The sequence below is a fragment of the Coptis chinensis genome, chromosome 1 (genome assembly GCF_015680905.1).
Source record: "Coptis chinensis isolate HL-2020 chromosome 1, ASM1568090v1, whole genome shotgun sequence".
Classification (NCBI taxonomy): Eukaryota; Viridiplantae; Streptophyta; class Magnoliopsida; order Ranunculales; family Ranunculaceae; genus Coptis; species Coptis chinensis.
The window spans coordinates 62,754,667-62,826,755 of NC_141456.1; the positions used below are offsets into that span (position 1 = coordinate 62,754,667).

Consider the following 72,089-nt stretch of genomic DNA (forward strand, 5'->3'; position numbering starts at 1 on the left):
AGGTTAAATTAATGCCTCACGACAACACTCACCCAAACTAAGAGGGATATCGATTGATGCGGAGTTTTCCTAAAGTCATTCTCCTTAATTTGCCCATAGTAATGAACACCGAGCTAAAGTCCACTAACCCAGCAGCGGCGCCATTTGATTCTTTGATTTTAGTGATGTTGGGTTTCTTTTCTTTTGAACAAGTTGGAAATTCTTCAAACAAGAAGAAGATAATTGGGGGAAGAGAGAGAAATTTAGGTTGTTTGATTTTTGATATTTTAAAACACAAACTTGTAAAGCAATTGAGACTTTAAGAGGGAGAGAGATGGGAAAGGTTCAACTTCACCATTAGAATTGAATCCTCCGTTTAAAAAGATGTATCACTTGTAAGTCTTCACATTTACTTTGATTTATAGGCAAACCAAACTAAATATACTATGTAACTTTTGATTCCTAGAAGAGACTTTCTATCTCTATATTAGACTCAACTAGTATGAAGGAAAAAAGAGAGATTTTTATCTCGAAATGATCCTCTTAATCCTTAGTTTATTATCCACATTAGCTATTTTGGAGCTTAACATGGAGAAAGAACTTGTGAAAACCTTACACAAGAGCTACTTCCATTAAAATGGAGTTTTTTCATCCAATTGGCTTCATTAAACCCTCACCAAGAGGAGGAGTTAGCCAATTGTCATTAGAACTACTCTTACACTAACAATTAAAGACATGAAAACTAGATAAGATAAAAACTAAAGAAGTTTGTATTAATGGAGGCTAAAAAAATAGGCTAGTAAATGAACTAATAAAAATAAAATATCATAGGATTTGGAGGCTACCCTACTTTTATATGTTTCAAGTAGGGTTTACACGTGTGGGTTAGTTAGTGGGCCAAAAATATCACTAGAGTCCATTATATTACATACAAGCCCAAAATGTGCTAAAAAAACACGTGTTTTACTGTAGCACTATTATTGTCCATTTATATTGGTTATGTGCAAACGGGCTTCATATCACTGGAAAGATCTTCTCGAGCCAGTCATTTTGACATATAATGGGCTTTAATCCGAGGTTTTAGTCAAAAGTTATACCCATTTGAATTGTTATTGACTTTTAAACCTTTTTGCTATCCGGGTTGACTTTTGTTTGACTTCTTTGACTTGGGCTTTTTGAAGGTTTTTTCCTCTTTAATCTTGGCTTAAGTCCATGGAATTCTCCTACCAATCAACTTAGCTCCATTTCCATGTAAATTTGACTTATTTTCACACATACTCAATTCCAAACCCTAAAACATTCAAAAGTTAGTAAATAGTGATTCATTCACATTATTATAAACATAATTGACCTAAATGAAGTACTCCATTTCCATGTAAATTTGACTTATTTTCACACATACTCAATTCCAAACCCTAAAACATTCAAAAGTTAGTAAATAGTGATTCATTCACATTATTATAAACATAATTGACCTAAATGAAGTGCTCTTAAAGGGTTTAAAGTATCAAACAAAAGTAAGAACAAAGTAGTCAAATACATTTTTTAGCTCCACAAAAAACCATTTTTTAGCTCCGGGTGGACTGGATTTTAAACCACAGTTTTGGGTGCTTATCACTTTGGTAGAGGTGATATTTTACTATAGGATTATGTAGACGCTGAGTTAGCCAGTGAAATTGATCATCGTAGGAGCACAACTGGGTATGTGTTCACTATTGGTTACACAGGAGTAAGTTGGGTCGCTCAGCTGTAGAAGATTGTAGCTCTATTGACTACATACAAAGGCTGAGTATGTTGCAGTCAAGGCCCAAAATATCGCCAATATTTCCGAGATATCACCGATATATCTCGTTTTTTGGAGTACACGAGATGGAAATATTCGATATATCTCCACCGAATATTGAATCTAATTTTCTCCGATATATATCACAATTTCCGATATATATCTTTATATCGGCGATATAACCGATATATTCAATATTTATAATATATATTGTTTGACTTTTTGACCAATTATTAATATAAATATTTCCGATATATCCGAAATATATCGGTAAAATATCCAATATATATCCGATATTTGAATAATGCAAGTGAAATTTATTTGGTACAAAGTGTGATGTGAGTTTATATTCGCTAAATTGTGATGTGACTTTATTTTCGATGCAAAAGCATTTGTTGAGTACTGAAGGTGCATGTGACTTGGGTACTTTATGAAAAAAGTCTATTGACTTGATGAGTGAATATTTCCTAAATGAGCAAACTACGTGCATGCATGCATGTGAATATATGTGGTGAGTGTGTCGGTGTGAGACAAAATAATTCAACATTGTAAACTGTGTGTGCGCCTAGCTATCTAATATGCCAATATAATCTGTGACTCACAACCCCCTATTTTAGAAATTCTACTCCATTCCTTTCCTTATTCTTTCTTTCTTCCAACGTCTAGACTCCAGTGAGTTTTCCTTCACTGTCGAACTCTTTAACTCATATTAAGTTATTAACTATACTATTTATCCGAAAGTCGAAACTCAAGTAAAGGAGTCATCACTTCAAGCACCTTCACTCTCGTTCGTTCTCTGTTTTTGAGTCTTGGTTTTAGGACAAGTACAATCGTAGCTCCTACATTTCGTGTAGCAGCAATCAATGTTTGAGGTCAATCGACACAAATTGACACATCTTCTTCTTTTAGTTCTTTAGACTTTAGTGAGTTTTCCTTCACCAATTTTGTTTAATTTTCAATCTTGTACGTTGAACTTAACATTGATATTATAATATCTTGTTTTTCTAAGAGTGTGTTCACTGTTTATTAGATATGTTGTTTCTTTTTGGAATGTGTTCATTTTGTACTTTCACTAATTTTATACTGTCTTTCTCTATTCCTAATATTGTAGTATTTTATATTTACGTTATTATGTAATATCCCACTGCACCTCCACCTAAGAGATTGAGTGATTCATAAATGTAGTTATGTACAAAAATATGTATCAAATACCACATGTTGTTATTGTTAGTCAAGTAATACTTTCAAGCGTACTATAAGTTATTATGTAATTATTACAAGATTAGTTAACCTTACTAGCTAAAATGCACGCGCTCGCACGTGGATGAAAAATAAAAGTGTAGGATGAATTTTTAGTATTTACAGATGTCAAAATAATATAAAAGCAACATGCATCAACATTAGGTTGCAAATTTTAGGCTTTCATGACTATGCAACAGAAGTAAAGCTCAGTTCAAAAGTACGAAATTGTTTATACAACTAATTTGTCAGCCTCTTGCAAGGTTTAATACTTTTATAACTTAGTTGCCAATGATGGTCCAAAGTTATTGCACCAAAGTTATTTGCAGTACTCACGCAGCTTGTTCTTGACCAACCCTGCCAAAAAATAAAATGAGTCCAAATTCAATCTAATATAAGAAGGAAGAGCATATATAGTACAAAAAAAATATAGAGAAGAGCTTACTAAAACTGTCATGCAATTAAATTAGTCCGCCTAAACATAAATGTATAAAACAACCTCATTCATGTCGCCATCCATAATTTTAAACCTTTTTATAATGATTTGTAGCAACTCACCGCATGTAGTGGCATGACTGAAAAAATAATAAAATTGTCGTTAGCTATAAACTAAATATTGTACTCGTCGTCTTGGAAATAAAGCTATGGAAAGAGATTTAGTTTGCAGAAGAAAAACATAATAAGAGATATCAACACATGACGATTAAGGATAAAGTGAGAACTTAATTTTTTTGAAAGGACACTACCTAAAAAGAGAAAATTGATACATGAACCACCAGGAATTTTTGACAGTGCAGAGCTTTATCAGATTGTAACTATATGTGCATAAATGGTTCTCTTGGTAGACAATGCCTGAATATCTTGATCATCCGTGCATGGTAGTTAAGCCTTTATAATTAGCTTGCAAAATGCATTATAATATATTCAACCAGCTGGATATTCAAACAATATCAAAATCCCTAATATTTTTTCCCTTTTAAACCGATGATACATGAACATGATGATCGGAGAACTTGATACTTGATATGATCCTCAAGTCACCCTCTCCCCAAACTAAATTTGAGGACTCGCCACAAAACCATGTGTTGAAGGGAATCTAAAGTGCTTGAAGTGTCACAATAGAACGTAATATCTTTAAAAGTCCGAGCCTTTTGCTAATCCCAGTTGAATTGTAGATGTAATAATGGTGTCTTTGAAGGAGAGCTTCTATGGGATTGTAGAATCATTAGGAGGGATTAACAACCGCAAAGCCATCCAAGGGTAGATACATAGCACCTAAGCGATTCTTGCAGAAAAGTTATCAAACTTAGAGGAGTGACATACTTTAGTTTTCGGTAAGGTTGAGATGAAAGGTCCATGTCAAACCAGCAAAGTTTTCCCTCGCGACTACCCACAATAAGATGATCACCTGATGGAAAGTTAACACCAGAAAAGCAAGTTTGGTGTGTACCTCGAGAAGATTTGTCAACAAAGAAAAGTGATAAACAAACAAATTGAGCAATGATAACAAAACCTGTAGGATGAATTGCAATGGAGGAAACCTCACGAACGCCTGGCTCCAGCGTCCTGATGAGCTTAATCTTTCCATCACATTTGATCCATATATTTGGTGTTATTGACATCAAAGATGTCAGACATTTCTAGGTAACTTGTTTCAAGTGCTCCAGTCTAAAATGTAATCAGATCATATCATTGTTTTCATGGAATAGGTAATTTGTTATTCAATATAGCAAAAATGCACGTCCAGCACGTGTGAATCTGAGTGAATACTAAATAGTCAATGTATAGAGCATCGCCTTCAAACCTAATAAGTAATAGAAATAAAATAGGAAAACGAAAGAATAAAAGGAAAAAAGGAAAGAGAAAAATCCCAAGATAACCCATTTAAAAGCCAACTATTGCAAACAGGGCTACAAATTTGTAAATAATATTGGCTGATTATTGAGAGGTGACTATAGCAAACTTATACAACCTAGTGGTTAATGGGCCGAGTACTCAAAGCTCTGCCACGTCTCATTGTAATGTGTCCTAATAGAGAAAAGAAATGCAATAATTCATATTGAATCAGCTTAATCGCCTACAAAGCAAAGAATAATTTTGTGGTTGTTTGAAGAATAATTTCGTGTTGTTTGTATAAGGAAAGGAAAATATATCCACCGGTTTCTCGAGTAAGCAAGCTAGGAGTAGACTTCAGCTATTAACTTCTAATGACCTTGCATTACAAAAAGCGAGAATTAGAAAGCGAACATTTTTCATGGAAATTAAAACACCATTTATATGTATCAAGAACACGAATAATTGCTAAACTAATTCAATATGTGACACCCCAATCTTACACTGGTTAGGAGGGTGGTTTTCCTATCTAGTTCAATTATCATCAACGGTGTTTAATAGAATGCCAAATCAGTAATAAATCAATATTAAACTACTGTAACAAATTTCCTTCCTAAACCCATCAATACTTCTATGTTACCGCAAATTAGCATACCAAGTGATTAGAAGTAGCTTCCAGCACAAACTTAATAAAGTTATTGTACTACATAGTTCACATGCTAGTCAATTCTAATAGAAATTGTAAAGTACTTGAATCAAACCAGTAACAATACCATGAAAGTGCGGTCTCATCGTAGGAAGGATCATCCCGAGATACTGAAGCAATTTATGGCCACGCAGTAGGAGATGAGAGTTTATTCTTCGCACTACTTTAGTGAGGACCCTTTGTGGTATGTGTAGTGAGTATTCTCATGTATGTCAAGCTAGTGTCTTTAGATCTTGGAAGTCTGTGTGCCTCCTTTGAATGATCCAACTCTTATAACTCTTATGGAGGCTTGTAAGTTTCAACTTTTAATAAAGCAGGTGGGGTCTTAACCCCATAACTATATAAAAAAATGAAAAAATAATAAAAAGCACCAAGAAAGTGAGAAGCAATGCTCTAGGACATTTAAGATCTGCCGACAAACCAAATCAGACCTAAAGTGATGCCAATTATTACTTGGTTTCTTACTTTTAACTAAATATGCCATCATTTACTTGGTGTACTGATGCGAAAGTTGAACAGCAGAAATTAAAGCCTCTTTTGCATAGTATACAAATTATTTGCCTTATAGCGACTTAGCAGACATTGCAGTATTTGTATTGCTTCATCACGGTTTTCTCCTTGTATTTTAAAATAGCTCTGGTTAAATAGGAAAGTCATATCAATCATCCGTTACCAACTCAATCGTTTGAACCATTTAACCACCACCTACAAAATACATAAAACATGTAAAATACTAATTAAAATTGATGTAATGAGTTATGTTGCTTAGAGCTTCAGTGGCATTAATCTTACAAGTAAACTTCATCTATAACTCGCCTTACAGGAAGATGATCGGACTTCGCAAAATGCCCGAATCCTGTAATTCTAAAGCCAAAACTCATCACTTGAGTTGTACACTTGTCTTTGAACCTGAAATGTTGGTACATGTTATTGCATGGCAACTCTTACTCTGTACGAACTATTGCTACAATTTAGGTTGATTGATTAGTATTCCAGGTATAGTGTCACCATTTTCACTGATTCAAATGGCAGCTTCAATCGCCAATCCTTCCATTTTCGGCTCATTGGTCTTCCTTTACTTAAAAGATCTCTGTTCTCGATGAAGACTTACACAGACACAAACATTATTAGATATTAGTTGTTTCTATTAAATCAAGTCCATATTTGATAAAAGAAGAAGAAAAATATTGTTAGACATCAACAATTAATTTAACACACCTGTTTTGCAGTTTTGCTTTGAAGATCAAGAAGATCAAGAGCTCTTTTGATCGCCAAGGAGTGCAATTTCCGATCCGCAGAACCCTTCTCGTGCTTAATTTTCTTGACTCGTGTTGACATGAGGTTGCTCCAGCCAGCCTAACCACACCCCAATTCTCTTGAATTCTTGACATGCCATTTCGCTTCATCAAAAGCAATCCAAACCTCAATTTCAGAATATTTCATAAAAAATACATAAATCATAAGTGACGAACTCCAAACAAATTGAAAAGTTTCACCTTTCACCAAATCGGGGAGTTATAGGCTAGAATGGGGATATAGAGAGTAATACACAAATAAACCATGCAACACCTTGGCGTAGTGAGCGGGAAAAAATATATTCATGGTTACGGAACCCCGAGATAGCGGTTTGTCTTCCCTTTCTCCCAAATCCTGTAAAGCTAAAGTAGTGGTAGTATCTACGAGTCATCTTAAATGATCCATCAACACCGGCTCAACAGGCACACCGTGATCTTCTGTGCAAGTGATGCCTTCGACTTGATTCTTTATCTCTAACCTATCACTTGGTGGCAGGACCGCAGGTTTTTTCCTAAAACAATTTTCTTGAGGAAAATCTGGTGCAGTCTTCCAATCAGCAGGAGGCCAATTAGTATTGACACTTGGTTTCTTCTTAGACTTTAACCAGTTTTGGTTATTAGTTGTGAACGAAACAAAAGTGGGCTGGTAATTACCATCATCTATCTTCTGAGATAATAAAGAGGAAATGAACCAAACAGGTTCATCATCTGGAAGCTTTGAAATTTTTTGACTATTTACAATGAAGAACTCATGCGCTCCTCCTCGTGGAGTCGACTCTGCCATGGTTGTAATCATGTGGAGGAAATTTGCTAAGTGTAGTTCGAGCTCCATTGAAAAAAAGGTGTGAAAGCTCCATGAATATCTGATGCAGAACCTCTTTGGACCCATCCCATGTTGTAGTGCTGCCTGAATACAAAGGTTAACAATGTCTAAAGTCTAAACAAATGACATATTACAAAGAAAAGCATACCTCTGCAACCGCCCTACAGACCGTTGGATGAGAACTCAAGCCTAGATAATCATTTCCTGAAAAGAGAATAAGTTTTCGCAACGACCCTGGTGGTTTCATATTTCCATTACCTCCTATAAAAATCACAAGAGCCACTGTCTTTCAACCCAAAATTTACTCTAACTATCTAAAAAATAATGAATGGTTACTTACCAGAGCTAGGAACATTATGAACCCATTCCTGGAAAGTGAATTATGAGAGTTGAATTTCAACTGAAGAACGGTCCCATGATTGTAACCCATCGAAAGTCTTGAAATCTTTTTCATGTGTAGTTGTTGTTGAGACTGAAATGGGTCAGAGTGAACGAAGTAGATTGAGTGTATCTAGTTTAGATACTGCTTTCTCTACCAATGTGTCCTAAGAAGAAGTCATTTTCTGAGACAAACAAAACTAAACCGATTACAGAAACTGATCTGAGAAACCAATTTAGAGCACCCCCAATAATTTAAACAACAAAAAAAAAAAAAAAACTAAAAACCAACATAAATACACAAACCTATTGTAACAAATGAGAAGGATCTACATATCTCTAGAAACACACTCCGCGATTGGGTGGGGTATTGTAACGATATGTGTAGGCGAGGACTCATATTTCTCTGTTTAAGTAAAAACCAAAAGCAACTTTACAAAAATAAATTATGAGCAAAGAAACTTTTACCAGGCCAGCCTAGAGAAAAAAAAAAAACTTCATAACTCAACAATTATGCATTGTTACATATATTTTTTCACGACTTGGTGTTATACGCACTTGAGATTCCTCGAGTGGCTGAAAGACTTCAAGCCAACAGCTCTGACAAAATAAGCCGGATGCAATAGTAGTGTTTCAATCTCATCTTTATTAGTGATTTTTTTATGTGACTTGAGATGGAAACAATGGACAGCGTTCAGTTATGCAACATGATTGTACTTTAATAACAGGAAGCAAAAAAGTTGAATTAAGAAAGTACACCATGTCTCCAAAGCATTGAGTTTTTATAACTGCAGTATGGGAGTTCAATACATAGGCCTGAGAGAGAAATCTTGCAGCTATCTCACCTGCTTGTTAGCTAGTATCAACAGAGGTGCCACTAATAGATCCTGGTGCCGAAGTATTTTTTCTGCACAAACCATTCATATATGAAACACAATATTCATCCAAACTTAACTTTCGAGACGACAATATAACGACACACAAGGCTAAACAGTAGTAAAATCGGGAGAGAACATCACTAACCCAATGCAGATTTGAATCTTGAGCCGAGACGGACAAGCAAAGATCAATCACATAAATTACAGCATGTGCCTCACCATAATATTTTTCCCAAATTGTCGCAGAGACCAACCTTTCAATGCAAATTTATGCATCACAATGACGAAGTTAAGTGACCTACAAACTTGCGGGGAGGAGCTTATGTCGCTTACTTACACCGCCACCTAAATCCCAAAACACAAGCTTTGTTTTTTATGCTTCTACACGACCAATGTTAAGGCCAACTGTGGGGACTATTCGATCAGGGGGAAGACCCTCCAAGTTTGAATACAATGCCTTCAATTTCTCTAACAATGTCTGAAACAACAGATCACGATGAGTAAACGTGAACATTCGATCTACTACAAAGACAGAATTAAAAGAGAAAAGTACAACATACACTTCCGCTTAAAATGAGGTCACACATATCGTAGAGATACATAACTATCACATTCGATGCAAAACCGGTGTAGCTTTTCTTGCCGAAAATATGTCATTACAACGTAACTATTAGATGAGAAAATTTTACATAACTGAAGCAAATCAAGTCTAAGCATGAAAGGTCACATTTCACAATTGAGAAAAGGCTCTTTAATGTCAATGAAGAACTGTGCGATCAACACCAATCGACAATCTAGACATAAAGATGTGGATTGCTGAGTTTGGGAGTCTGGCTGCCCAGCCTGTTTCTCGGGCAAGGTCATAGCTTGGGTGAAGCCGTTCATCACTATCAAACCAAGAGGAATCAAGTACATCCACTGCAACAAAAGAGGGAACAAAAGGAGGGGAAAGGAAAATGAGGTTTAGAACTAAATAAACTGAAAATTCAAAAGAACCTGCCTAAATAAATTTTAAAAAATCTCCAAACCATTCAAAAGAACCGAGTTGGCAACTTTGAATGGTTGCTAACAATAGCACGAACCAGTAGATCCTTGGCGTCCTCGTGTTTCTTTTTCAGCATGTTATATATCTGCAAGAATAAAAGGTGGGATACGTAGAGATTGTGAGAGGGAGACGAAAAGGGAAAGGATTAGTATATTTATGGTAATTTAAGTCTTAATTTATGACTAATAAATATAGGCGTACAATTCATATAGTAATATAGTGCGTGCATTTGGTTTTCAATCTGAATTTACACGAAACTCCTTTGTGAGTGTGTTATAACTTAAGAGTATAAATGGAAATAAAAGTTGAAATGACAGAATAGTCCTTTTTAAAGGCATTGAATATGAATATTTTAATATATAATCAAGGGTATTTAGTGGTAGATAAAAGGTTGGTCTAATTTAAAAGGTCAGGTTAATTATAGTGTACTTTACTAATAGAGATATATACTTATATAGAGGTACTTAGTACTATTAACTCTTGTCATACTTCTTTTCATTCTCCAATAATAAAGTGTTAATTAGATTTTATATGAAAATATATATTTTGAGACCTCTGCTATTGTTGTTGTGAATAATGTACCAACTTTTATTGAGAGTTAAAGATCAAGTTGTAAACCTGTAATATGAAAATAGCGAAAGACTAAGTCAAACAACCAGATTTCAATCACACACTTCAGTCATGGAGAGTTCATTTTACCAAACCTTACCTTTGCAGAACACCCATATATTGATGGTAAAAAGTGCATGGAAACCAATGTTGACATTTCCTTGGTACCTAATTTCAAGGAAATATTTAATTTTGAATATGAATTCAGTTGACAACTAGGAATATTGTAATCTACCAAAAACCCACTACTTTGGAGTTAGTAGTAGACGTGTTAAGTGTTCAAGTTCTACTTTTATGTTTTATATTCTTTTTTAAATGTATGTCTTACATTTTGATTAATTAGTTATATTTGTCTACGTACAACATTTCAACATGTTTGGAAAAATTGTTTCGTAGTTACATATTTGTCTAAGAGAAAAATAGTTAGGAAACCGGATATTGGTTGGTCTCATGGCATACCATTGGATAGCAACAAGGCGAAGTTTAGATGCAACAACTGTCAACTAGAATTTCATAGTAGTGGGGTCAGTCACGTAAAACAACACTTATCTGGGGTTGGTAACCAAGTGACAAGGTGTAAGGAAGTCCCTGGACATGTAAGAATTGCAATGCGAGACCTACTACAGGATGACACAAATAAAACAATTAAAAGATGGTAGCGTGAAACTCAAGTCGAGGAGACATTGTGCACGAATTTGGACAATGATTCCAATGATTCTAACACAGAAGAAGAAGCAAGAGCATATGAAGGGAGGGGTCAGGAGTTTCAGGGCACGTAACACATGCACGAAGAAACTCTGTAACTAGCCAATGGGAATAAAGACAGCTAGAAAGGGAAAGATAACAGGTAAGAAATTTTCGACATAATACTAGTTTTGAGCCAGGAAGTGGCTCTGGATCAAGCAAAAAAGGAAAGGGATTCATCGGTTTTCGGAGGTTCAAAACCATGAGACAATAAACAATTTATCCATACACTATTAGATAGTCAGGACACAACCAACTTAGTGTCAAAGACGTGGGTAAAATGAAGACATTGAGGCAGAAGTTGGGTAGACAGATCAGTGCATGGTTCAATTTTGCCAGAGTACCTCCACATGCATTAACGACAAACAATCTATACTACCAACTAAACTATTGATTTCATCATAACGTGTTCTATTGGAGTGAAAGGACCAACTGCTGAAGAGGTACTGGGAAAATATTTAAAGATGGAAAATGATGATATTGACAAATTCGAAATGGAAGTGGCAGAGAAGTATCCAACTTATGGATGCACCATCATGTATGATGGTTGGTCTGGGACAAGAAAGATGTCTCTCGATAACTTTATGGCCTATTGTGACGGGGAAACAATTTTCAAGAAGTCTTTCGATATCACCATTGAGCCAAAATATTGCAAAACTGTATTTAAGTTAATGAAAGAGGTTGTTGATAAGATAGGTGCACCAAATGTGGTGCAGATAGTAACTGATCAAGGTTCTGCCTACAAAAAAGTTAGAAAATTGCTGATGAAGACACAAGGTTAATTTATTTTGGACACTGTGTGCTTGTCATTGCATAGACTTGTTGTTAAAAGATATGGCCAAGCATCAGCGGGTGGGCGGGTGTATCAACAAAGCTCATGCAATTACAAAGTTCATTTACAATGCATCCAAGGTCTTAACACTAATGAGGGAGACATGTGGTGGTGAAATAGTTAGACTTGCAGCAACTAGATTTGACACAAACTACTTGTCTCTCTAAAGTCTCCAGCAAAAAAAGATATTGCTTAGGCAAATGTTCGTGGATAAAAGATCTCGACATCCCATCGGTTAATACTGTAGAGGGTATGATGGTTGTGGAGGAAATTGCTCAAGAGCATTTCTAGAATGATGTTAACTATGTTGTACAAATTCTTGAACCTTTGTACATATGCCTAAGGTTGTTGGATGGTGACAAGAAGCAAACAATGTCATATGTACAACAAGCCTTTGAAATAATGAGGGAGAAGATCTCTGAAATCCCTGGATGTGGTTGGGTCCTTGATGTTATCGACAAAAGATAGACAAAACAATTACTGCATGTGCTACACACAGCTGGTGAGTTTACTTGATTTAGTTTGAGTTAATTAAATTATTTCTATTTCAAATATTCCTAAAAGTTATGCTTATTTCTACTAGCAATCTATCTGAACCCAGAGTACCAATACACATTCAAGCTCGGATTCTCCGATCCCCATAAACAAGCAGTTAGAGAAGTAGCAAAAGTGTTATTATTTAGTGTTATTTGGAGGAACTAGGTAAGGAACAAGAGATCGAATAACACATTATAAAGTGACAGTCAAAGTGCAATTCATCTTGTGAAGAACTCAGCGTTTCACTCAAGGATGAGGCACATAGACCGGAGGTACCATTTCAGGATGGCGCTCTAAAACTTGAGAAGATTCAGGGGGTAAGAACCTAGCCGACATGTTGACTAAGACGGTCACAATTGACAAACTGAAGATCGTGTAATGAGCGCACCAGGTTTCCAAGATTAAAGATGATTTGGTTTCAATCTCCAAGTGGCAGATTGATAGGTAAGTGTGGAGCGTGATTGATAAAGCCAATTGAAGCAGCAACTCAATTCAAAGTGAATGAGTGACCACCGCTAAAGCTTGTCAACAAAGGAGGTTGTCTGTAATTGAAAATCACAAAAACAAGGGAGACAACAAGCTTTAAAATCTGGATTGAAATTCAATATTCTCGGTTGATGATAGTTTATGACAGTATTTGCAACTATTGCAACTATTGCAAAAGGTAAATCAGATGCCTATAAATGAGTGCTTTGTTCATTCTTTCAAATACACAATTCGGAGAAAAAAAAAAATAGTAGTCTGGAGTGATTTTGTGTTTTTGGTTTCATTAAGGAAACGAAAACTTAGAGAGTAAGAGACATAGAGCTTTGTAAGGGCTTATCATCTTTAATAAGAGAGAATTGGTGTGCTCTTGAGGACATAGGCAAATTGCCGAACCTCGTAAATTCTTGTTGTTGTCATAATTTTGTCGCATTCATTTAAATTCTCTTGTAACGTTCTTGTTACATTGCTTCCAAGATCCTATTTATTTTTGGGGTTGTGTCCTTTACACCCTAACACTTGGAAGACTTCATTGCTATCAAAAGGTGGGCGATTGACATTAATAAACTCTGTCCTTTCGGCACTGCCAACACGTATCATCTCTTGTATCCAATTGCCGATGAATATTATTGAAGAAATGGATAAAATAAGAAGTAATTTTCTATGGGCGCAAGAACAGGGAGAAAGGAAACTGCACTACTTTTCGTGGGATCTAGCTTGCACACTAGTTCAATTCGGGGGCTTGGGAATTATGCAATCCCCAATCACTCTGGGCAACACAGAAGAATGATAAGTACTTCAAGAACCAAATATTTATGCATACTCATCTAGGCACAAATGAATCAAGAACCTGGAGAACTATGCACTGCTTGAGAAATATGCTGGTTCTAGGAAGGAGATGGAAGGTGGGTGATGGCATCTCAATTTGAGCATGGTGGGATAATTGGATTCATGATACTCCTATTAAACTGCCACTCATTGAAAAACCAAACGGCTGCATTATGGAACGAGTTTGCGACTTCATTGACCCAGTCACTAGACAATGGAACACGAGACTTATCAAGGAGTTGTGGCCGGAAGACTATGGGAAAAGAATCATGTCTATCCCAAATTCACAGCTAAAGAAGATACTACTTTCTGGTGGCCAAACAAATTTGGGGAATATGATGTTAAAAGTGCATATAACTTGATGCATAATTACTGCGTACCAAGTAGAGAGAAACTTCACCTTTTCACCAAAATATGGAAACTAAACCTTCCTCAAAAGATAAGATTCTTTATGTGGCAGTTTACACATCAATTGCTACCTACTGCTGATCTGTTATGCGATAGAGGTTTCCATGTTGATACTGTGTGTTCACTTTGTTTGGCTGCTGAAGAATCACCGCAACATATTTTTCTCCAGTGCCCTTTTGCTAGAGCAGTTTGGTTGGGACTTGGACTGTCGGTATCAATATCCTACTTTGACTTCATGAATATGAAAGATAGGTTACAGCAGATGCTGAAATGCTTAGGAAATGCAGATGCTGAAATGCTTAGGAAATGCTGATGACTCAAGGCAAGAAATGATAAGAAGTTTAATGGTCAAAGACAGTATCCCCTAAGTTGTGTGATAAAAGCTAAAAAGATGGCAGCAAATTGATGGAGTCAACTCTCAAAACAATCATGAGATGATGGAGGTTAATGTAAAATGGGACTGTCCTCCGATGGGTTAGTTTAAACTTAACACAGATGGGTCGTCGCATGGAAATCCTGGTGCTGCAGGTGCAGAATGTTTATTACGAGATGCATGAGAATGGCAAATTTATAATGGCCATTGCAGTTCCAATTGCTTATGGATCGGCGTTGATGGCAGAGACTATGACACTGAAGGTGGGAATCAATGTAGCGAAATACTTAAACCTCACAAATGTTTTGATGGAAACAGACTGTAGTATACTACACAAACTAGTGACTAAACAAGGCTTCTCGGGCCAGAACTAGTTAAAGACATCATCATGGAAATTCCAGAGACGATGAATGAAGGAAATTTTGTTATTAAATGGAATTATAGGGAAGCAAACCATGGTGCAAATGCTTTGGTAAACTTCACAGCTCAACATGCTCAAACTATGGATTGGGGACTCAGTACAGAGCAAATGGATCAAATACCGGAGAGTTGGAGACAATAGCTGCCAAAATTTGCTTATGTGTGGAATGTAATTCCTCCCCCATTCTTAGGTGGTTGGATTAATAATGATATGAGAAACATGTGTACTACATAATGAAATATCTTTAGCAAAAAAACAAAAAAGTTGGTTAAATAACGGAAAGTAAAAACCGTGTGCTGTGTGTATCACTGGCCATCTAGTCTGCCCGTCTACGTCTTTTCCGATATATGTCAATATGCCATATAATTCTCACAAAAACAACAGATATCTAACATTTCGTGATATATATCGGAATTTTGTTAGTTAACCGTTTCGAAATCGTATACGTGTGGTGGTTTAAATTAGACTTGGCCAAAAAAAGAAAAGAGGAAAGCAATGGGAAAAGAAACGCAGAAGAAGAAAGAAGAAGAAGTGGAGATAACAGTGAAAACAATAGGACCCACACGTCCTTGTTCTCTCAAAGTCCCTTCTCTTATCTCTGTAAGCATTTTCCTCAAGAAATTTTTATTTATTTTTGCTTAATTATGATATTTTAAGTGAGCCCATTATTCCGTAAATCTTACTGTTACAATGGTGTTGGTATATTAAGTGGGCAGTACAGAAAGTGTGTAACTGGTGTGGTAAAGTAAATATGGTAGGAATTATGTTTCGTTTGAGATGCCTTGGAGAAAGCTGCCGTCTTAGTCAGATATGATGATAGGGCTCGGTTTCAGCTACTTGCTAAGGTGATCGAAAGGCGCTAGGGTAATGTCTAGATCGTAACCCAATTTCTTGTAATTTAGATGTCCTTCAGGTAGCATCGGCAAGGAAGTATGATGCAAGTTGCGCCACTTCAAATTGTTCCAGCAAGAGACATCATATCTCCATATAAAGGAACAGCTAAAGCTACGATGACAGTGGTTATTACAAACAAGATCCCAATGAGAGTTAACATAGGTATTTTACTGTAGATTAATCGAGTTTCGTTAGTGAAGACAAAAGTAAATCTCATACCTTTTGTCCAAATAGAGTAGCGAGATCAAAAGTGGAAGCGGAATCGTCGATGATCAAAGATACGTCTCTTGTTGTCATCACCACAATTACTAAAATAATGGCTATGTTTTCACACCTTAAAACCTTATTGAAGTAACTAACAATGATGGTGATATTAGAAGAAAAGTTGAGTATAAGAGTTTTCAGCTACTTTGCAATGTGTTTGGTGGCTCCTGTATCCACAATCCAATTAGGATCACATGAATGAGCAACAAGCACCTCAGTGCAAACAAAACAATTAGAACACTTAAAAGAGTTTGAGTTTACCTTCTTCAACATAGTGCATTCACGAGCGAAGTGTCCAAGGGTCCAAGTATACCACAGTTGTTACATGCCATTTTAGACTTGTCTTGCTTTTTACCAGCTCTATTACCTCTGCGGTGCTTATTAATGTTTCTTTTAGGTGCAAGTGAGTTGTTTTTTAATTATTGTATATGAATGTAGTGTAACATGACTTCTAAGAACATTGTTGCTGACCTGAACAAGGGAGAGAAACTGGACGGTCTGAATTACGATATTTGGCACTATAAGATCTAGTACCTCCTAGAGGAGCAAAATGTCCTTGAAACTCTGACTAATGATATAGCGCAGCCTGAGGAAGCACTACTGCTCAGCACCGCCGTAGCTTGGTGGTGTACCAGAACTAGTACAAACAGAATCGTTATGCGCGCTTTACTATGTTAAGCAACATGCACAATGATCTGATTGGAGAGTTCGAGAGTTACAAAACTTCTAAGGAAATGTGGAGTGCTTTGAATTTTACTTATGTAGGCACCACAGCTACTAGGTTGCGTGCGTTGACTCTGAAATTCGAAACCTATAAGAAGGCTTCGAATGACACAATGGTTGAACATCTTAAGAAGATGTCCCAGATAATACGTGGCCTAAAAGCTGCTGGAAATGCTCTTACTGATGAGTAGCAAGATGAGTAGCAAATTCTGGCTGTTTTGAGGTCCCTTTTTTATTCTTGGGAACAGATGAAACTCATTATGACGCATAATGAGAATATTATCAACCTTTCTCAATTATCGCGACATTTGTAGTTAGAGGTAGAGCGGCAAGCTGCTAGGGCTAATAGCAGTGCTACAACCGCTTGTTTTGCTGAACCAAGCAAGCGTGGGACAAGGTTCAAGTGCAAGCAAAATGATATAGCAGGTACAGGGGCTCAAAACAACTCACTTGCGCCTAAAAGGAACATTAATAGGCGCCGTAGAGGTAATAGAGCTCGTAAAAAGCAAGACAAGTTTAAGATGACATGTAACAACTGTGGTGTACTTGGACACTTTGCTCGTGAATGCACTAAGCCGAAGAAGGTAAACTCAAACTCTCTTAACTGTTCTGATTGCTTTGTTTGCACTGAGGTGTTTGTTGCTCATCATTCATGTTATCCTAATTGAATTGTGGATATAGGAGCAGCCAAACACATCGGTGCAAACAAAATAATCAGAACAATTAAAAGAGTTTGAGTTTACCTTCTTCGGCTCAGTGCATTCATAGGTGAAGTGTCTAAGTACACCACAGTTGTTGCATGCTATCTTAGACTTGTCTTGCTTTTTACCAACTCTATTACCTCTGCGGCGGCGCTTATTAATGTTCCTTTTAGGTACAAATGAGTTGTTTTGAGCCCCTGTACCTGCTTTACCATTTTGCTTGCGCTTGAACCTTGTCCCGCACTTACATGGTTCAGCAAAGCAAGTCGTGGCAGCACTACTATTAGTCCTAGTAGCTTGCCCCTCTGCCTCTAACTCCAAATGTCACGATAACTGAGAAAGATTGATAATATTCTCATTATGCGTCATAAGGAGTTTCATCTGTTCCCAAGAATCAGGAAGGGACCTCAAAACAGCTAGAATTTGCTGCTCATTAATAAGAACATTTCCAGCAGCTTTTAGGTCACTTATCATCTGGGACATCTTCCTGAGATGTTAAACCATTGTGTCATTCGAAGCCTTCTTATAGGTTTCAAATTTCAGAATCAACGCTCGCAACCTAATAGATGTGGTGCCTGCATAAGTCAATTTCAAAGCACTCCACATTTCCTTGGAAGTTTTGTAACCCTCGAACTCTCCAATCAGATCATCGTGCATGCTGCTTAACATAGTAAAGCGCACACAACGATCCTGTTTGTACCAGTTCTGGTACACCTCCAAGCTACGGCGGTGCTGAGCAATAGTGCCTTCCTCAGGCTGCTCCATATCATAAGTCAGAGTTTCAAGGACATTTTGCTCCTCTAGGAAGTACTGGATCTTACGGTGCCAAATATCGTAATTCAGACCGTCCAGTTTCTCTTCCTTGTTTAGGTCAGTAACAATGTTCTTAGAGGCCAATGTTACACTACATACATATACAATAATTAAATAAATTAATGATTTGCCTCAAAAAATAATTACTCTATGCCACACATGTATAATTGTTTTATTATCAAAATTTCATCGATAAATAATATCACCATTAGCCTTTGATCGAATGCTAAGTAGACTTAGCAATCATCTCAATTGCTTTTTGGTTCTACGATTACCAATAAATTTTACAATGGGAAAATTTCAATGAGTAATCATTTTTAACTTCCACTCATCTAAACACTCACATGTATATCACAAAATATCGATCACCTCATCACGATAAATGATATGCATTGTAGTCTGACTTTCAAATAAAAAATTAAAATAAAGCAGCACATATTATTATCAAGCCAGACCTTGCAGAGATGAATCCATATATACATATGATGTTAGTTTACACTAAATATCTCATGAGCATACATGCATGATATATTACCACATGAAAAACAAATGACATAATGGTTTTATCACGTCATTATCAACATATATATGCTAATAAAACAAGGTAGATCATAGATAATGCTCGACGTACAACATCAACAACCATTGTTAAAGTAACAGGTCATGATCCAGCATGAAAGGATAAAAAAAAATGTATACGTGTAATTATGTTATGAGTTCTACTAACGTGAATGCAAAAGAGACCTTACATTATTAATAATAATGTTGGTACCAGCCTTAGGTTGGAGAAGAAAACAGCAAGGATATGCATGTTCCAGTAATACCGAATGGAATAAAAGCTTGTCTTTTACAAAAGGAATCATCATAAAGTAGAACATAGCATATAGCATGCACAGATATTTTATTAAGGACACTAAACAAGAACTAATACACATCTACAGATGTACTCACAAGTTCAGTGATCTCCTTCTCATATTCTAAACATATAAAACATACACCAATTACGGTACTTCCATATGCTTTGACCTTTGAACTATCATGATAATCACGTTCAATGTTTGTAACTTTTAATCTAGTCTCATGTTCTCTCATAATAGATGATAACATGAACCAAACGAAACAGAAAACAAAGTTATCGATGGATTTTAGTATGTTCAGTGCATGCAATTACGCACATATCATACAATAAAAAAAACGATCTTTATCCTTACTTGCTCATGATACCAATGAAGACAAAAGTAAATCACATACTTTTTGTCCAAATAGAGCAGTGAGATCAAAAGCGGAAGCGGAATCGTTGATGATCAAAGATACGTCTCTTGTTGTTGTCATCGCCACAATTACTAGAATAATGGCTATGTTTTCACACTTTAAACCTTATTGAAGTAACTAACAATGATAGTGATGTTAGAAGAAGAGTCGTGAGTATAAGAGTTTTCAGGGTCATTCTATGTTGGTTTCACTCTACCTTTTTTATAGGGAGAGAGTGATATATACATATCGAAAGTGATATTTATCTCAATCTCAACAAGTAGAGTTTTGCTTTACTTGGAGACTTGAGTCTTGATCCAACTTGGACGTACGCACATAGCCCATGTCTTACAGTTAGCTAAAACAATAGGATTTACAACTAGAGAGTATTTTGTAGAAGGTATAAGTAGAACTGTGTAAGTTTACCAATTGCGCAAGGTACTTGCACATCTCTATTCACCTATAGTAAAAGACATGTGCAGCTTCTGCTTAGGACCCTGTTTGTAGTGACCACAATCATTGTGGCTTTAGCTGTTCCATTCTTTGGAGATGCGATATCTCTTACTGGAGCGTTTTTAAGTGCGACAACTAGTTATCCTACTTCCTTGCATCTGCTACCTAAGGCTAATCCAAACTTACTAGACATGGGGTTATGAGCTGGTCATTATTCTTGTTTTACTTTTGACCTAAATTTGTATTGAAAGTTTGTAGCCACCATCTACCGTGATGTTTGGTTGGTAACCAATTTCTTTCAGTCGTGTCTTTGTACAAATATATATCACCCTGGGAGATACATTTGATATGTCAAATTTCCATCACTTTCCAATGTCAATTGGTGCTGGTTGGACAAATTTTAGTGGACTGCTTTGGCCCCCAAGGAGCAGTTAATGAGAATTGAGGGATTCTAGACGAGGCGCTTATAGACACGAAAGCAATGACTCGGGTTTTTTTTTTTTTTTTTTTTATCAAAGTGGTCTTAATCAGGTTTGACTTGGTGCATGATCATGTTCTTTGGAGTCTCTTAAGATATATCTTTAACAGGATGTGTTGCGATAAGGTGGTCAGAGTGCAACTTTATATTAGTTTCCTTGTTCTCTGTGGTTGTCGATGGAGCTGCCACCATGTTCCTTAGGACCTGGGAGTTCAAATTTGGAGACCTTTTAGAGCTTTTTCCATCCTTGTTCATCACATTTTAGTAGTATGGACATATGGTCCATCAAGTGGCAAGATGGCGTTGCCCAACGACTGGCACATTTAGAAGTTCATGTTAAGAAAGGCATTAAATTTCGGGCGAAAGAAAAAAAAAAGTGGGTTGGGGTGTCCACCAATTGTGTATATTTTGTCGATGTCAATCTTCGTCTGTGAAGAGTCATAATGCAAGTTCTTTTTGACAAGTTTTCTGTGGGTTTAGGTGCTGTTTGTTCTTTGTACTAATCTTGCAAAACATATTCAATCGGTATGGATCTGGTGGAGTTGGCTGCAATTATTAGATGTATTTTGGGGAAACTTCCTACACGGTATCATCACTTAATGACGTGGAAGAGTGTCATTCTTTTATTTTGAATGTTATTGGATTGTAAATGCTATATGTATTAGCATCCTGTATGACTATGTAAAATCATTAGAAGTGCTTGACTCCACTTCTTTAGGTTTAGGAGATGACATAAAAAATAGACACGAAAAACTAGTTTGGATCCGTTTTCAACAATATTGACTTCTCCTCTGAAACACCAATAGAGGGCCTTGCCAAGTATGCCACGGACAATGCTCTGTAGTCACACATAGGCTTCTTACATTAAGCTGCTGTGGTTTATAGCAATTAAGTGTCTCCTATCAAGTACACATTGAAGGTAACACTGGAAAGACATCCAATGCTTGCGTCTGCACTTACCCAACTTGGTATTTTTGTGGGGATTAGTAAGTTATATTTTGTTAAGTTTTCTTTGATGGTTGTTTGATTTCCCCAATTTTTTTTTGTGTATTTATTCCCGACTGTTGCGGTAGTTGAGCTAAACCTTTTTAGTGTTAATTAAAACTTGATAGTTATTTGCCTGATTTTGATAAACTTGATGAACATCTCTTTGATTTCCTACTTTCATTGTTGGATAAAGATCATATAACATTTAAGAAGATTACAATGAGCATGTCTGTCATTAGCTTGTGTTTTAATGCCTATCCTTCCCTAAAGTTTGTATGTATCCTTCAAATTTTGAATCATTCTCCTGTTGCGATTGTATGTAGAGCATAGTTAAATGTGGGAAATATCACCGAGTTTTGCAATATATACCAGAATTCCAAGTGTTCGATACACAAAATTGTGCATAATACTGGTTTTTCAGCCACTGTTGATTATTTTCCGAAATTTCAGTTTTTGAGGGTACTAGAACTTTGGCTCTAAACGGCATTTTTACTATGAGGTTGATTGTAGTTCACCGCAAGGACCAAAATATCGATATCGGTGAGTATATCGGTGTACCCAAAAACCGATATATATCAGATATATCCATTTTTTTTGTGACCAGTCCAAACTATTTAAAATATTGGATATATCGAAAATATAATGTCGGAAATATATTAAAAAATGGTCAAAAAGTCAAATGATATATATCGTAAATATCGATTATATCGGCGATATAAAGTTTTATATCGGAAATTCCGATCTATATCGGAAAAAAAGGTTTAATATTCGGTGGATATATATCGAAAATATCGATGTCGGTGTACCAAAAAAACGATATATATCGGCGATATATCGGATATATCGGTGATATTTTGGTCCTTGGTTCACCGTATAAAAATAGTGAACTGCTTAGGTGAAGCATGCTGTCCTTGATATCAACAGTATTTGTGTGATAATTCATAGCTTTCATTCCAAAGACGTTAACTCTTCTAGATCTTGGAGACATATTTGCTGACCTATCATTAGTGTTAAAAAAAATAAAATTGAAACAAGTATATATCAACGGTGTGGGTTTTTGTTATGGCTTTTCACAAATCCCTTTTTTTTTTTTGATCGGTAAAGTATAGTTTTATATATGTATCCAAAGTATAAAGATATAGGATGAGATATCCTATAGTACAAGTTACAAAGGAAAGAAAAAACACAAGACAAAAGACAAACACAACATTTCTCCCACCAGCTCATTATAGTCTCCCATCTGTAAATGAAAGTTTCGAAAGGAATGTGATGAAACTGATCATGCACTTTTGACCAGAAAAACAAAAGCACTTTGATGGCATGCACTTTCTCCATAGACAATGACATGTCTTCAAAATGTCTGTTATTCCTCACCAACCATATACCCCACAAAATCGCAAAAGGGAGCATACTCTAGAGGTAATGTCCCTTCAGAGAATGGATATTCAAGTTCCTTGAGGCTAAAAGTTTCTTCACTGACCTAGGACAAACCCAATAAACCCTTAGAAAAAAGAAACACCAAATTCTCCAACAAAAAGTGCACAACAACAAAAGATGATTCACCGATTCCCCATCCCTTAAGCACAAAGGACAAAAGTTAACGATCATCTCTTTGACACATTTATTTTCTAAGATTATCTATTGTCAAGATTTTGTACAAAGGCACGCCAAACAAAGAAAGCAACTTTCAAAGGAACTCTAGAGCACTAAATAGTAGCACTAAATAGTTTGACTGAGAAAATTATGAAAGACTTTAAGACCACGATGAGGAATAAGAGAGTGGAGCTTAAAGTAAAAAGACCTAGTAGAAAACATCCATTTTTTGTCAACTAACCAAAGTGTTTTATCTTTGTCGGGTCTCACAGAAGGAATAGAATCTAGTTTCATTGTGAGTGCAACCACATTCACTATATCCCTGTCAAATAGAGGATTATAAATCCCTAGGTCCCAAGCAATAGAACCATTATCTTCCCTCATGAACCAACAAACATGCTTATTTTTTAAAGTGAGATAAGGCAAATAATTTAGGAAACATCTGTAATAAGGACCTCTCATCCAACCAAACATCCTCCCAAAAACGAATACTATTGCCATTGCCTAAAGCATATCCAATATTCTTGTGAAACAACTCCCTTGCTTTTTGAATGCCTTTCCAAACACTACACCCATAGGGAATGGTAACGGGACAGCTCTCTCAGCCCAAACCCCGCTTGCCAAACCTAGAAACTATAACCTTCCTCTAAAGGCTATCATTTTCCTCCCCAAACCTCCAAAGCCATTTACCAAGCAACGCAAGATTAAACTCGTGCAAGGTCCTAATACCCAAACTACCCTCATGCCTCGACACGCATACCCTCTCCCAACTAACTAGATGAAACCTATGTCTATCTTCCCTATCGTCCTGTGTTGCATGGGTACACATAAATTCCATGCGTGTCCCGTGTCGTGTCATACTGACACCGATACGATACAGATTCGTGGTTGGAGTCAGAGGGGAAAAAAAAAACCTTATTCGAAGAGATAGAGAGGAGAAATAGAGAGATGTAGGAATATTGACTGGTGGGTCTCCCTTGCGCAAATTTTCTTTTTTTTCTTTGGTCTCAATTTTTCTCTTTCTCTATCTTGCTTGGTTATGGCTGCTGTACAACCAGATCTAGGGTTTTGGAAAATAGAAGGAAGAACAAATGGGTGGAAATAACAAATGGGCCAGTCTTTAAACAAAAAATACAAGTTGGGCTTTTCTAGAATAGGTGTTTAAACCTCTAACTAGTAATAACTGCTAATTGTTTCAAACTTTCAAAGCCCAATGGGCCTTGTCATGTGGATACAGCTAAATTTCTAGGTACAATTTCAAATATTATCATTATAGAATCCAACTACCTTAAGCCCGTAACAGTGTGTTCTTCAAGATTCAATATTTTTAGAATTAAAATAATTTCTTTTCAGAAAAATTATAATATTAGTTGTGTCCCCGTGTCCTAATTTTCAGACCTTACCCGTGTCCAAACTCAACACTCGTACCCATACCCATGCAACAGAACTATTGTCCCAAAGAAAATCCTTAATTATCGATTCCTATCTATCAGCGACACTAATGGGCATATAGAAAAGGGACATGTAGTAGACAGGAAGGCTAGAAAAAATGGATTTAATAAGAATAACTCTATCACTTGTGGACAAGAACTGACCTTTCCACCCAGCCAATCTACGGCTAAAACGCTCAACAACGGGATCCCAAATGGATATCGATCTATGAGACGTCCCCAAAGGGAGACCAAGGTATCTCGACGGGAGATTACCACAAACGCACCCAACTGAGGAGGCCAAACTATCAAAATCTTCCTCACCACTCACCTCAAAGATGGTGCTCTTGCCCATATTAACTTTAAGACCTGATACTGCCTCGAAACAACAAAGAATACCTCTAAGATATCTTAATTGCTCAACATCATACCCCACAAAAACCACTATATCATCAACAAATTGAAGATGGGATATCAAAACCTTGTTTTGACCTACTTTGAAACCATGTAATACCCCCAACCGATTAGCTCTCTCAACCATCTTACCAAAAACCTTTACAATCACGAGGAAAAGGAGAGGGGATAAAGGATAGCCCTGCCTAATCCTTCTAGAACTCTTAAAAAAGCCAGCCGGTGAACTGTTAATGAGAATGGAAAAAGAGGCCGACGATACACATCTCCTAACTCACCCTCTCCACTTAATACCAAAGCCCATACGCATCTTAACATAATCTAAGAAATCCCAATGCACGTGATCATAAGCTTTCGCCAAATCAATCTTACACACGACACCTGGGTTACCATTTCTTTCTCTATCATCAATGGCCTCGTTCGCAATCAACACCCCATCTAAAATCGTCCATACACAAAAGTTCCTTGCTCCTGAGCAATTACTCTTGATAACACCTTTTTTAATCTCATGGGCAAGATCTTTGAAATGATTTTATATGCACTGCCGATTAGGCTAATAGGATGAAATCGCTAATATCCTCCACACCTTGATTTTTAGGAATAGGCTTGATGAACGTACTATTAAGGCTATGAGCCAAAAAACCCGAATCATGGAAATCGCGAACCATATCCATAAAGTCATCTTTCAACACCCCCCACACTTTCCTGAAAAATTCAATGGGGAAACCATCTGGGCCCGGAGATTTATCATTTTTCAAACCCTTCATAGCTTCCAACACCTCCTCCTCCATAACCTTCTCTAGCTCGTCTCTTTCCTCCTCCGAAATGCTATCCAAAACAAGATTATCAACCCAAGGACGAATGTGATTAGATTCCGTATACATCTTCGAGTAGTAGTTAACCACCTTATCTCTAATATTATCCTCCCCCTTCACTTCCTCGCCCTCTATCAATAATCTATCAAGATAATTCTCCCTATACCTATCTTTATACCTAGCTTTAGCACATTGGTGGAAATATTTAGTATTAGATTGCTCTTCCTTAAGCCACCGCCCTCCCGATTTATGCCTCCAAGAAGACTCCTCAAAGTTAACCACTTAACCATCTTCTCGAAATCAACTTTCAAGTCAAAGTGATAGACTCCACTCTTCCCTAGTGAGATGGCCTTCTTTCTCTTTCAAATCCAAAATCCTTATATCCCTCAATAATTGCCCCTTCTTCCTGTCCACCCTACCAAACACTGTTATATTCCATTCCTTTATTTTAGACTTCACAAACTATAATTTTTTGGCAAACTTGATGCCAGCTCTATCACCATCCTGATTCACCGCCCTCCACTCTCTAAGACTGTCCATGAAATTAGGATCCGAGAACCACATCATCTCAAAATGAAAAGGAGTAGGCCTACCCTTGCCCGTCTCATTCACTAAACTAATGGGATGATGATCCGAAGCCGTACTAGGAACCACTGACTGGATCATAAAAGGCCAAATCTCCTCCCACTCGCTAGTAACCAAAAACCTGTCCAAAGTCGACAAAATAGGGTTTTCTTGCTTGTTAGACCAAGTAAACCTACCTCCGGTGAGAGGAAGATCAAGAACCTCGCATCTCCTCACCCACTCGTCAAAAACTCTCATTTAAGGAGAGATGCGGCATCCGCCTTTCTTCTCATGCGAAAATCTAATCACATTAAAATCACCTGCCGCACACCAAGAACCACCTTTGCTAAAGGTATAGGATCATCCAATTCTCCCCAAAAAGACGAGGCACACTCATTTTTTGAGGGCCCATACACAGCTGTCACCAGTTTAGAACTATTTTTCCCACCAAATTTACAAACAATAGAGACCGAATACGAACTGATAATATTCTCAGACACTTAGACCTTATATTTATCCCAGAGAATGCACACGCCACCTGTGGTATCTACTGCAGGAAGCTCGATCCATCAATGTTTCCGATACCCCAAATCTCATGAACAAGAAAAGGAGAGAAAACTTGAAGTTTAGTCTCCTCTAAAAGAACCACACTAGGTTTCTCTTTCCTAATAACCTCCTTTATACTCGGGCATTTCTTATCATTGCCCAACCCCCTCACCCCCTCACATTCCAATTTAGGATTTTATGATTCATAAAGATGCATCTCTCCTCCCCCTTCTACAACTGCCCTCTTTAACTTCCTCTCCATAATTAATAGAACTGCCCTTTGAACTGACTTATGGAGAAGAACACAAGATCAATCCTCACAAGAGGAACAGAGAAGAACAAGGGATTTAGGGTTGGACCAAAGAATTGTTGTATCCTGTGAAGCAATCATTCCTTTTATTTTGTACTTCAGTTGTAGAGCTTAGGGTTTTCAGTCCAGTTGGATGCCCTTGAACTAGGGTTTCTTGTCTAGTTGTCTAACAATAGTTCCTAGGTCTGTGATTCTCTGAATGCGTATTCAGATAAGAACCTTTGCAGATTGGATTCCATATCTGGAAGGATTCAGTTTGATCCTCATTTTGTTCTTCACTTGATAGACTCGGCATTCCATGCTGGTGTTTACAAGCTTACAATGATTTATCTTGAAATCTGGGATTTTTTTTTTGTATAAATTTCTTGAGAAATCATTTGTCTTGTTCGAATTGCTTCACTTCCACTTCTGTGCTGGTTGTATGACTTCAGTACAACGTCTATCACTTCAAGCTCTCCAGCAATTGTTTTTGAAATCTTCAAGGATACTAAGATTATCTCCTATGAGCATCCAATCATCAACACTTTAACAACCAATAAACCGCCACATTTCCACTCCCAGTAGTATAGAATGAGGACATTTAGGCGTGCTTGATTCATTACTTTGAGACGGCAATTAGATTTGAGTAAGTAGCTATTGCTGGGAAAGGGGCAACCGCTTGATACTAACAAGTAACAACGCTCTTTGGTAGCAGTCCAATGGTAACACTCTTCAATGTTTTTCGTGTTTGAAACAAATTTGGCGAGTTTTTAAAAAGATAGGTTTCAGGTATATGACCATTGTACAAATTATAGTTCTGTTAGGAATGCAAGTAAGTCGCTGCAATTTCTTCAGGTTAATTTTCACTGCAAGTTTTTTCATATTGTACTAAATTCATTTGTTTATTAATAAGGTGAGAGATTTGCGCAATTTGACTGCAGAGGTCAGTCATTTACCAGTTGAACATTTGAAGCTTATTTTACGAGGAGAAGTTTTGTATGACACAAACAATGGAGATGATGTGCATCTACAGCTTGAAGATAAAGGTACATATTTATCCAAATCACTAGCAATTATTCCAGTAAGATTGTTTTATTTGTTATTCTAGGTGTCATCAATATTGTAAGTGAATTGTATTTAGTATGAATTCACTCTCTAATTAGGTTAATGGTTGTTGTTGGGTTTTTTTCGCCTCTTAAGATTATTAAGTTTCATGAACCTGTGATCTGCCACTTTGTGGCTTGCTCTACCTCCAAGAAAAAGAATTCCTAAAATAATAGGTTTGCACTCTAAGAGAATAATTTTGTATTCATTTTCTAAACGTGATAGGCTGCGCTGTAAGAAAACCTTCTTACTTCCGGATTTTGTAATTTACATTAAATCTTTGAAAATCAATATGATCTGTCATTTTGGAATTTGTTGCATGATTTATTGCTGCAGTTATCTGCTAGGATTGTTTTTAGATTCTTTTAGGACGTTGCTGCCTGTGATATGAAGTGAAGGCATAAATAGGTTTTCTGTTAGTATTATAATGCTTCTTTTAAGTTAGTGAAGGTACAAATATCTCAAGGCCTTCTTTTATGTTCTGTACTAGTAGCTTTTAAATTGTCAGAACTTGCAGTTTGAGTGAAAGGTGTGTCTTTTGTATATATAGATTCCATCATAGTAGCCGTTAAACCAAAATCGCCTACTCAACTTACTCAAGATGGCTTTGATGACGACGAAGATGATGAGCTGGTTTGAACTTTTTGATCTGAATCAGGTTTCCTTTGATGTTAAAGATTCTCTGAATTATTCGCTCATTTTTATTTTTATTTTTTTTCGTTGTGATTTCAGAAGTTTCAGATTCCACAATCTACAAGTCGGTGGAAAAGGAAGATTTTCTCTTTTCTCCATGACAAACTAAAGCTACCTTGTAAGAGTCTATTCAAATTCTGAGTGCACTAATGATTTTTAAGGGATGACATAACGTGTTTTTTCTGTTACTGTTGGTAGATATCCTGTTGACGGTAATTTTCTCTATCAGCCTGAGAGCGTGGGCTCTTATCATACTGTGGTTCATGCTGGCGCCTGTAGCATACAGATGCGATTTAGGACCTTTATACGTGAGTTGCTTTTTTATTCTAGTTTATGCTAGAATTGTTACCTCATTTATATACTGATTACCTAATATATTTAGCTTTCCACCTACTACAGGACATTGAGACGTAAGGTAACAAAATGAATAACGTTTGGTTCGAGCTCAGAATTCTTTTAGGTTATATTTACGTAAAGTATCAAAACTGGCGATGAAATAATAATTATTTAGTTTTCTTAGCTGACACCAATATTTCTTGGTTGGTAAAATGTAAAAATGGAAGATAACGGAAATGGACGATGAAATAGTAATATTTTATTTTTGTAATCTGACACCAATATTCCTTGGTTGCTAAAATGTAAAAATGAAACGTAACAAAAATGGGCCAAGAATTGAGGATCTGTTTGTTATTTGTTTTAACCAACACAAATTGTTCTTTGCTGGTAAAATGTACCTCCACCCAGTTAATGCATAGTTGCATACCAGAAACTATGGGAGTTGATGTTACAAATTACAATGATATATTCTATTTGCTCCGTAGGATATCCTTTACATATCCAGTTTTGGTTTCATTATTGATATGTTAAATTTATTTTGCAGATACTAGGGACAGGGTTCTGTATTATTCTCTTTAATCTTGGAAAGCGGGAAGATGGTGAGCTCAGGTATAATTACTGACATTTGGATGTGATATATAAGTGATTTCGGATTTCGTACTTTGAAGGTGGATCGTATTTTATTGGTACCATAGTACAAAATATGAGGATATGGGTGTTTATCGATACTCAATTTCTTGATATGTATCGTGGATATATCCCCTTTGGGGATATTTTACATTGTTTGATATGCAAATATCGTGGATATATCTAAAATATCGACAAATATTGTGGATATTGTGGATATTTCTTAATATTTCTTAATATATCACGATATATCATTTATATTTATTTGAAATATAATGGTAAATATTAAATAAAATTGTTATCTAAACAAAATATTGCCAAATATCTCCAAATATCGCAATATATCCTAAAATATTGAAAATATCATAAATATTGTTGAAATATCACCGATATTTGCAGTTGTATATATCTCTAAACTTATCGCGATATATATGTATCTTTTGCTTAAATCTCGATATTTATTGCGATATTTCGTGATATATCGTGATATTTTGTACTATGATTAGTACATCTTCCTAGATTTCTTGTCTGATTTTAGTAGTACTCTATAATGGATTATCGCGGGATTTACTTCTTATATCTCAATTTGCTAGTCAAATAGAATTTGAGGTTAAAGTTAATAGCAATTTTGAGATGGTGATGGTAGCAAGGCACCTGATGGGGTGCTGGTGTTATGGTGGCGTAATGGCTTCGTCAATTGGCATTGTTTGGCTTTGTTGGTATGTGGTGACAGTGACAGTGAGGGTCGGTGGATTGTTGGCAGTCCTGGTTGTGGTGCAGGCTTTTTGGTAGTTGAGTCAGTGTAGTGGCTTATGTGGCGAGATGGATATTTGATTGGATATAAGAGTGATCATCGTGTCATCCCAATAAAATATATACATATACAGCAGTGGTGAACGCTGGTTGCAGTCTGAGGTGGGGAAAGTTATGTTGTTGTATGTCGAGGGAAAGAGATTCTTCAGTTGTCATCTTCATAATCCTCATAGTACCTGCTGCGCTCAGTAGCATCCCTCCTTCCCAGTCGTCACCGCTCAGTTTCTTCTATCACTGCCCTGATCTTTTCTATACTCTTCTTTGTATTAATCCTAACCGTCTGCGCCCCGGTGGCAATCCTTTCTGTTTTTACAGCTCTTGCATCATCCTCCATAGTATGCTTCTTGGCGATCTTTTTCCCTTGTATCATCTATCTTGTGCTGGACATTTCTTACCTTTCCATGCACTGCTCCACTTTCCAACCACCGACAATACCTTCTTAAACTTCCTATACTCTATTTTGTTGGCCTTTTTCTGATAAACCTTCATAACCCTGCCTTGTTCGATTTTCTTCCCCTGTTGTTGCTTCTGCAATCTTTCCAAGCTTTCAGCTATGAAGCACCGATACGTCCCTAAGGGTGAAGTATCCGTGTCCGACACGGATACGCCCCAATACGCGTCCGATGCGTGTATGATTCGCGATTTGGAGTATCTGATTTTATAATTAATTTTTTAATTTCCAACACGCGGGGGATACGCGGGAGACAGTAATCTCACACATACAAATTTTTTTTTTGGAACTTCAACAAAAAAAAAACTAGTGAAATAAAATCCAAGTTAAGAAGAGATGCAAGAGAAGAAAGATGAAGTGAATCCAAATTATACATGTAAGTTGCTGCTTAATGTGTTTGGATTGGTCATTTTATGAAGTAGAATTACCATTTTAATTTGAATTTCGTGAAAAATGCTCATTTATATAATATTTATATATATATTATTCAAACGTGTCTATGACGTATCCGTGTCCTATATTTTTGAAAAATGCCGTGTTCGCGTATCCGTGTCACGTATCGGTATCCATGCTTCCTAGGTTTTTAGTGGCCATGAAACTTTTCATTCTCCCACTGTTAAGGACTAATTATTTTCACCCACTTTTTAGTCGGACTTACTTGTAACTCTGTTTGCTATTTTCACCCCTCAGTCTCAAACTCCATCAGCCTTAACCTTGCTTCTTGTTTGGGCCCCTTTCCTGTCTCTCCTTCAACCTCTTCAGTCTCCGATGCAGTCCTACTCAAGACGGTCCATCCTCCACATTTATTGGCCCAGATTCTGTTTGACATTGCTCCATCTTCGTATCATCAACACCGCCTGGATCAGACCTTGTAACCAGCCCACATCTTCCTCCAAGCTATGTTTCACCCTCCACATGATCCCTACCTTTTCCAGTATCCACACATACTAGGAGTTGGGCGAAGCTCATATTGAAAATTTGGCCTTTCAAGAAGTAACTGCTCATCAGATCCCATCCTAGCCACATCAGCATCGTCTTCTCCCATTAATTGTCCTGTCAATCCACCCTCTGCAACCCCAATGCCAATCTCAGCATTCTTTTTATTCTGTTCTCATCTCCTCCTTTGATGATTATATTCTCGTAATCAGTTCTTGGGCGGGTTACATATATCGCCAGTTTGACTGCTTCATGGCTGTCAAGACTCAAGAAGCAAGGTGGATTGGTTGATTTTTTTAACAGCCCCAAATTTACTCGCCATCTCTGTTATTAACCGATTTTCTCACATGTCGAAAGGTAAGCCCATAAATTATATTCATCTTTTACTTATATAAAACAGACCTTTCTTTAAAATATTCACCTCATAAGACCAAGCCAAAAACTCCAAACTTATTCCCTCATACTTCATCAATCTATGCGGAGCATCGCTCCTGTGATAGATTAATCTAAAATGAAGATGACCGCTTTAGTGAATGCAAAAAGCTTCAATTTTGGTTCTACAGGAAATGGTAATGCTCTGATGATGTGGGGGATCACCCACTTCCACCCTTGGACATTCAACCACAATACCTTTCTTCCACAAGTTGACTGTAACTGGTGTAGCCACTTCACCAATTCCATCACGCTCCCCATCTTACATCCCATGAAAGAGATTGATATTAAAACTGGAAATATGTTTTATAATGTTCTTGTAAACTCAATATATGGTATTTAACATCTCGTACGTCCTATGAAATAGCTTTCCAGTACATTGAGTTTTTGTTACACGCAGAAACATATTTTTCCTGTCTTGTATCACTTTTCAATTTTTCATGCATAGTTTTCCTCGAACTTAATGGACTTGTTAAGTATCTTTATTCACCAATGGTACAAGGTCAGATCACATGTATCCTAATGAAATTGAGCCACCTTTTTTGGTGGTGAATCGTATTAGATGTGCTCGCTCAGTCTCATTCCTGTTGACTTTTACTATACCAATGCTGTTTTCCTAGTATCTTTTTTTTTTGGGATTTTTCAAGTTTTAGCGTCAATCAGAAATATTAAGTAGCTTAGCTGTACTGTACTTGGACTAAGTTTAAGACCTGTAGCACCAAAGAGGTCATCTTTGCATACGGGTAGAACTCGGGCGGGTTAGGTCGGGTTGAGACTTAATCCGAGTCCAACCCAAGTTTCAAATGCTTCAACCGGAGCCCGGGACCAAGCCCTACTCGGTCCTTAAATTTTCAACCCAAGTCCTAGCCCGACCAAAATATGTCAACCCAAAGCCAACTTGGATTGGTCGGGTTGGGTTGGGTTGGGTTGGGTTTTTGGGTTTTTTTGAAATTAGGAGGTAGATAACACTGAAATTGCAATCTTCTAACGAAATCAAAGGGATTTGATTATTTGAAAGGGAAATTAACCTGATTGATTCAATTATTCTCTCTAAAATAGATGTTTTCAATTTTATTTTTGACGAATGGAAGATACGCGTACAATACATTGGTGAAGATATGCACATGGGCTCAGGTTTTTAGGTTATTTGATATTCTAACCCGAGCCCAACCCAAAATCGAGTCGGGCTTTGATTTTACAAGACCAAGCTCAAACCACGGATTTGAAATGTTAGTCTAGGACTAACAAAAGTCGGGTTTTAGCCTATCGGGCTTAGGCTTCCAAAATTGTTTCCACATTTTGCACAAGAAAGCGAGCAACTCTCCCATCCCATTTTCTTTATTTTTCACTGTCTTTATGTTCATGAGCATTCTGAAAGTCCTTCAAATGTCTATGTAACAGTGCATATTCGGTCTTCAACGAAGATTTCAGGGAGCTCCCTGGAACACTGAATGCAGATCGGCTGGACAGGGACATACGGGCAGGTCAATTTTGAGTCATCGAGGTGGTGCATACTGCATAGCATCTTCCATGTATGATGTATCTTGAGGCCATGTGCGTATGGTTTGTGCCTGTATGGCTAGAATGTAATAGAAATTAGAAATTGAAAGTGATTTGCAATGATAAAATGCTGTGCCATGCTCCATATCTTTGTCCTTTCCATTCATGCTTTCTTTTGTACAGTCAATACCCTTATCTCTGTAGGCACCAGTTCATTAAGCTGCCTCTGATTCCAATTCCAATCATATTGGATTTGGGACGGGTTCTTTGGACCTAGACCTGGAATCATAGATCTGTCTTTGTGGGCTCTTGGCCCATCTGAATAATTAGAAAGGTTTTATACAATACGCCATTCTTGTGTGTAGATAAATGAGCACCAAATATGAACATAAGATTAAGAAAAGGAAAGGAAAAAAAACTAGGGATTTTTGCATTTTGGACCTTGTGATAATAGTGATATTAGAGTTTGGTTCACAATTAATCGTTTATTGCACTTTGGTCCAAAATTGCCATTAGAGTGTGTTGACTGTGAGTTGACCGAATGGCCCATTTCTATTCCGTCCATAAATTTTCTAAAACGGTTAGGCTATAGTGACACAGTTATAGTGTCACCTTTATCTCACTCCTCTCCTGGTCCCTTGGATCTCTTTTAGATTATCAGATCTAATTCACTCAAAAATCGCGAAATTTCAAAATTTTGAAGTATTTCAAAAACAAAAAAAGGGAAAAATGTGAAATTGGGTTCTTCTTCTCCCAAAATTCATAACCCAAAATCAACAACAATAGCTATAATTCATAACCCAAAATTTTGAAACCCACGAATTGATTTTGAGTTTGATTCACATTTTGATTTCAAGTTTGATTCAAAAACTGATAAATTGGCTACGCACACCAAGGAGTTCATAAGGAAACAGCTGGAAAAGGAATTGTAAGTACATAATTTCGCGATGGTTTTTAATTGGTTTGGCAAAAATTGGTTTTCCAGTTGTCTACATATTCGTTTGAAGCCATAATTCATAGCTATACTTCATATACAAAAGCAGAAGCCATAAATATTGGCAAAATCAATTTGTTTAAAAACATAAGCTTGTTTTGACTTTTGAGTAATTACCTTGAATATGATATGCTCAAATATTGTTTAAACATTACTTAATATTGTTTGAATATATGACATACACAAATATTGTCTATAATATTGTTTTAACTAGCATATTCGGTGAATTCTGTCAGAGTTTTAACTAGCATTTTCGGTGAACTCTGTCAGAGTTTTGAACTAGCATATTCGGTGAACTCTGTCAAAGTTTTAACTAGCATTTTCGGTGAACTCTGTCAAAGTTTTGAACTAGTATATTTGGTGAACTTTGTCAGAGTTTTGAACTCTGTCAGAATTAATTGGGATTTTCTTCTGTTTAACTTATGTTTGTTCATTTGTTTTTTTAATGTTATTGTTTTAAGGTTCCATAGTTATTACATATTCAGGTGATTTTACATTTGCATATTTTGATATTTTTTAATTTTTTTCTTATACAATGAAATTCGATCTATAAATGAGGTGCCCTATATGTGGAAGTTCAGTATTTAATAGAGTCTTGAGAACCAAAATGAATCGTGGACGCCCTTTCTGTGTTTGCGAAAAAAATGACAAACATTTGCCTGACAATAAGAAATGTAGGTATTTTAAGTGGGCGGATGAAGAAAATAATTGTGGAAGCTCGTCCTCGTTGAATATTACTGATGAATTGAAATATAAAAATTCTTCTGTTCTAGCTCCAACATTTTCCCCAACTGAGAGTCAAGCTTCTATTTGCACAAGGATGATAACAACTGATTCGGAAATTCACTCAATCGGAATGTTAATATTTAAGTTGTTGTTGGTCTGTCTTCTCTTAGCGGTTTTGTGTATTATCAAGTGGCTGGTTAAAGTGTTATTGTCTTAGACTGGACATTAGATTTGAAGGTGTCAGATGTGTTATTACTTGATGGTAGATGGAATGAAACTATGTAATGATTATGGTGTATTGGGTGTGAAGGGAGGAGATTTTCACTATGTCGTGTGGCGTTGTCGATGATGAGTTATCCTAAGTTGAGGTTTTTGGTGGAAATTGTGGAGGAGTGCTCGACTTCAGTTGCTTTGGATGTAGCTTATGCTTTGAATGATGTTGCTATGGAGGTAACCATCAGTTAGACTCGGGGCTTTGAACTCATCTTGAAATTCAGGTGTATTTGGTTAGTAGTTTGAATTTAGTATGTGTAAATCTTGGAAGAAGTATTATTTTGAGTAAAAGTTGGTATAATCTCTGTTTTATTTGGTATTTCATTTGTGTTATGTTCTATGATTATTTATGTTTATTTTTACTTGTATGTGTTTGTTGCGTTTCATCGCACTTTTGAATGGATGTAGCTTTTTAGAGCTTTTTTCACAGGTTTCTGCACTCAGTTATTTTGTCTCTATTGTGACAATGAACTTTGAATGGATGTAACTCAGTTATTTCAGAGCTTCTTTCACAGGTTTCTGCACTCAGTTAAATCTAGTTTAGTAATTGGTTTGATTCAATGGCTACCACAAAGAATTTTTGCTTCAGTAGAGAGGATGGCATCACTGGTTTAGCAGCTTATTGCCCATTAAATCTTGTCCATTACTTCTACAGAGTTCCAAGAATTCAAATGTAGCAGACATATTGAAGTCACTAAAAACAAGAGTAGAGTAGAGTAGACAAAAGAATGGCTGTAGATCTTGAGAAGATGGGCAACTTGTCAAATTTTGGCAACAGCATATAGCAAGAAGCAAAAAAGTAGAGATCCAATCTTCCTGGTAGAAAAATAGCTCAAAGTAAGACTGACAACATATATATATATATATATATATATATATATATATATATATATATCCTTCGATGGTTGGAGTCTCACAAAACAAAACCATGCAGATATACATGTTAATCAAACAACTAAGATGCTCTTAAGAAAACAATACTTGAATGTCGCCAACTAGGCAACTAGCTATAAGAAAACAATACTTGATTAACATATAATCTTTTCACTGAAGTGTGGCCACCTGATGAACAGAGGTGTTTACATTACAACCTCACTTTATCTAAATTCCAGTCAGCTTACTCTGCTAGCCAGAGTGAAGACAAAATCCATAACCGGTTCTTCAGGAATAACCGTAGGTCATTTGTGAATAACATTATTCATCTGCTGATATGCTTGAATGGGTTGGGTATCTCCATTGAACATCTGCCCAAGTGCTCTGTCCTTCAGTCACCTTCTTCCTAGTTTGCCAGCCAAAGGCATTTTCTCATTCCAGAAAGAAAATGACATGAGTTGTTTACTCTATCCTTTTTTCAAAAAAATGAAAATATTCTATTGCCTTGCCTTTAGGCAGAGTCTAAGATATGAAATCCAGGTGGGAAGGGGAATTCAAAGGTTCATAGCCATTAAGAAACCTATCAAAAAAAAAACGATGGAAGTACATTTCTTTGTATTGCTGTTTCACAGTTTCAAAACTCTGACAGGCAAAATGCAAAGCAAAGGCTCTTTCATGTGTCAGAGCAAAGGCAAACGCAGAGCAAAGGCAAGACGCAAAACAAAGCAAAGCAAAGCCTATACAACCATTTAAATACTTGATTATCAAAGTATGAATCCATGTGTCAGATGTCATGAGCTAACTTTAGAAATAACCATTATAGACCACATCGCCTAATATATAAAGCAAAATAAAATACAGTACCCTAGCAACTTCCTCACGGCAGAGACATTAGCAAAATAAAAAACATATTTGAGTGCACTCAGTTAAATTGAATCGACAATACCGAGTCATTGAATACTAATAAGGAACTTCTATGACTGCATGAAACAGTTCCTGTGCAGATAATGCAACAACATGAGAATTGAAATCAACTGAAGTCAGTGGAGAAAAAATCCCAATATTAGTGCTGTGGTATTCAGATTTAACTGTATCAATGAGGTGAAGAAGTATCCTTTCTAGCTCCTCTCCATCACTCCATTCATGAACACCTGCCTTGATAAGTGATGAATTAGTGTGTATCAGATCCCCTAATGTGTAATCCTTTCTTGGCATAATATGGTCGTCTTCTTTCAGCTTCAAACATGAACAGTAGTCTCCCTTTCCATCACCAATGTAGGTAATTCGATTATTTTCTTTTGTGAAAGCAGAAGCTCTTATCTTCTATATTACTAGACCCTAAAGCAAACCAAAATAACTCAGAAGAGTGATCCGATAGAAATTTATGATACATGAATTCTTTGGAAGAAAATTACACATCGATCATATAACTAAGGGCCTCAGCTGATGTCCCATGCTCATTTTGCAGGTATACTCACCCCTACAAATCCAATAAAAGACTGGAATCAATATTCCATGTCTGACATAAGTTAATCAAGATAGCACTAAACGAAAGTATTCAACAATCACAGAGGGGAAATCAAGGGACACAGAACAACACTTGACCCATCATGAACACCTTTAACTTGGGACATCTTTATAGTTATAGCTAGTATACAAACTCAATATTGCATTGTTCACAAATATGCTATTTTCTCCACTCAAGTTTGTTAAATTGTAACCATGTACAACTTTTCCAAATTTAAGAGCTCTTAAGTTAGAACAAGCTGATAAAACTGTAACAAGTGTTACCGAACTAGGCCTAACATCCATAGACATGAAAGTTACCAAGGCCGCCATATCTAAACCACTCTTAACAAGTCCAGACATCAATGAAGTCCATGACACAACATCTGGGACCAATATAGAATCAAATATTCGACGTGCAGATAAAATATCATTAGAACTAGTGAAGAAATGAATCAAAGAGTGAGGCGAGAGTGAGGAGACTTTATGAGTGATTTCTATCAAGGGAAAAAGTGTAATCAGGTAACTTTTTTTTTACCCTTTTTAGCTATATTCTATTCTTTCACGCAGATAGAATAAGGAAACGAAGCTAAAAGTTTCCCCTTGGGGGGGGGGGGGGTTTCTTCCTGTCTGCTTGGAAACTCCATCTTTGCGATGGACCTGTTGGAATTTGAGGGTCCTCCACTCCCTCGAGTGCGAGAAGCTGAAGTGAGAACCCTTTCTGACAAAAGGCCGGTAGGTTCTGCTCTAGTAGTTGCTGAGACTCAACCACAACGTATGGTCTCCTTTGCTGACAAAGATAGAGGTGTGCAACCTCAGCATATTGATGTTGAGGACTTACCTGTACCAGAAATAAAAGGAAACATGCCATCAATTAAACTTCCCAAGAAAGCTGTGGAAAGGGGCTGCCTTTACTGCAAGTATTGCTTAGTGGGTCGTTTAGATATGCAGATAATCAAGCTGGATGAAATTCGCTCTATATTAGCAGCTAAATGGTGCCCTTAAGGAAACTGGAAAATTATTCCGTTGGGGAAAGGATACTTCATGATTCGACTGACATGTGAGTCTGACTGGAGGAAAATATGGGGAGGGGGTCAATGGAAGTTCGGGGAACAAACTCTTCGACTCTCGAAATGGACACCGGACTTCGACCCTGCTGTTCACACCAAAACAAATGCCCTTCTATGGATTAAATTTCTGAAACTGAGCCAGCAATATTGGGACTATGAGATTCTAATGTCTATGGCCAAAACTTTAGGCTACCCTATTGGAGTGGACAAACACACTCTAGAGAGAGATTTTGGATTCTTCGCCAGTGTTCTGGCTGATGTGGATATCTCCAAATCCATACCAAATCAAATTTGGGTGGAAGAGGAAGAGGGAATCTCCTTTGTGCAGGACATTGTAGTAGTTAAAATGCCTAAGTATTGTAGACATTGCAAATCAATGGGCCACCTGGTATCCGAATGCAAGGTTCTACAGAAAACTACTAGAAGAGAAGAAACCACAAATGCACCTGCTCTTTTAGAGACAGCCCCTGAAGCAAGTAAGAAAAAAAAGAAGAAAAGAAACAAAACAAAGAACAAACAGTCTAATTGCACTAGTGGCACTAAAGATTCAGATGGAAACTACATCTCTACTCTGCCAGCAGCAGCCCCAACTGGAGCCACATCTGTGATTGATGTAGAGGTTGAAGCTATGCAGACTAGAGTTGAACCAGAAGAAAAAAATGATGAGGAACAGGGCTTCCAAGAGGCTCATGACTCTTTCACTTCTGGGGAGAATGCAAGGGATAAGGAACAAATAATGGCAGAAGATGAGAATGAGCTTGGAGGTTTTGAAGCCTAGGAGAGGTCTGTTAATACAGTTTCCTCCTCAGCACTAGTGGTTTTCAACCCTGTACATGAAAATGATGCTATCTAGGATGGTACCTCTGCGACCTCTGTGACCAGCCAACAAGATAGCGTAGCTGACCATGCTACGTCCCTTCCATCCCCTCCAAATCGGTCTCAGATTCTTGCTGAAGCCGACACTCTGTTGAAAGGAAACTGGGCTGATCAGGTCGATAACGATGGATGGCAAGTCAGCTCAAAGAAAGGATACAAGCCCAAGTGGAAGGTCCAGGATTTGCCTGCACCGAATACAAGGGCTAGGACTATTTCCTCCTCAAAGAAATGAATATATTGTACTGGAATGTGAGGGGAGTTAAAAGACAAGAACCTTGGTGTCACATTGAGGAGCTAGTCTCAACTCATAACCTTGATCTTCTCTGTATAGCAGAACCTCTTATAAAGCCACCTACTATACTTCCCCCTGTATTAAGTAGGTATGGCTTCAGTGCAAACTTCTTGCATAATGACACCCTTTAAAGGGTCAGCAACCTTTGGATATTTTAGAAGAATGAAAGGGCCATTACTCTTGTCGGCCTATCTCATCAGCAGATCACAATAAGAGTAAATAAATTCCTCGTTTCTTTTGTGCACGCTAGCAGCTCCTATGGTATCCGCAAAGCACTATGGCATGATCTCTCTCAGTTTGGGTTAAATAATGAAACTTGGGCGGTTATTGGAGACTTCAACATTGTCACTTCAGTAGCAGAAAGAAAAGGAGGTTGCTCTCCCTGTATCTCGGCTATGAATGACTTTAACAATTTCATACACTAGAATGCTCTCCTTGACTCTACCTCTTTGGGCTTTAAGTACTCATGGTGCAACAGCAGATGGGGTAGTAAAAGAATGCTTCATAAGCTGGACAGAATGTTAGTTAATCAAGGATGGCAGGAGGGGAATGCTAGATGGAGGAGTAAAATTCTTGCTAGAAAGCTCTCAGATCACAGCCCTATTGTAGGTTGGAACACTCGAATTCCTAAACCATATAACATCCCCTTCCGATTTAGAAAGGCTTGGATATCTCATGAATCTCTTAAGGATGTGGTTGAAACAAGCTGGAATGAACCTCTTTATGATGTGCCCATTAGAAAAGTGGTTAAAAAACTCAAAAGACACAAGCAGAAGCTGAAATCCTGGAGCTTTGATGTCTTTGGCAACCATGCCCAGCACCTCAAGCAGCTTGAAGAAGAAATGGTTCAGATTCTTAAGGACCAAGAAAATAACCCCACGGACTCCAATTTACAACAAATGGAATTTGACAAAGCTATGGAGTTGGAAGAAGTTGTTAAGGTCTCTATTGCCATGGCCAAAGAAAAAGCCAGATTGTCTGATGCATTCGAGGGAGAACATAATATTGCCTACTTCCATGCCACCATCCAAATGCGTCTTGTAAAAGCACATATTATAGAAATAAAAAATAAGGAGGGCACTTTTTACTCAAGCACCAAGATCACATCAAGGAATACAGTGTTGAAGCCTACCAAGAAAAGTATAAGTTCCAGGCTGTGGAAATGGATGAAGCTCTCATGAACCTGATTCCAAATTTGGTTACAGAGGCAGATAACGCCACTTTATCAACCATTCCTTCTAGAGAAGAGGTGAGAGCAGCAGTTTTTTCCATGGATGCAAATAGTGCCTCGGGACCAGATGGGTTTCAAGGCATCTTCTTTCATACTTTCTGGAGTATCATTGGACTGGATGTAAGCTATGCAATTATATCCTTTTTTCGCGATAATGTTCTCCCAAAAGGCATAAATTCCAGCTTTCTTGTCCTAGTGCCTAAAGTAACAAATGCTATTGATGTAAACCAGTTTAGGCCTATATGCTTGAGTAATTTTATGTTCAAGATTATCACTAAGATTATTTCCCTGAGAATTAACTCTATAGTGAGCAAAATCATTAGCGGCGAACAGCTGGCTTTCATACAAGGCAGAATGGGCACAGTGGGCATTGCTCTACCCTCGAAAATGATCAATGAACTAGACACGAAGACCAGAGGAGGAAATGTAGGAATGAAGCTAGATATTTCTCAAGCATTTGACTCTCTCAGCTGGGAGTTCTTAATTGAGGTGTTCAAAAGGTTCGGGTTCTGTGAACAATGGTGCTCTTGGATCTCCACTCTTCTCCACAGTGCTAACATCTCAATAATGATTAATGGTGGACCATGTGGTTTTTTTGAGGCTAGTAGAGGCCTTAGACAGGGTGATCCTCTATCACCCATTCTCTTCGATCTAGCAGAAGATGTGCTAAGCAGGGGTGTTAATTGGCTTTTCCACCATGGCAAGATTAAGCACATGACTGCAGCTGGAAAGTGCCCTAGTCCCACTCACATTTTATTTGCGGATGATGTTTTTATCTTTGTGAATGGGGATATTTGTGGACTTAGACATCTCAAAAAGCTTCTCACCTCCTATGAAAAGTCAGCATGCCAATATTTCAACTCATCTAAAAGCAAGTTGTTCTTAGGCGCCATGAATAGAGGTAAGAAAGCAAGAGTAGCTGATCTCTTCGAATTCAGTGAAGGATCCCTTCCTGAGAAATACTTGGGTGCCCTGATCTTCAAAGGTAGGGTAACAAGAGCTACCATTCAGGGATTGGTGGACAAAGTGAAAAGAAGAGCGAGTGGCTGGGCGGGTAGAATGCTCTCCTTTTAAAGAAGGGTGGTCATTGCTCAGTCAATTCTTAACAGTCTACCAATGTACAACATGTCAGTGTACAAACGGCCCTCAAAGTGCATCAAAGACTACGAAGCTGCCATTAGAAATTTTGTTTGGTTGGGCAATCCTGCGGTAAGAAAAGGCATCACCCTTAAATGGGAAAAGGTGTGTAAATCTCTGGAGGAAGGGGGGTTAGGCCTCAGGAAACTCAAGGAGCTTAATCTAGCTCTACTCATGAAACTTGCCTGGGTTTTTATCACAGGATTCATTGAATGGAGTCAATTTATGCAAGCAAAATTTAGAATGGCGTAAGGAGATTGGTTAACCTACTTCAAAAAATCTTCTATCTGGCTGGGTATTCGATGGGCTATTAAGGAGATGATGCCTCACTTGGGCTGGTCTGTGGGACAAGGGAAGAACATCAGATTGTGGAAAGACAACTGGACTGGTATTGATCTAGAGGATCTAATCCAAGGCATCAACTGGAAGCTTTTAAAATCCAAGGTCTCAGACATCATTACTGAGGGCACATGGAATTTTCCAGTCCAAGTTCAACAAGTTTTCGCTAGAGCTGGTGTAGACATTAGCACTTTGCCACCGCCTTCTGGGGATGAAGCGGACTCTAGAATCTGGAAACCCACAATAGATGGTAGATTCACAGTTAAATCGGCCTATGACACCATCAGACACAGAGGTCAAGCAGTGAATTGGCATAAATGGGTTTTGAACAATTACTTGCACCCGAGAACGGCAAGTATCACATGGAAACTCATTCACAAAGCAGTACCCATAGATGATAGAATCAGAAAGAAGGGCATACACCTGGCGTCAAGATGTAGACTCTGCAAAAAAGATGAGGAGTCGGTAGAACACATGCTCTGGGGCTGCGAGGCTACTTCAGAACTATGAGAATGACTATCTTCTCTTCACAAGGTCCAGCCACCCACCAACTTTCAAGGTATCATCTCTGCTCCTAAACTTCATAGCCCCATCAGAAGAGAGCTATGGAATTCTGCCGCTGCTCACCTCATGGCTCAGATATGGAAGACAAGAAACCGAATCTACTTTGAGGACAAGAGAATGGCTATCTTCCTTCACAAGGTCCAGCCACCCACCAACTTTCAAGGTTTCATCTCTGCTCCTAAACTTCATAGCCCCATTAGAAGAGAGCTATGGAATTCTGCCGCTGCTCACCTCATGGCTCAGATATGGAAGACAAGAAACCGAATCTACTTTGAGGACAAGAGATGGAGCAGTGCATTCATAAAAATGAAGTGATTAGGGGAAGTAAAGAATCGGGTAAAGTAGCCATAGGGTACATGCATAACATTGTTGATGACCTGGCTATCTTGCATTCTCTGAACTTAAAGGGAAGAGCCAGACCAAACCGTATTCAGGAAGTCATGTGGTTTCCACCAGAGCCAGGAATAGTTAAAGCTAATACCGATGGCTCCTCCATTGGTAATCTAGGGATTGGTGGTGCTGGCATCATTTTCATGGACCACTTGAACCAAGTTATGGGAGTTATAGCCCATGGGCTTGGAATCACCACAAATTTTGTTGCGGAATGCTCTGCCATAGTAATAGCAGCGGAATCAGCAGTATCAAAGGGATGGTTACTCCTATGGATCAAAAGTGACTAAATAGCTGCTATCATGGCTCTTAGTAGGGACAGTTCTCCTTGGATACTCAAAGCAAGATGGCTTAGAGCAACCCAAAATCTTCTTTTTTGGAGATTGTCCCACACGTACCGAGAAGCCAATTTTGGTGCAGACTTAGCAGCAAAGAAGGGAGCAACTATGAACCAAGGAGAGAGGCTATGGAGTTTTACTAGACCAAGCTATATCACAAGACTAGAAACTCCAAGCATGCCTTACTCTCGTTTTAGCTAGACTTAGATTTGTCATGTTGTAAGCTCTCCTCTTGTGATGTAACATTCTTTATTATTTTAATACAATATCCCTACTTGTGTGCAAAAAAAAAGAATAAAAGAGTTTTGAATAAAGCTATACTTACATTTCACATATTACATATTATTTTTCTCCAGACAATTTCTTGAGTCATAGTTAGCAATCTGTCCACATCTGTGACACTTTCTTCCTGAATTGTTTAAGGCTATCTCTCTGGGGGATTTCCATCTATCCGTTTTCTTCTTCCCCCTCCCTTTTGTTTGAGAAATGTTGGGATTCAAAATCAATAGCTGAAATAAAGATTTGAAAGTCAAAATAAACTGCAAATTAAAATAAATATTTATATCAAATTAAACACCGAATTAAACACTAAATTTATATCAAATTAAACATTCAAATAAAAAAAACCTGTGATGTATTAACCGAAGGTATCGAAAGCTCTGCAACTAGAGGCTCTTCATCATCTGCGTCTCCTTCGTAGGAAGTTTCATTAAACTTTGAAATTCCAATAGCCATTTCACCAATCTTTTTAATAAAATATGAATAACCCTCAAAAGTATGCGACGCATCGTAAGCCACTTGAGAAGCAACCTTGATACAATGAGCCACTCTCAAAGGTTCATTTGAGACATTCCCGACCACAAATCCAGTATCAAACTCCGCTCTATAAGTGTTAGCCTTTTGCATCCACTGCGTCAATCTAAAATGGCTTGGAATCTCTTCAATGTCGTAACAAATAAAAATCTTCAAGATGTGACCACAAAGTATCCCCATAAACTGAAAATAATTGCATTCGTAGTCTGCCTCTAAGGTTCTGCTATCGAAATTCACTTTCCAAATGGACTTCTTCTACGGGTCTTTGAACTTCAGCATGAAGCTTCCGGATCCATTGGTGTCCAACTGTTGCCCATCAATTTTGTACTCCATCTTTGCCTTTTCTAGTTGCTCCTTAAATTTATTGAATATTGAGATCGTATAGACCTTCGCAGAATGCATAAGGAGGAAAGCATCGTTAGGCATAATCCGTGAACTATGCTCGGTGTGGTAATCAGAATCTCTTTCTTTCCTAGCAAGCAAAGCCAAAGACTTCTCATTACCATATACAAACTGCGTAAGCGTAGTCGTCGAATTGACAAACTGGTCATAATGAGCATTCATCGATTCACTTCGACCAGTCGTGTGCATACTAGCTAAAAAGGTGTCACTGAGATAACAAGGAACCCATTTCTCCCGCATTGAATATATCTCTGTCAACTAAGGATTTTCAGACAACTCATACTTCTCAATGATTGTACACCATCTTCTCTCAAAATCAGCAATCCTATACAGAAAAGAAATAGTGTTCTTCAACTCAGTTACCAATGTCTCAAATTTGGTAAAAGACATCTTCTCTTGGAATTTTTGCATAATATGCCAAAGACAGTAACGATGACGAGTATTAGGGAACACTTTGGCCCATCGCTCTATCCTAGTCAGTGATGATTATAGTTGGCGCACGACCACCCATGGCTGCAAGCTAGGCTTTAAATAGCCATAAGAATGTATCTTCTGTCTCATCAAGCAACAATGCGCAACCAAACTGAATCGACTGATAATGATGGTTGACTCCAGTAAAAGGGGCAAAAGGCATGGAATATACATTGGTACAATATGTGGTATCAAAAGACACAACATCCCCGAAATAGTCATAACGGCATCAAGACCTCCCATCAACCCAGAAAAAGTTCACCGCAGTCCCATTTTCATCTAAATTAATAGCGTAGTAGAACTGGGGATCCTCGGCACTCTTCTGCATAAAATATTTCAGCACGACAGTTGCATCACCTTCTTTAGGCATCTTTCTGGTCAAACCATAATGATGGTTCCAACAATCCTTCTGTGTAAACCCAACTTCCTCTCCATGGAAAACAGATGCCACTTTCCCAATAGGTAAACTGTTATCACTAAACATCTCGGTCAAGCACTTCGCTGCTTCAGGAATATGTTTGTTAGTTTTCATGCAAATTCTCTTCGATGGGGTCACCAGACCGTGACTATGGTCATTCTGAGCAACGCTGACCTCGTATATCTCTTCATGTATTCTTTTCTTAATGCGAATTCTAGCTTGGCAACCACATCGGATAGTTGATGTACTTCTTAATCCGACTTGATCTCTCTTGTTAGAAACCCCTTCACGTGAGCAAACCAGTAAACAACCACTAACCAAATCCACATGATTTTGTTTCTTATACGTCGTCCGAGCACGAGTCTCAAATCCCTCTTGTTGACCATACTCTTTGTAGTAAGTCTTTGCTTCGTCAACAGTTGTAAAAATCATTCCTATATAAGGAGTAGCTAATGTTTGCGTGCATTGAACAGGGGATTTAGTAGACAAAGACCCAACTACGCCTTCTTCGATATTGATTGATGTCTCTGTCTCCATTTCTATAAATAAAAAAAATTAAAAATATAAATAACTTAAACAGATAAAAATCCCAAAGTACATAAACAGTGTAAATAACTTAAAAAGAAGAAAATCCCAATTAATGCTAGTTAAAACTCTGACAGGAGTAAACCGAAAATGCTAGTTAAAACTCTGACAGAGTTCACCGAAAATGTTAGTTAAAACTCTGACAGAGTTCACCGAATATGCTAGTTAAAACAATATTATAGACAATATTTGTGCATGTCTTATATTCAAACAATATTAAGTAATGTTTAAACAATATTTGAGCATATCATATTCAAGGTAATTACTCAAAACAAGCTTATGTTTTTAAACAAATTGATTTTGCCAATATTTATGGCTTCTGCTTTTGTATATGAATTATAGCTATGAATTATGGCTTCAAACGAATATGTGGACAACTGAAAAACCAATTTTTGCCAAACCAGTTAAAAATCATCGCGAAATTATGTACTTACAGTTCCTTTTCCAGCTGTTTCCTGATGAACTCCTTGGTGTGCGCAGCCACTTTATTAGGTTTTGAATCAAACTTGAAATCAAAATGTGAATCAAACTCAAAATCAATTTGTGAATCAATTCGTGGGTTTCGAAATTTTGGGTTATGAATTATAGCTATTGTTGTTGATTTTAGGTTATGAATTTTCGGAGAAGAAGAATCCAATTTCGCGTTTTTCCCTTTTTTCGTTTTTGAAATACTTTGAAATTTTGAAATTTTGCGATTTTTGAGTGAATTAGATCTGATGATCTAGAGAAGAGATCCAAGGGACCAGGAGGGGAGTGAGATAAGGGTGGCACTATAACTGTGTCACTATAGCCAAACCGTTTCTAAAATGCCCATAATACCTTGCACATGTTGTACACATGACTTACTTGAGGACCAAACTGTAAATATTGCTATTAAAAGTGGGACTAATTATTAAAAACTACACATGACATCATCTCATTCATTCAATCCAAGACAATTAATATTTTTTTTCTTTAACACCGCTCCATCACCACCTCCACCTTCAGTAACAATCTGAATTGTCACCACCACCACTATCTAAAAGCAATGGTCGCCATTAACACAATCAACTACCAATCAAAAACTCATTTTTTACATTTTCACTTTACGATTATATTTTCAAGTTTGTCAGCGATCTTTGAACATTCAAGTTTGTTGTTGACTTTGATACTCAATTGTTTTTGGATTTCGGGTTAAGATAAGGGTTGTTAAGATTTTTGTCTCATTTATTAGGGAGTTTAAGTTGAAATTTCAAATACATAATCTTATTCTTTTTTAAAATTCAAAATTAATTTTTGTAGTCCTATAGTGTTTTAAGTTCAATAGAACAAATGATTTTGATTTTTGTATAAAGTTGAGAAAGCTAGATGACGGTGATTGTGCAATGGTGATGAATGAGGTGATAATTGAGTGGTGGAGGAAAAAGTGGTGGTGGTTGTGGCGGTAAGATATGAAGAATATAAAATGTAAGTTTGGGACTCAGTTAGTTAAGATACATATGGTGTAAGACGAGTCGTTGATTAAAATCAAATGATTAAATGATGCATAATAATTTTAAGGGTAAATATGGTATTATGAAATTTTAGATAGACTGACGAGGCCAAAATGCAATAAACGATTAATTGTGGACCAAACTTTAAGAGCATCATCAACGTGTTGTTAAAACAAATTGTCACACATTAGCTTTTTTCGTCGATCAAAATGGCTATTTTTGTGTCAAGTACCAACGCATTTTCGACAAATTTTGGGTTTCTATTTCAGATGGGAATAGTTGTCCCGTCCAACATCTTGGGCCCAAAAAAATATATCCCGTTTTAATTTGTTAATTTTAATTTTTTATTAAAAAAAATTGAAAAAGTTATGGACGACAAAACTTATCCTGTCCAATATCTTGGGACCCACATGCAAAATCGAGATGCTTTAATTTTTTATTAAAAAAAAAAGAAAAAAATGTTGGACGGCAAAACTTGTTCCGTCCCACTCTTGGATGGGACAACTTGTCCCGTGCTAGTCATTTCTATATTTCTGACTAATTTGGTTTCGGATTTGACAATTGTTAAAATAAAAATAGTGATTTGCATTGACAGAGCGTTGGGGACGAAAATTGCCAAATTGTTTGTCAACTGTCACATTAGAAATGAATTATAACAATGCGTTGATGCTATAATATCACTATTATCACTAGGACCAAACTGCAAAATACCAGTTAAGTGATGGCCGTTGATTAGTTTCACGTGCAGTGTTAGGGTAATTTGGATATTAAGAAAGTATAGACGGACCTCTGTTAATTTGAGACCAAAGTGCAATAAATGATTAATTGTGGACCAAACCCTAAATTTGCTATTAATAGTAGGACCAAAATGCAAAAAACCTAGAAAACTAATATCGGGCAAAGGTTGAATATCCTAGACTCCTTGGGTTGAGTAAAGGTCGTGCTGAGTAGAAGCCTAGAAGGCAAAATAATGCATAGCAGAATATCCAATAAGGGCATATGAAGACTGTGTTGAGGTGGGTGTGAATGTATTAAATGCTGGGTATCAAGTAGGCAATTCACTATGGATAAACTACTGTTTTAACCCTTGTACTCTTGGTCAACTAACATTCTTCCTCTTGTACAAATTTAACAGCTTAAAACACATTGTACTCTTGGTCAACTAACATTCTCTCCCTTGTACAAATTTAACAATTTAAAACACATTGTATTCTTGGCCAACTAACATTCTCACCCTTGTACACGTGGGCATAACCCGATTACTAGGATATTTAGCGTTAAAATAAAATAAAATAAAAACAAACAGTACAAGGGTGAGAATGTTAGTTGACTAAGAGTACAATGCGTTTTAAGCTGTTAAATTTGTACAAGGGGGAGAATGTTAGTTGACCAAGAGTACAATGCGTTTTAAGTTGTTAAATTTGTACAAAGGAGAGAATGTTAGTTGACCAAAAGTACAAGAGTTAAAACAGTAGTTTATCCATTCAGTATTTACTGTTTAATGCTTATATATCACCAATTTTTACGTCATTCACGTTTAAAATGCAATTCCTGTATGTATCAGGTATTGGTCGACAAGAAGGTTCCATTCCGACTCTTTTAAGGGACACTTTAAAATGCCTCCCTGGCTGGATACCATCGTTTTGCATTGAAGTACACACATAAATGTATCTTGATACAAATCAATAATGGCAAGTAACTAAGGGAGTCTCTTTATGGAGTTTGAAGAGAATTTTTGCTGTTGGCAATGTATTATCAAATATCAATGCTGAAAAGCAAATTTTAGTAAGTTTAAAATTTCGCAGGTTGGCTACTTGATTCTCTGCTTGTAAGCATTGTCCCAACTAATCCCCTTCACATACTACATGTGGATATAAGTAACCAGAAGTGTCTGCAGACAAAAGCACTGCAAGAGTACAGAGGTTTTTCGTTTTTATTTTCCATTTCTTTGTTCCCTGCTATGCTATGCAATTGTTCCAATATGCCAAGCAGGACAAAGTTTCAGCTATGTAACTATGCATTATGCAAGCAGACCCATATTTCATCTATCTAATATTTATATTTCATATTTTCTAAACCAGTCCATGTACCAAATGATGAGACATCAATGATCCAGCCTGTTCTATGATTCTATCTTGCAGTTTATATTTCGAAAAATATAGAAGATAAAACAATAGTGATACGGAAATTTGATAGTATTACTACAGTCACTTGCAAATAATTGATGGTTGACATTGTCAGATACTAGTATGTAACAAGCTTTCTTTGTAATTTGGACTGTGATGTGTCGTAGGCTCGTAGCACTGTAGCAGGGCCTATGATAGTGATATTACTTTGTACTTAGTGTTTGCTGCTACTAGCACTTACATGCAGATAGGCCCATCTTCTTTCTCGTTTTTTAGTTCATCATCTATATAAAATTGGTTTGGTTTTTAAGGTTTTGATCCTAGGGGTGCCAACCGGTCGGTTTTGGATTAGCGGTTTCGATTTCAGTTTGGGTTTTACCATTTGTGGTTCTATCGGTTTCGGTTTTCAATGGTTTTAGTATGAGAATTATAGAATCCAACTCAAAACCATCAAAACCCACGTTTTTTTTTATTGGTTTCGGTTATAATTCAGGACATTATTATTTATTATGATTATTAAACAATTTCAATCATTTAAACACTAAAACTTGTTTTTATTTTTATTTTTATTTTTTTCTTTTCCTACATGATAATATTTTATGTATAATTAGTGATGTATCAACAATCATATTTACATCAATCAATTAACATATATCAATCATACACGTTAAAACATTTACTATTCATGTGATAATTTCAAGCTTTGATATAGAAATTAAAATAATTAAATATCTAACCCCAAAAAATTGATTTTTTTTACGTGCATACATATATATTTATTTCCTTGTATTAACTCGACCGTGTACATGGGCAATCACATATATTTGTTATATTGATATATTTGTTATATATATATATATATATATATATATATATATATATATATATATATATATATATATTTGTACACGTGTATTAACTCACATTTTAAATCGAACATGCGAGTACATACGTCTTACAATTACATCTCATCACTAATTTTTAACATGAACACCACATATTGGTTTATAATAAGTGCATATACCACAATATATCAAACATGTGTATCCGATTTAAATATACACGTACATAAGTTAATAAATATAAAATGTATTAGTTAATTCATAATAACCACGTTGACATTATTATTAACATCTATGATACACTTGTTTAACGTATTGTTATAAAATATACATTTAACAACATACATTCACTATTAACCAGTTTTGATGCGGAGTGTTTTGCAATTGTCTTAGCAGCGGAAGTAGCAATTGGCAAAGGATGGCTACACTTATGGATTGAGAGCGATTCAGCAGCAACGATTAAGGCGTTCAGTGGAGGCAACATGCCATGGTTTCTTAAAGCTCGTTGGGTTAGAGCAACACAAAAGTTTGTGCACTGGCGCCTGTCCCATACCTTCCGGGAGGCCAACTTTGGCGCTGATGCTGTTGCAAAGAGAGGATCTTCTTTGATCCAGGATGAGACTCTTTGGAGCTCGATCAGACCGAGTTGCATCAAGGCCATTGAAAGCCCATATAGGCCTTATTACCGGTTTAATTAGGCTGGATGCATTAACTTAGCATCTCTCTAGCTGTATTCCTTCTCTCGATGTAACATTCTTTTTATAAGTAATAAAATATCCCTACTTGCATGAAAAAAGAAAACACATAAAAAATATATTTTATATTATAATGTATGAGTTTGATTATCTTAAATGTAATATAATACTAAATTTTATATATCGAAATCATAATAATCGGTTTCGGTTTCAATTCGGGTACCCACGAGTTTTTTACTATTCGGTTCTACGGTTTCGGTTATTTATCGGTTTGGTTCTTAATGACCCGTTTTAAATGGGTCTAACTTTTTAAGACACAGAACCGAAACATTTAGTTTTGGTTCCAGTTCGGTTCCGGGTAATCGGGTACCCATTGACACCCCTAATCCCTTAGCATCGGGTCCAGTTGAGATTATTAACTCTTTTTTTGGTGAAGAGTTGAGATTATTAACTTTCTTGTCGATGTTAGCCTGTTGCTCATACATCCTACATATAAACATTTCTATAGGATACATACTTTTAGGATAAAATTATCAATTGAATATGTGGAGATCTCGAGCGTCAATATTTTGACGATGTCAATTGCATTGAGTTTGCTATAACTCAAAATCTCGGATGGGGCTAAAACCAAAGTTCCAAGAGTAGTATCGGAATTCGGATACAATTCACTTAATCAATTGTAAAGCATAACTTGTAGGGGTACTTGGAAATTCTGAAATGTTTCTTAAAAATGTTTCATGGTCCATCAAGATTAGGACAATCCTCTTTTCACTTCAATGTTTGGCAACAGTCATATAATTTTTAACTTTATATATTTTACCTGCTCCCTAAGCACTATAAACTTGAATTTTCGCTTCTAATGATGACAGACAACTAGTTCAACTCAATTATAATACACATCCAAGAAATTGGGGTCACTATGGTCTTTCCAAACGACTCACCTAATCAAACTACTCATCATAGAATACAGTTGTGCGTCACCACTCGCCATGGTCATCGATGATGTCCTTTGCAAAGTCTGGTAAAGCTAATACAACATTTTATACTTCGGTGAATTGGTGGGCTAAGTTTGTGTCTCTGTCAACTCCACATTTTCTGAAAGAGTACTCTTTCTGAAATAACTTGAAGATGGAATAACGTTTAGTACTTAATATTCAAGTTGTATATGTTTTATATATGTTAGCTTAACATCTTTGTATAATTTATATTAGGTACTATTTTGGATATGCTTTGTATGTGCTTCTGTAAAATACAAGAGTATTGTGATCATAACAAATATTTGTTTATAGCGAATGCGGCATATTCATTATCAAACAGATTCGATTTGGAAGTCATGAAATACACAAAGATTTAAGTATCGATTTGTCGCTCAATTTGGTACTTGATTGTTTTTAATTTATTGATGGGTTGTTCTGTTAAACTAATGGCTGATTGAATTAGGGTAACTAACAATAGATAAATGAAAACGAAACTTTGACATGAAGAGTCAAGCAGACTACGACAAACATCAAATAAACAATTTCGATACGTATATAATATGTTTGAATGCCATGGTTGTATATTTGGTCAAAGTTGTTATGTAAAGTGTGAACCATTAAACCTATTGTTTTAATTTATGAAAATTAAGCTTCATTTGTTAATTTATAACACATTTGTTTACATATGCCATGCAGGGGTGGATCTGGGGGGGGGGATGGCTGATTGAATTAGGATAACTAACAATAGATAAATGAAAGAGAAACTTTGACATGAAGAGTGAAGCAGACTACGACAAACATCAAAAAAACAATTTCGGTACGTATATAATATGTTTGAATGACACGGTTGTATATTTTGTCAAAGTTGTTGTGTAAAGTGTAAACCATTAAACCTATTGTTTTAATTTATGAAAATTAAGCTTCATTTGTTTATTTATAACACATTTGTTTACATATGCCATGCAGTGGTGCATCGGGGGGGGGGGGGGGGCGGAGGGGGAGGAATGGCTGATTGAATTAGGGTAACTAACAATAGATAAATGAAAGCGAAACTTTGACATGAAGAGTCAAGCAGACTACGACAAACATAAAAAAAAAAAAACAATTTCGGTACGTATATAATATGTTTGAATGACACGGTTGTATATTTTTTCAAAGTTGTTGTGTAAAGTGTAAACCATTAAACCTATTGTTTTAATTTATGAAAATTAAGCTTCATTTGTTTATTTATGGGGTGGAGGCTGAAAAGGCTGAGATCACACAATCCATGGCATTTGGTTGCTGCGAGATTCCATATCCCACGGAAGGTGGTTGTTGTGGGTTTTTTAATTTTTTTTTAATAGCCACCGTAAAAAAAGTTAGTTTCCGCGAGATGATTTTGTTTACTAAAATGGAGTCTTTGCAAATTTCAAACATACATAAATCCAAACCAAACAAATTTTACCAATGCAGACATCAAATTCAAGAAAATTGAATTAAAAACAAAATTATCATAACCACATCGAATTTGGTCAGTTCCAAATGATTCAGCCACATCAAATTTGAGAACAATTTGGACTTAATCAATAACATGTACTATTAGTATTTCAGACCCATCATTAGTGTGCTCGTCTGCCAATACTAGACAGGGAATGTTCAATGTTGTAAATTGCGCTTGTCTAACTTGTAATGCAGTATCCCAACTATCTCTGCAATTAAGTGTCGAGATGTACGCCATCTGCGCATCGGTTTTGGAACCAGATGGATTGACCAAATGAAAATTCTAACCACATGAACATTATTTAAATGAACTTGGTCGATAACATGTACTATTTGTATTTCAGACCCATCATTAGTGCGCCCATCTGCCATTACTAAACTGGAAATGTTCAATGCTATAAATTGTGCTTGTCTTGCTTGTAATGCAGTATCACAACTATATATAATTAAGTGTCGAGTTGTACGCCATCTGCACATCGGTTTTGGATCCAGATGGATTGACCAAATGAAAATTCTAACCACATGAAGATTAATTAAATGGACTTGGTCGATAACATGTACTTTGGTATTTTTGACCTATCATTAGTGTGTTCGTCTGCCAATACTAGACTGGAAATGTTCAATGCTATAAATTGCACTTGTCTTGCTTGTAATGCAGTATCGCAACTATCTGCAATTAAGAGTCGAGCTGTACGCCATATGTGCATCGGTTTTGGACCCAGATGGATTGACCAAATGAAAATTTTAATCACATGAACATTAATTAAATGGACTTGGTTGATAACATGTACTATTGGTATTTCAAACCCATCATTAGTTTCCTCATTTGCCAATACTAGATTGGGAATGTTCAATGCTATAAATTGTGCTTGTCTTACTTGTAATGCAGTATCCCAACTATCTGGAATTAAGTGTCCAGTTGTACGCCATCTGTGCATCGGTTTTGGAACCAGATGGATTGACCAAATGAAAATTCTAACCACATGAACATTAATTAAATGGACTTGGTCGATAACATGTACTATTGGCATTTCGGACCCATCATTAGTTTGCTCATTTGCCAATACTAGACTAGGAATGTTCAATGCTATAAATTGCGCTTGTCTTGCTTGTAATGCAGTATCCCAACTATCTGGAATTAAGTGTCGAGTTGTACGCCATCTGCGTATTGGTTTTGGAACCAGATGGATTGCATTCCATTTGGCATACATTCCGACTGTTGTGACGAGACCCACTATTCATTGGTCAATGGCAAACTAGTAATATGTCATTTGTTATTGGATACTTAATTATATATTATATATAATGGTTTAATAATAGTATGATATATCTAGTGGGTACAATACTCTAGAAAAATTCAATGTTGACAAGTTTTGTAGTGAGGATGGGCAGGTGTTTTTCCACATGACAGATATTTGATGTAAGGGAAAGAGATGTGCAACTAAACAATGTAGAGTATTTGTGTTGTTTGAAGCAGTTGTGGCTAATCTTCTCAGAAGATTTAGCGATTGTTGTAATAGTTAGAGCAATTGTTACAACGGTCTTTATTTTGGCTTCATGAATCTGAGAGATATTATGATTTTGTTTATTACAGTTTAGGAAGAAGTTCACTGATGTTGGAACTTGTCAGTGCATGAGTCTTTTGAAATAATTAAAGTTCTGCATATGACACTTTATGTGGTATAATTTGGAAGGGATGCCAATTTGGAATATGATACTCCATATGACATATGGCAATGTGTTAACTATTATGAAAGTGGTTCTTAGTATGATAATTTATGTGGCATATCTCAGTGTGTTAAAGTAGAGTTTGGACCTAAAGCCCACAATTCGAATGTTCTTTTCTCGTTCTTTCTTCGTTCTTCTTTCTTTCTTCTCTATCAACAGTAAATAGAGTAAACTCCAAACTTCCGACAATAGTTAAATGGCAGAACCAACTCCAAACTTCCAACAACCTAAAATGACACATACACCTTGCAAATCCACTACAGAAGATGAAGAAGAAAACAACCAACAGTAAAAAAAACCAGTAAGGACTAAAGCAACACCTATGAAAGCAGTGGAAAGAGTGAAGAAGAGAAAAAATGAGGAAAATGTGCATTTCAAGTCAATGGGGAGGGGGAGCAAAAAGCAATGCCTGGGAAAGAAGATCAAAGACAATTTTTAAGTTTGTTGTTAATTTATGGATTTTTAAGCTTGGGCATTTGAGATTTTTGAGTATTTATGGATTTTGATGAATGCTTAGTTCTTGCTTTTAAATTAATAAAGAAAAATTATGTCACGTGATATGTGTTTACATATGACTTTTATGTAGTATGTAATTTTTCTTTGTCATGGTTTACTTAGAGGTTGGATTATTTAGAGGAATGTAATGTTATTAAATAATCAAATCAGAATAAATTGGTTTCTTATACTTATTTCCATGCATAATCTATAGGAAATACAATTAGTAGCTAAGAAGAGGGAAGGGAAGGAAGTGGTACGTCAGAGAGTGGATAAAGATAACAAGAAAAAGAAGGAAGAGAAGGTAGTAGATGAAGATAAGAAAGAAACAAAATCTTATCCTTTTCTCTCAAGCTTGTTACCAACAGAAGAGGTCTTAAGGGGAAGGTGTATTAAGTTGGAAGAAGAAAATCAAAGCCTGCGGGCAGAGAATGAAGCCTTGAAGGCCAAATTAATAGAAAAAGAAGAAGAAATTGAAAGTTGTTGGTGTAGAAGCTCTCAATTTATAAGTACCAAGAAGGACGAGGAGGAGGCTAAGAAGGAGAGCGAGGAGGATGCTAAAGAGGAGTCCAAGAAGGAGTATGGGGTGGAGGCTGAAAAGGAGATGTCACCTTAGAGATAATGATATGCAAGCACTACCATTGACACCGTCTGTTCCAGTGGATATGATGCTAACAAATGAAGCCAACCAAGAATGGCTACAACCAGAGTTGCGATCAATGGTTGTAAATCAAAAGAAAAGGACGAGAAAGCCTACACAAAAAATGAAGAAGAAGAATGAGAGAGAGGAAAAACAGAAACTGGTTACGATAATATGTGTTGACGACTGTCCGACTACAGCAAATCTTGGTGAAAAGCTACTTTTAGTAGAATCTTCAGCAGTGTTTCAATGTGTTAATTCTCAAAAGTAGATAGTGGTTGGGAGGTTTTTCAAGTCTGAACATGTAAAGTATGTAAAATCTAAGTCAATCTGAAAACCTTTTATGATGCCAAGTTCATTTGACTGTAAAGAATGCATAGTCGTATGTATTTGCAATGACAATTGAATTTTCCATCATCGAGATGTATATGTTATTGTATTAACTGGTGTACATAATGTATGTGTTTCATTGCAGCACTGTTTCTTGGGATGGAGACACAATTCAAGTACACGGTAAACAATTGGAATAATTGATGCTTAACAGATTTGTTAATGGCCAGGTAAGCCAAACACACATTTTGTTCTCAACTTCTCATATATCATCGATGAAAATTGACTTACTTCTGGGATGCACTATCCAGGTATTAAATTGGTATCCTCGAGAGATAGAGAAGAAAATTTATCTTAGTCGTAACCCTCAGAACATAACACTTAGCCATTACTTTGAAACTATGACTTTAGTATGTTCGAAACCTAGGGTTATATAATAATACACAGTGTTGCATACTATTGGTATATCTTATTAGTTATCTCATCATACTTATTATTAATACTTTTTGACAGACTGCTGTGATTTGCGCAAAACACCTTGAGAAGGTTTTATTGATTGATCTACTTCATCAACTTCACAAAGATGTTCAAAATCTATTCTTTCCTATAAATAGTGGCAAAACAGTCAATGAAAATGGGGGATACCATTGGACGCTCTTACATTATAACATGATGGATAACGTATGGACACACTTTGATTCCATGAACACAAGATATCCCCTCACATCCGTTCTCTACAGGAATGCCACGAAAATAGTGAGTTACTAAACTTGAGTTTGTGCACTTGTATGTGAAACTGTTTTTTTGTTGATTTTAATTTGTAGGTTTTGTTAGAGTATTTATGACTGATGATATTTGTAATATCTTCTATCAATTTGAAATGGCAACACAGATGGAACGTGTCTATACAATTTTAATTGAACACAATGCGCAGAAGAAGAGCATGAAGCCCCTTGTAAAGGCTACATTTTTGGAAATTGGAAAGTGCCCTCAACAATGACCAGATTCGTAAGTACTTCTAGCCTAGTTCTTTAGTGATAATGTTTGTCTAACACTAGAAATGTGATGTGAGATTTAATACTTATTTTGTTTGAGCTTTGGGTGGACTGCAGACTATTTGTGTGCAAATTCATGGAGTGGAAGGCACGTTCCATTGATCACTTCCCAAAATTACACCAAAACATGATGACTGCTTTCAGGGGGGGGGGGGGGAGTTAGTGTACAAATTACTAACCGATGAACCATACTGCTGGAAAGCATAATAGAAGTAACACCCTCGAAATGCTAACAAATGTTGATGAGATTAACGAGGGGCTTACAACTAAGAATGCTATGGATTTGACTGTGGATGCTTGGGTTTTTCAGGAGGTTGGAATGAAGTATCCGGATTTTGTTAGATTTAGGGCTCGAGTTGGTCTTGTTTTAGTTATGTTAGCTAAGTATTGTAGTTGTATTTGCATGGGTTGCTTGTTTGAGGAATGGACTAGTTGTATTATCTTATGAGCTGTTTTATAAAATCAAATACTTTGCATGTTTCATTTTTCTTTTTAAATTGCGTCTGTTAATTTGACTTCATTTTATTTTTGGAATGCCGATATGATGGTTGAAAGCAATTATGAGAATATCATACTTTATGTCTATAATTTGCAATATGACACTCTACGTTACATATTAATTAGGTGTGTTCAATACTATGAAAGCAGTTATGAATATGACACTTTATGTACTCTAATTTACAATATGACACTCTATATGACATATTAAGGTGTGTTCATTGGAATTTGTTTTGTTTAATGTCGCCTAAATCAATTTGGACAATGAAGAAAAAAAAAAAGTTCAGTCCCTAAAGGGGTGGTAATGGGTTGTGTTGGGTTGGGTTGGGTTCGTGTCGTGTCATATTCAAGTCATATGGTAGGAGAGCAAACCGAAACCTAACTCAATTACTAATCGTGTTGAGTTTGTCAAACCCAAACCCAACCCGCCTATATAACGGGTTACCTAACAGGTGACCCGCTAAGCTAGCGGGTCAATTTCGGATTGGATTCATAGATAACATGTATGTAAAAAAATACACCATAAAATAAGGCAAATAATATTGAGCAATAATATTTAGTATCCCCTTGATATATTCCGTATCAAAAACCATCCATAATTCCACTATATATCAATGAAAATTGAATAACGAAACATATCTTTATTGAATGAATCTGTCGGCTAATCCTTCTCATTTTAGTCGTTTAGTTTAGGTAGTTGGGATGATGATATCTTAAAAAATAGGAAAAGTTATCTTAAAACATGTCATATTGGTCACGGGTTGATGACCCGACCCATTAGACCTGAGAACAAATTGGGTCTACTAACGGGTTACTTGGGTTAACATATGTGCCCATAGCCGAACCCATTTATTTGACGGGTTCGGCGGGTCAACCCTTAAATGACACAAAAACCTTTTTTCCCAACCCGAACCAGCTAAATTTGTGTTGGATTCGTGTCAGGTTAGCGGGTCGTGTACAAAACTATCACCCCTAGTCCCTATTGAGTCAGTAGATTGCGAATCACTACTGAATTGAAAGAAAATAAACTTGCAAGTACACTCACCCTCCTCCTACTTCAATAGTTGGTTATATCAATTACTATTTATGTATTTTGGATTGTAATAACTAACGTGTACATTTTTATTGGTAACAAGCAGGGTTAGAGATCAGTTCCGGAAAGTTACAACTATAAAGCCATAATATATTCCATTGGAAACAAGGGTTTGGAAAGAGATACAAACATTCATAGATCCTCAAAACGGAGAAAATTAGAGTATTGAATAAGGTTAAGAAGACGAGTATAATTTGAGGAGAGGATAATAGATTTTTGGAAGATATAACCACTAACGAGTACATTTTTCTATCATATGTCGTTGACTAGTGCTAATGTAATAATAACAAAAAATAAGATCTAGAGTTAGAGTTGGGTTCCGAATCACAGGTTGAAGGAGCAAACCCAAACCTAAACCCAGTTGATAAACATGTCAAGATTATCCAACCCCTACCTCAAAACCGCTACAAAAGAGTCGGATTCGTGTTGGGTTCGCAGGTCCTGTACTAAACTGTGACCCCTATTTTGTGTAAAAACTTAGCACGTAACAATTACTTCATACTATTCCATGATGTAATGAATGATATTTATCAATGATATTTCTCAATGTATATTTATTTGGACACATATCCCCCCGACCTTTTTATTTTCTTTTTAATTGCCTTTTTTTATGAATTGCCTTTTTTTTTTTTTTTTTTGACCTAACTTTTGTATTTAGAAAGAAGAGGCTTTAGAACCCCAGTAAATAATGACCTAACAAAAGGGGGGAGGGGTATATATATCGATGACATCAGTTTTGTTTATATAGATGTATCATGAAATGTCGATAATTTAACGATATTTCACCTCCATCTCTGGTTTTCTGAGTTGAGGGCTTTGACCTTTGACTTTGACTATTGACTTTGACTTTTTTTTAACACTTTTTCATAGCAGCTTCTGGTCTTTATAATAATCGTGATTAAGGCTCCTTTAGGTGCTAAGACACAACTTTTATGATAAGTGGCCTGAAATTCTCCGTAACCTGAAAAAGATAATAAAAGCTATCAGTTATCTTTTCATTAAACGTAAGATGGGCTGTAATACAGTAATATAAGGGTAATAAAATGCACATTTGGGAGCTGATCACCATCATATTCCTAATCAAGCTAGAGGTATTTTATTAAAAGTTACGGGGATAGGGAGATGGTTTAGAAAGAAAAAGGAAGGGAAAAATAAAATTTGATAAGTAGAGACACTTGGTTTTCAAGATACGTGTAACTAGAGAAGGACCTCATTTTGTTCATTGGCTTTCGAATTGTGATACATTTCTTTAGCCATATGGCTTTGTGACTCCATATGATTTTGGATTTTTGGGAGTTCTAACTTTGCTTTTGTTTCTTTTTGTTTATGATATCGTCTCCTTTTGATTTTGAATTTTGGGAGATTTGATTTTTGACTCCTTTGATTTTTTTTTTTGGAGTTTTGGTTTTTTTGATGGGTTTTAACTTTCCTTATCTTTTTTTTGGATGAATTTTTTTTGTAGAATAAAAAACTTGGCTTTTTTTATTGAAAATGGTGAAGAATAAAAAGGCTTTTAGAAAATGGTGAAGGCTCGAGAAAAAACTATATTTTTGGGGTTTTAGCATTTATTTGGCTCTATCGATTTAAAAAGGGCCTAAATTCTCTCTTAGGATATGGCGTTGTGATCAAGCAAGTGGACGTGTAGTCTTTCTATCTGGGCATCCTTTGTGTTATCACTCAATAATCATTCAGGTGAGGCTTTTGGCTAGATTTTCACAGGATATGGAACTTAATTGTTCAAATCTTGGCTTCGGAAACTCACTTCTATATACAAACAAATGCTGATGCATTCCATTCATGAACAGATTCAGAAACTATTGTACGTATACTAGCTTAAGTACGAAGAACGAATATTTACTCTATTGCTATAATGAGACTTCTAAACTTTTTATTCATCTTAGAAAAAGGAAACAAGACTTTTTAATACTAAACAGAAAAATATTTTTGGTATTTTTCGAAATTTTTTTAGAAAGGAAGAAATATACTATTATATCTACTATATAGAAAATACCTAGTTTTTGCAAAATGTTACTATACCACCCCCAAATAGAACTATGCTTTGTCCTCAAAGTATGAAGAGATAACAGAAGAGATTACCATAGAAACATGAGCAAAAATGGCAATACACCTTTATTTTGTTTATTATACTAAGGATATTATTCTTTTATGAAATCTTTTTGGGTTTTTGTATTTTTAAAAACATATATGAAATGCATGAAAGAAAAAATGGAAAATTTTAGCATGATGTATCTGTTTTACCTTCTACTCATATACCAAATTCCACAAGAAAACAAAAAAGAAGCATAAAATATTAAGAATATAATTAAACTTATACTAACATCATACACGTAAGAAAGAATTACCATATAAACATAAGCAAAAACGATGATGCACCTGTATTCTGTTCTTCATGATGAAAATATGTCACCCCCAAATAAGTTTGGGGCGTGGGTTGCTTGATACAGAACGATAAATACATGGTTTATTATACTAGTGATAATTATTCTACTATGAAATCTTTTTGGGTTTTTGTATTTTTGAAAAAATATATAAAATGCATGAAAGAAAAATGGAAAATTTTGGCATGATATATTTATTTTACCTTCTACTCATATACCAAATTCCACAAGAAAACAAATAAAACAACAATATATAATGTTAAACATATAATTAAACTTATACTAAACGACATACATGTAAGAAAGAAAGATAAAAATAAATATATCCAACTATACGAACACTAGGAATATGCCTAGTCAGAATCCATGCGTGACTCGTCACGACGTCGAGAAGATCTTTCTGCTTGATGACGTCGGGTCCTAACATGTCTATCACTATATGGGAGCGCGTCTTTAATGCTTTTTAGTGTTCTAGTGACACTGTGCTGAAAACGTCGCTGCTCCTGCTGGAAGGACTGCTGCTCCTCTATGATGGTCCGTTGTTCCTCTATAATGTTTCCCTGAGCTGGTGGAGAGACGCATGTAGAATCCTCTAGCTTCCATGGAGGAAGTGAATTCCGTCCATGGGCTGAGGGAATTGTCGAGCGGCATCTTCAGCGAAGTAATCCACTTTCTCAGTCGGGCGTGCTTGCTCGACAGCTCTGGCGGTAGGTGGATACCAACACTTATGGACGCAGTGGGTATAGATAGGACCTGTGGTAGCGTCCCTGACCTCCACTAGGGCGTTTGTAGCATCGAACCCCCAATGTTGCATGATCTTTGTGACCAACACTAGTAGAGGGGCGGTTGACTTCTTTGGCTTGCAGAGTTGCTAAAAAATAAAGGAGACGATGCAGAAGGTATTCTTTTGTTCTTGAAGAATCCATAATATTTAAAGCATCACCATACCTATATCAGAAGGCTTGGATGAGCCTAGTAGGTTGTAAGTCATCCATTGAGATATCTTGCCACCGGGTTCTTTCAGTAGCTTAACTCAAACGCCGTGAGTGAGATCGACATTTTTCACCCCCTTGAGAAGTGTCTCTACCATCATCAAGTCGATGGTCTTGCCATTTGGGGACTGTTCCATCTGAACATAAGCCTTCAGAGGAATCCCCAGAACTCTACTCACCACCTCCTTAGTGAGCTCAAGCGAGCGGCCAGCCTTGACAACCATGATGCTTTCATCCTCCCCTCTAAGCATACCATTGTAGAACGAAAAAGTGAGAGAGGGAGAATAAGCCGCACCTTCCAACATAACCAAAGCTTCCCATCCTCTTCTCCTAATCTCAGCCTTGAAGTACACTTCAAACAGATTGGAATTGAAGATGGGTTCAAAATTTTTCTCAGGCACGATTTTAAGAACTCGAGCCATTTGGAGTAGGAATTGATAAAATTGGGGTTTCTTGTTGGAATGGGGCTTGAAAATGGAGGGGACTGTAAATTTTTTGGAGTGGTGGTGTTTTGGGGTGAGGTCGCGGTCGCAAGTTGAACTGGGGCAATCGTGAGCTGAATTGAGTGGCTAGGGTTTCGAAAAATTTGGGGACGATGATGAGGTTGGGTGGTCACGAGTTATATATACGAGATGATGGAACGTGCGAGGCACATGCCTTTTTAAGTTATTTCAAAATTTTGGCCCAAGCCCAAATAAAATTAAATAATTCCAATCATGTCCTTAGTGCCTTGCCAAATTCAAAAGCCGATCCGTGCTTCATTACTCGTCCGATCTTGACCCGTGAGGTACCAAAATGATCATCATAAAAAATGGAATGCAACGATATAGGGTACACTCACATCCAATGATGGATGAAAAACAAATGATGGAAAGAAACGAAAATGAACTGTAAGGAAATATGTACAGATAATAGAAAGAAAATTTAATTAATTTTTTTTTTGGTTTTGACTAAGTTTGGCTGAAATTTTAAAAGGTGGGTCGTTTTAAGTCAGATCCCTAAGACTTGAAAATTTTGAAAACTTGAGTCAATCCCAACCAGATGGTTGGATTACTTTCTTCAGCTATGCTCGATGAGCAGGTGGTTGGCACATGAAAACCTTAAAAACTGAATTTTCACTATGAGGTTGAAGACTAGGGCAAGTTGATGTTTGACAATTCAAGCACCAGCCTTCTCTCATAGTTCGTCTCTCACATGCGTATGAACTCGTACATAAACCAGGAATGATTTTCGGTATATGTGTCCATATATTCAGCTGCAGTTCTCTAGGAAGTGTTTGCACACGATCATTGAAACTTATCTATCTAGTCTTGCTAGGTGGAGGGGTTTTATTTGCTACAGAAGACATTTTTGAAAGATATTTTTTAGAAAAGAGAGAGATTGAGAAGGGGAAAAGATTTAAACGAAAGGGAAAAGATTTTTAAGAAAGGAAAATTTTGAAAATTTTATACAAGTTTGAGTCTTTTAACGTCAGATTCTTGAGACAAAATAGAGAGGTGGAGGCAAAATATAGAATTAAATAGAGAATATTATCACTTTGGGTTACTCTATTTGTTTAATTCTCATTTGGAGACACCTCGTTTTTTTTTTTTTTTTTTAAGATTGTTGGTTTTCTCAAGCAACTATATCTCTAACCATATAGAGGTTTTGACAAGAAGATAAAATTATACGTGAATCCGGTATCATTTTGGTTACTCCAGGGCATATAATTTTCATTTTTATATCCTATAGTTTTGAAAACTATGGGGAGATGTTTTAAGAAACTCGTACTTCAAAAGCTGTGACTTTAGACTCTAGTATTTCTTTTGGACAACAAATAATAAAAGATGTTCTTAGGCAACTTTCGTGTCGGCTCTGTGGCGAACACAATCTAGACAAACAGAGCTTCAACTACTCGAGTTAGGGGATTCACTGTGCAAAACATGAAATGTCCTGACTTGGTCGAATAGCTCGATGATATAGGCGACCCTTAGTAAGCAAAGCTGATCTCAAACCGCCCCTAGATTGCATTCTTCTAGGGGTTGGTCTGTGTAAAATCCATTGCCCATTTTGTTCTTGAAAAATCACTTAACTATTGATGTATCAAGAATCATCTATTATAAGCGCGGTGAAAACAACAATTTTATTAAAGAAAGAAAAATTTGTTTTTTGGCTTTTTGGTTTTTATGTTCCTAATTACTATGACAAAAAATATAAACTATAAAACTACTAAGAAAAATCACTATGACGAAAGTGATCCTCCCAATAGAAGGTGCTTAAAATTAAGTGATTCTAATTGAGAACCTGCGTGGGGTTTGGCTTGCCCTAGATTGTACACTTCCTTGTTTTGCAAGAAAGCGAATCTAATGAAAAGGACTACCTCTATTGCTAGATAATCTAATATCTCCTCTCCTAATCTCTAGTTAGCCTTATTTTGTAGCTATTCCAACCAGAGAGAAAGATGAAGCTCGAAACAATTAGAAATCACCCATAGAAGGAAAAAGTTTTCAAAATCAAGGGCTCCAACTGCTAACCATCCCACGGTATGGTTTGCCTATGGAAGACGAGACATGTTAAACAACCATGAGAGACAACCATAAGACACCCTCACTCAATCCCCATCACCTTCTGCTTTGTTTCATATCTCTTCTTTGTAGAGGAAAGACCACTCAACGTCAAAGGTGAAGACTGAAAGAAAAATGTTTATGTAAAGATAGAAACGTAAAACAGAAAATAGGTAAATGAAAATAAAGACATGAATTGTAAATGACAGGAATAGAAACTATTCTAAAAAGAAGTGTAAAATAAAGAAAAAAATTTGTATACTTGCTCCATAGGGGTATACTACTCAAACGACGAGTAAAAGTGTAAATGTGGAATGTGCAAGATATACTATGGACTAAAGGCTCTAGCACTTACAACCACACCCTCTAAGTGGAGAGGTCCGTTACCTTATTGATGTATTCCCTTAAAGCAAAAGATGAAATGGAATGGGAAAGGAATACATCAGAAAAAAAGATTTAATCCTCGTAGATGGGATGATTAAGAAAGAGTTTTTAGCGTTCCAGCTTTGTTCATGACACTTGTTGCTTCGAAGGCTGTGTTTGTTGGTTTAGAATTTGGAATAGATTGTCCTGGGAACACACCTTTATGTGTTTTCTCTTGGGCTAACAAGTTCAGAGATTGTTGCATGGATGCTAGGATTTGGGTTTGTTGTTGCATGACAGATAACATTATTTCGGTGGGCTTATCTGTTTGGACACTAGTTGATGGTGTAATGGGAACTTGGTCTCTTTGGTTATTGATAGGTGGATTTTGGTAATTTTGGTTAAACTAGGTTAGAACCAATGCTCTGTTCTGATTGTTATAGGTACCTTGTCCTTGTCTTTGTCTGAATGCATTTGGTGGTTTGTTGAAACTTGGAGGTGGTTAGTTTTGTGGAATGTTGGTCCATGTGAAGTTTGTGTGTTGTCTCCATGGTGCATTTGGTACATTAAAAACACACACTTCTTATGGCTGAAGTGATGATAGGTTTGTGATCAAGGGACAAGTGCCATCTATATGATTTAGGCTTAGACAGAAATTGCATGGTGAGGTATTTATGTTCATGATAGGATGAGGGGTTTGGTCTTTTTGTTTGGTTGTGAGGGCATCTATCTTTCTTGTGAGGGTTTCGATTAAGGTTTTGATTTCTGGATCTGATTTCACCTAAAAAATACCACTAGCCTTAGACGTACTGGGTTGGGCTGTTATGGAATTGTTTATGTCGCCCCAATGGGTACTCTTTTCAGCTTGGTTTCCAAGAAAGGTTAAGGCTTCGGTTGCACCTCTATCCAAAAAATTACCATTACTCATGATGTCAATGGTTACTTTGTGTTCTGGGAGAAGGCCTTTGAAGAAACATTAGACAAGAGTGGATTTTCTAGTTTATGGCGAGGACATGAATGGAGTAGGTCAGAGAATCTATCCCATACTTCGGAAAATGTCTCACTTGGACTTTGTTTGAAGAACTATATCTTGCTTCTTATCTCTTCTATTTTCTTCGGCGGAAAATACTTCTTCATGAAGGAGAACACAATATTTTCCTATGTATCGAAAGAATCGATCTTCTGTGAAAGAAGCCAATCGTGACTCTTACCAGCTAGACTGAAAGGGAACACTCGTAGCTTAACCTGATCGTCGATGACGCCCGGATGGTGAAAAGTTTACATACTTTATGTATCTGGCGTAGAAGCTCGTATGGTAACTCGTGTTCTAACCCATGGAAGATGGGTAGAAGATTGAACACGTTCAACGGAATGCGAAATTCGCTTGTGAGCAGTGTGAGTCGTATACAAGATGGAGGCCCATCTTGCAACGGTGTGTAGAAGTTGGAGAGAGGCTCTTCAACTTGTACTACTTCGTCGGCCATCTTAGTAGATGGAGGACTAGAAATAGGAGATTGTCTAGGAGGACGTGCTATCCTATGTAAGTAAGTTTTATTCTTGTTAATACTTGTAGTGCCTGAACACAGTATCATGCACTTTTTGCAAGACCCTAAAACTATCCTAACATGCACAAACGGTGCAGTGTATGCTCAAGAAATTGAAATTCGTTTTTGCAAGTATGGAGTTTTGAAAACTTTGCTTTGGTCTATAATTTAATATGCCCTATTCAAAGGAACACGTAGGCGTGAGACTAGGATGGCTCTACTACACATCTTAGAAGAGTAGGCAGTCACTTCACCAGGTGGTGTGCTACCAAGAATCTCACTCAGGATGAATCTAGGGGAGGGGAGTGAGGAAGGTAGTTGGTCCATCGGAATCTGGTAATTGAATACTTTAAATCCTCGTGGCTATATTTTTGTCATTTTCTAGAGGAGTGTGGCTACTTTGGGTTCTATTTGATTGATTTTAATTCATTTTTTTGGTCTAGGGCTTCAAGAATCAAGAAACGTCTAATTTACCTATATTGGGGAATGACTTCCCAATGGTTGTTATGTGGCTCGGGTTTAGCTTTATGCGTGAATGGAAATTGTAGTGTGAAAATTAAATTTCAAACAATCACGTAAGCAAGATTGAACGCACACGGTATCTTCTTACCTGGGCTTCGAGGAGGCTTAAAATTTACCTCTTAAGTCATGCTTACATGCTGCTTGAGGCAAAGGCGACGTTGGTTGACGCGTGATTTGAGAATCAGGCCCAACCTTTCGAGCTTTACCCTGTTTTAAGTTACAATAAAGGTCCACTTAAAAAGCTCACAAGTTGGGTTTTTGATAATTTATACAACTTTGCCTTCAAGGGCCCAAAACTTAAAACTAAACTAATATTATACTAATCTAATATATTAACTAGTTTAGATTGATAATCTAGATTAACTAGAGTTAATTAGTCTTAGAGTGTTGATTACCAAGTTTATTCAAAGTGTTTGAGCTATGATTCACAACTCGCCTCACACACTTGAACTTCCCAAGGTAATGAAAAATCTAATCGCTTGGTAAGTATACAACTTCAACCAAGTTCAACTCATGTTCATCCACAAAAATCAATCAAAACCCATATTTCCTATTTTTTTTTTGTTTTTCTTTTTATCTCTAACAATTACAAACAAGTTCAACTGGGTTCATGTCGTCCTACTTTATTACAAAATCCAGGCTCTTAGATCAACTGAACATCAAAAAACATTTGGATATGGAAAAAATTAGACTCCGGTGTGCTGAGGTGGCGGTGCGTTCGCACACAATGCTTAGCGCGGTCGCCCCCTGGCTTCGGCCAAGTTGCGTCGTCTTCCGGCAGCAACTTCCGCTCCTCCCCATATTTTGATTCCTGTACCTGGTATTGAAAAAAAGTAAGTCAGTAGAGAAAAATAACACAATAAAACAATGAAAATGAAAAAAAAAACAAGGAAAACAAGAAGTGAAAAGATGAGAAGGATGCTTCCCTCCTTAGATGCTCAATCAAACATTTTCTCTCCTTCAATCCATGACGGCGGCGCCATTTGAAGCTGTAGTTCAGGGTAGTAACTTCAAAATATTGTAAGAAGTGAGGTTCATCATAGATTGTTTAGAGATTGAATGGTTGGGAGTTGAAGAAAGGAACGTAGGATCTTAGTTAGGACAAGTTTTTGGTTCTAAGCCATGAAGAACATTGAAAACTAAAGTTGTTGAAGATTGAAAAGACATAAACTTGAAAGCAAATAAAAGGAAATGATTGATTGAAGAAATAACACAAAGAAATAGATTGATTGATTGATTTAAAAGGTAAAAACAAGAACAAGCTTGAATTGAAAACAAGAAAGTAAATGACTTAATTGAAAAACTAGACAAGAAATTAAACCCTACATGACACTAGATTAAGTCTAGGTGCCTTTCTTTCTCCCTAACTTTTAGATTATATACCCATACTTTTAACTTTTACTGATTTAGTCTTCTCCATTATAATTGAGATACCTCACACTTCACTTTTTGCTTTTGCTTTTGCTTTTGCTTTTTGATTTCTTTTTGACCAAGGTAGGTTTTGGAGAATGCCATATTTTGAGATAAGGGCCTCCATCTCTGGTCTTCTGAGTTGAGGTCTTTGACCTTTGACTTTAACCATTGACTTTGACTTTTTCAGCACTTTTTCATAGCAGCTTCTGGTCTTCATAATAAGCATGATTAAGGCTCTGTTTGGTGCTAAGACGCAACTTTTATGATAAGTGGTCTGAAATTCTATGTAACCTAAAAAAAGCAATAAAAGCCATGAGTTGTCTTTTCATTAAGTGAAAGAAGGGTTGTAATGCAGTAATATACGGATAATAAAACGCACATTTGGGAGCTTATCATGAGTCAACCATGTGTTTATTGATTGACTGGTAGCATTATATAAGCTTGCAACTTTTTTGAATGATGTGAATTCATTGGATTCTTATTATAAGGTTTTCATATTCACAATTTCAAAACTGTTCTTGGTAATTTATGCATAGAAAACTTGGTTGATGTCCATGTCTACCTCATGCAGACAAAGGCGAATTTTGATAAGGGTTGCTAAATTTGTACATGGCCATTCACAGTGTTCAGGTGGAGACCAAGTAGCGATGCAAGGTACAAAAAAACATATTTTTGTCAGACGTGCTGTAAGCTTAAAAATGTGTGCCAAGTTTGCCTCATTCGGTATTGACACTATATTGAAACTTCAAAGGACAACACCATATCCTCATTCGGTAAAGCGCTCCCAAATGACACTATATTGAAACTTCAAAGGACAACACCATATTACAAAAGAAATAGGTGCAAGCGGATCATTAGCTTTTGGTAGGGGACGGTGGTGTAAACATAACATGAGGAGTTGATTTATATGGAATACAACATTTCTCCCTTGAACACTCATTCATGTTCTCTTATCTGGATTTCTTTATTTTCATTTATAACTAGTGCCTAAATTGTTTAATACTTATATTTATAAGTAGGACCTTAGGGCTTTGTTTGGATTTTTTTTATGATTTTGTGTTGCTTTCATCTTTATAATGTGTGATTGATTCTAGAATTTGTTAGTCCGTACTTAGAGTGATTTGTTAGTCTACCTAGTTGCCACTACTGAATTTCATATTGTTAGCCTTTATATTCAAGGATACTTTTGTGTTAAGTGGAGCTCTTGTTGGTTCATGTGGCACCTAATTACACAATTTAGTACTAGGTTTTGTTAATTGGACTAGTATGCTAAGTGACTTAGAGCTC

At 36.6% G+C, this 72,089-nt stretch overlaps 2 protein-coding genes across 8 annotated transcripts; one reads left to right on the forward strand and one right to left on the reverse strand.

Moving 5' to 3' along the window:
• Positions 1-3,141: 3,141 nt before the first annotated feature.
• LOC147524888 (ribosome biogenesis protein BOP1 homolog) lies at positions 3,142-5,799 on the reverse strand. 7 transcript variants are annotated; one of them, XM_086564045.1, is made up of 5 exons: positions 5,608-5,799; positions 4,515-4,613; positions 4,325-4,409; positions 3,560-3,576; positions 3,142-3,358 (listed from the first exon to the last, which is right to left on the reverse strand). In XM_086564045.1, exons 1-5 carry the CDS (start codon positions 5,639-5,641, stop codon positions 3,321-3,323), a joined length of 273 nt encoding a protein of 90 aa, XP_086420171.1. In that variant the 5' UTR covers positions 5,642-5,799; the 3' UTR covers positions 3,142-3,320. The 7 variants fall into 7 exon arrangements, 2 of the variants coding, with proteins under 2 accessions (XP_086420171.1, XP_086420164.1); XM_086564038.1 differs by having other exon boundaries at positions 3,501-3,576; positions 4,515-4,669; XR_015197483.1 differs by lacking the exon at positions 5,608-5,799 and having other exon boundaries at positions 3,142-3,347; positions 3,447-3,576; positions 4,515-5,152.
• A 9,838-nt stretch (positions 5,800-15,637) lies between these two features.
• Positions 15,638-34,443, forward strand: LOC147524889 (ubiquitin family protein). The gene is made up of 7 exons (XM_086604579.1): positions 15,638-15,794; positions 28,320-28,452; positions 29,061-29,143; positions 29,243-29,321; positions 29,402-29,511; positions 30,084-30,148; positions 34,200-34,443. The coding sequence occupies exons 1-7, from the start codon at positions 15,690-15,692 to the stop codon at positions 34,291-34,293; spliced, it is 669 nt and encodes a 222-aa protein (XP_086460705.1). The 5' UTR covers positions 15,638-15,689; the 3' UTR covers positions 34,294-34,443.
• The last annotated feature ends 37,646 nt before the right edge of the window (positions 34,444-72,089 follow it).

What these genes read in the sequence shown, in the direction of transcription:
- LOC147524888 (XM_086564038.1), bottom strand. Translation starts at nt 4,623, where the DNA reads ATGTCAATAACACCAAATATATGGATCAAATGTGATGGAAAGATTAAG. An exon ending in CAACCTTACCGAAAACTAAA is followed by an intron (nt 3,577 to 4,324) that starts GTATGTCACTCC and finishes TTATTTTTTCAG; the next exon opens with TCATGCCACTACATGCGGTG. An exon ending in TGGATGGCGACATGAATGAG is followed by an intron (nt 3,359 to 3,500) that starts GTTGTTTTATAC and finishes ATTTTTTGGCAG; the next exon opens with GGTTGGTCAAGAACAAGCTG.
- LOC147524889 (XM_086604579.1), top strand. Translation starts at nt 15,690, where the DNA reads ATGGGAAAAGAAACGCAGAAGAAGAAAGAAGAAGAAGTGGAGATAACA. An exon ending in AAGTCCCTTCTCTTATCTCT is followed by an intron (nt 15,795 to 28,319) that starts GTAAGCATTTTC and finishes TTTATTAATAAG; the next exon opens with GTGAGAGATTTGCGCAATTT. An exon ending in GCGATTTAGGACCTTTATAC is followed by an intron (nt 29,512 to 30,083) that starts GTGAGTTGCTTT and finishes TTTATTTTGCAG; the next exon opens with ATACTAGGGACAGGGTTCTG.